Raw genomic sequence first — 72089 nt, forward strand, 5'->3', positions numbered from 1 at the left:
ACTAGTGATTCTTTTATAACTTCTATATTTATTTTGTCTTATAAATTCTGCACTTTTTTAATGGGTAAATATATTTATTAAATAATTAAAATTTGATACGCCAAAATACACTGTGTGCATAAGTATATAGAACATTTATAAAAAACGAGTCGGCTAATTGTTAAATTAGCTGACAAAAAGTTGGCACATTTTTGAGGTTCGATGCTGTATCTATACAATCTAAGCAATCTTACTAATAAAATTATAACTAGATGGTGTCAGAACATGGGAGCTTTTTAAGAAAAAATAACATATAGGGTCTTATTAGAAGTATTGTGAGTCGAAACAATATTGTTTTAGAAATTTTATCTATCTGTCTCTGTTTGTTCCAGCATCATTCAAAAACTACTACACCAAATTGGATGCGGTTTTCACAGTTGTTCTTCTGGAGGTGTAACTAAATTTTTTTTTTTTTGGTGGTTTAAAATGATATGGTAACCCCGCTTGCGCTAACGGGATACGCTGGCGGAGCACCAGTGAAGGGTGATCGATGAAAATGAGAACAGGCCAGTTAGCCCATCATGATGAATTCATTAGGAATTAACCATGATAGTTTCCAGGGGGAACCACGAGGAGGCGACCTGGTTGGGTATATTGCTAACAATGGGATTTTTAGTCTCCATTACTAACAATCCCTTTCCCCCCTATAATGATATGTTTCATCTTGATACGGTATCTAAAAGTGGTGTATTAGTATTTTTTTTCGTTTCCTACCTTTGAAATCTATTTGTACGAAGTATCGGACAAAAAGCTGGTAAAAAAAAAATGTATACTAATAATAGAAGTTTTACCGTGTAGTCACAGCAAAGAATGGGCTATTCCTTCCTCTTCTTTGGATGTCGTAAGAGGTGACTAAGTGAATTTGATAGTCAAGGGATGGACAGCAGTATCGCTCTTAGAGCATGACCAAAAGCCAAACTGCGGTTGCCATTAGTTTCTAAGTGTGACAACTACTGTCAAAAACCCTCAAAAGATAAACTGCAACAAGGAGTAGCCCCTTTACTTATGGCAATTCCGCAGTAAACAAATCACGGGTTCTGTGATGATAGAAGTGTTTCTATTCCACTTGTGTTTTGTCGCCAAGCGGCATTTACATGAATGTAAAACTGGGTACGTCATTAATAAATGAAACTCATCTGTACTACATACACTCCTAACAGTTAATTTTATCGATGTAGGTTAAACCCAGATTACTGTTTGGAACTGTAACCAAACAAAGTTCCTCACGGGAACACCGTTTCACGAATGCATTTGCAATCCGTATTCACGACAGTTTTGTCGTCAAATCAGCCACAAAACAGTGACTCATTACATTTTGTAACGCCATAACACATCAGCTTATGTAGCTCAGGGGAAATTAGATGGGAGTTTACAACTAGCTCGTTACAAGAACCGTTAGTTTGTTTCATCGTTCCAACGGGCAGACAGAATGTTTCTAATGTCCTGCGCAGTTGGTACCATTTGGATAACATACTATGGAACCTTTGTTTCTATTTCTTCTTTTTCTTGGGTCTCTCGCCGGTTTTTTTTTATTTAATTATCATACATAAATACATTAAAAAAAATTGGATTTTTAGTATCACTTAAACCTCTTGGGCTTGTGTGTGATACTTTACATTCGGTTCTCAAATATCACTATTTACATTAATATTCTGCTTTTACCAAGGTTCGACAGTAAATAATCTCTCAGTTTAAATTTTATGTTTTTGACAGTGATTCTTCTTAGCTGATGTTGCATTTCGAATGGACGGCAGAATCATGAAATATGACTAATCAAAAATGTGTAAATTTAAGTTAACTTCAATAAAACATTTTTCTTTCTTTCTTTCTCTCTCTCTTTTCTTTACTTCTTTATTTCTTTCTCCTTTCTTTCTTTCTTTCTTATAATAACTCTACAGAATATGATCATAGAGCAGCGAGTGTAAGGGTATCAAGGTTTAGGAATGCAAACAATTCAGTAAAAGAAATTCTTGTTGTATTATTTAAAGCTCCATTTCTGAAAGATCACCTAGACATTCGCCCTCAATCCTTACCATCCCTTGTGTATAATGTAATGCCATGCAAGCACAGCACAGTTGCAAAAGTCGTCTGCATAAATACTGAATGATTATCAGTTAAAAAAATATTAAAGAGGATAAATATTGGAGGGTAGTTTAGTTAATATTAGTAGTTAGTTAGGTTAATATTATAGTTTATATTACGACGGGTGGAGGAGATATGTTCTTTTTAATAAACCAGTTAGTAACTAACTGCATTGTTTCACCGACGTTACAAATATATAGATATAAGATATATAAGATCAGATATTAATTTTTCAATCTAAAAGCCACTTATATTTTTGAGAAATATATTTGACTTAATAATTCAATGCTTTAACTTCGAAATATTCAGGACGCGAACTTGTTTAGTAGTCTATAACGCAATTAGTTATTCTATAATCAGACTCTTATCCCTTAAAACTATTGTACTAATAACTATGAGAGAGTTAAGTTTGAACAGTACTGTTATATTAAACAAATAATAGAATATAAAGTAGAATGCCTAATGATATTAATTTAATAATGCTTAAACCTCAATTCAGTAAGCTATTAGGCACTGTGAAATATTAATCGGCTTAATTTTCAAGGGAATGCCTATAGTCTCAGTAGTTAGTACATATGTATTATTAGGTATATATAGAAACTTGAATAATTAATTTTTATCACATCATAAATATGTTAATTATTAAATTTTGAACAAATTATAACAATGTAATTTTTGTGTATAATAAAGTAAACATAAATAAATAAAAGGAGACTTTGTACAAAAGTCGATTGCTTGAGTACCTCTGTCCCATTCGTGTTTCTACCTTAAAGCAGTTGTTTGCATGGCTGTGTTTCGGTTTGAAGGATGGGATATGGCGTGAATTTACTGGGTACAGAGGAATAACACTTGAGTCCTCAGGAATGGCAACGCATGGGGGGTATCATGGGCGAAACAGTATACTCTGTTATGTCCATGATACTGCTCATGTCTATAGGCGACGGTTACCACTTTCCATCAGGTGGGCCGTCAGCTTGTTTGCCATTCTAAGTTGTATAAAAAAAATACACTATACTAAATTACTGTAATTTAATGTATATATTAATATTTTCGGGTTTGTGTTTTAAATATCAATAAATTACCAATTATAATTTAATTAAATAATTAATTTATAATAGGGGTAATGATAATTGCCGATTTTAGTGGTATAGCAGGTATATAAATTGTCCCAATAATATAATTATTATTTTTGCACAAGTACCGACTGTATCGTTTTTTTTTAATGGGTGAAAATGGAATGGTAACCCCTCCCGTGCTATCTGTATACACCGACGGGGCACCAGTGGAAGATGATAGGTGAGAATGAATGCAGGTCAGTTGGTCCACCATGTTGAATTCAACAAGAATTAACCATGATGGTTTCCAGGGGGAACCGCGTGGAGGTCGACCTGAGAGGGCATATTGCTAGCAATGAGACTATTAGACCTCATTATTAACAATCCATTTCCCCCCGGCTGTATCGTTAGCTGTCCATTGCTAGAGGTAAGGGATTGTTAGTAATGCGTTAAAGCTAGTAATGTAGGGTGCATTACTAGCATTGTTAGGTCAGGTCGACTTCCACGTGGTCCCCCCTCGAAACCATTGTGTTGAATCTGAGGTGTATTTATCACGATGGGGTAACTGACATGCCTTGTTGGCTATTCCATTTTCATCCATGTTACTCCCACTCGAGTAGTTTTAATTATAAATTTCAACCAAGAGGGCACAACACAAATAGTTAAATAAAATAATGTATTATACATATTCAAAACAATAAACGCAACTGCTCTTTGTTCGCCATTATTAGCTTGCACTGTGTTCCAGCTAATTAGTACACAGATGGACTTCGTACATGAATAAATTCATAACTATTGGACTTGTTTACTCGTGTTTACATTATTCAGAAATGGAAATATTGTTGTAACTAGTATATTAATAAATATAATGTAACAAATATACCTATATTATAAAAATCAATTTATGTTCGTCAGTATCGCTATAACTGGAGAAAGACTCGACCGATTTGAATATATATATATATATATATATATATATATATATATATATAGATGGATAAGAAATATGTCTACAGCGACCTATGTATATATATAGGTATATATTTCTTATTAATAATAATTTATAAGGCTTATATTAGGTGAACCACGTACAAATGCTCGACTATTGCAATCTCCTTTGGGCACAGCGCCATGCCGTTCTAAGCATGTGTTGCCATTTCATTGCTTTAAAATTTAAGAACACCTAATAATATGATGCCTACGGCCACATTCTGTCACCGTACGGCTCCCCATCGACAGGGAGTTCACCCTCATACCTTACAGTCTAAATGGTCGCGTACAACGCGGTTTCAGACATGTTTTCTACCACGAACACTCAGGTTATGGAATGAGCTCCCTGACGAGGTTTTCCCAAGAGACTACAGAATGGTTCTTCAAAAGGGGGGTAAAGAGGTTTCTTCAGGGTTGGCAACGCGCGGGTTATACCTCTGGTATTGCAGGCGTTCATAGGCTACGGTAACCGTTTACCATCAGTGGTATAAAAAAAATATAGTTAAAATAGCATTAGTATTTCATCATCTACAGATATCTTTAGAAATTTCACATTCCTTTATGTTTCTAATTCTTGTCCAGGAAGAGACATTTTACAAAAGTCTGATTTTTATAAAATATAACCAATTTTTATGGGAATGGTTTTACAATTAAGCTTTATGTTTAATAAATAGACAGAATATTTTATTGAAATGCATTTAGTCACTCGTTACGTGCTCACACCTGAGTCCCAAGAATAAATAGCAAAGCATGGGGGGTATCATGGGCGAAACAGTATACTCTGTTATGTCCATAGTACTGCTCATGTCTATAGGTGACAGTTACTACTTTCCATCAAGTGGGCCGTCAGCTTGTTTGTCATTGTAAGTCGCACAAAAAAAAAGGTTCATAAAATTGTCTGTGTAATATATATAATTTTATATGTAGGATTTACGTAAAGATTTTTCATTCCTTGCAATTTTATTATAGTAATAAACGTGGGTAGTATTTTTCATACTAAAATACAAATTTCATTTGCCGTTACGAATAGAAAGGCTTATTCTTTCATTACTTTTTTTTTTTTAATATTGTATAACACAAAGATAGTATCCACCTTCAGATAAATAATTCCTTTGAACTCAAAGGATTGAGAATCTTTCAAGTTATGCGGCTAAACGAATATTTCTTCCCGGTTTATTCTATTGAGAATTAACATAATTTGTTTTTGGTAATATTAAAATTTTTATGTTTTTAATATGAGGCAATATAATAAGAATGGGGATTATAGGCAAAAGTGACAATCTTGCCAATAATAATACGAGCTCTAGAAGTAAAAATTCTGCAAGAATCAAAAGCGAGAGGGGGTCTCCCTTATACTACGTTTGTCTATATAAGGTCACCATTTATGAGCCTTTTATCACATCTACAATATGATAACGGACTTCTTTTAATTATAAAGCTATAATAAAATAATTAAGATTGTGTTATGCAAAAGAAAAAAATTCATTTTCGGTAAATCTACTTATTATGACTTAAAAACTTAAGTGCTAAACCGATTTTGATAAAATTTCTATGAAAACAATCTATAAGGGTATCTTTTTAGATAAAATTAAATCTTTTTTCAAATCGGTTTACAATTGACTGAGTTGTGAGATAACAAACATAAAAAATAAATACAATCGAATATTTACATTTAAAATAAGAACTTCATATTTTATATAAAAAAATTACAACCAAATTGAAAATTCCTTTTTGAAGTCGGTTAATAAACGACGTCCAATGCTACAGAAATGTTCTACCAAGTGTCACTGCCCAATTTACCGACCATGAAGTATCCAAATGATTGACACCCAACGATCTCCGACGAGCCGTGGTGCGGCACACGCGCATCCGTGATAACATCGCGCCAGTTCAAATTAGAAATGCGATTGTCAAGTACACGTTAATAGTAACAGACGGATTGACATCGGATTTTTTACGTATGAATAACTCAAATGTCTTATGGATAATATAATTTGAGATTACATAATTATAACTTCGGTGCGTATGATCAAGTGCGCCGGTAGTTTAATTTTCTTTTTTATTTTCGGCTTTAACGCCATCCGTCCTGTCAGTTAATTTGTATTATGACTAACTGATCCAGAAAATGTTATTCTTTCCCACAAAGAAAAAAAAAACATTTCTTTTACTGGACAAGACAATACACATTTATAAAATTTCATTAAAATTGACAGAAAGAAACTCAGCGTAAAGTAACTGCTGAGTTTCTTGTAGTTCCTTCTCAGCAAATATCTACATTCTGAAACTAAAAAATCACAAAAAAGAATATAAAAATATAAGGAAATAGTTAGATAGATACTCTTTATTGTTTCCTCCATATGATTACAGTAGTAAGCTTATTATAAATAAAAACAATTACAAGAAAATATTACACTAAGAAAATAATGGGTGGCCTTATCGCTAAGAGCAATTTCTTTCAGGCAACTTTAATAATATTTTACTGAACTTTTTTTTTATACGACTTAGGATGGCAAACCAGCTGACGGCCCACCTGATGGAAAGTGGTAACCGTCGCCTATAAACATGGGCAGTACCATGGACATAATAGAGTAGACTGTTTCACCCATGATACCCCCCATGCGTTGCCATTCCTGAGGACTCAGGTGTTATTCCTTTGTACCCTGTAAATTCACGCCATATCCCACCCTTTAAACCGAAACACAGCTATACAAACACAACTGCTTCACGGTTGAAACACGAATGGGACAGAGGTACCCAAGCAATCGACTTTTGTACAAATTCTCCCTCTGGCGCCTAACTATGTGCCGTCTTGCGGAAGTCCATATCACTAGTTATTTAATAAGAATTATTTTGTTTAGTTTCTCTATCATACTGCGAAAGTTACTATGCGAACAATAAGTTTCACTGTTTGGGCGGCGCACGGTTTACATTACGCTTCGAGCAGCTACGTAGTAATTTGTCTGAGGATGCCTCGTTTAGAAGTGAAACACGTTTCACGAAACGTGTGTGAACAAAATGGCAGCCGGAGATTGATGGCTAATATGGAAGGTTATGGAACTTACCGTAGTAATAGTGGTGAAACTTCGAGTCTTGGCAGTCACCAACCAAACCATATATATACCATATCAAACCAAAGAGATAATAGACAAGATTAGATAATAGAAACCATCTACCTTTTTTATTTACTTTTCATATACATATACCTTCTTTTAGATTTTTAGGTTTAATTTATAATTAGTAAAATCTTTCGTAATATCCATTCTTCGCTTCATTTTTATGTTATTTATTAAATACAGACACGCACAGTAATTCTCCTGGTATTGCAGGCGTTCATAGGCTACGATAACAGTTTACCATCAGGTGGGCCCTATACTTGTTTGCCATCTCAGTGGTATAAAAAAAAAAGAATTATATTATAGAAGTAAGAGTAAAAAAGAAGTAAAAATGTATTTATTATTAAGTTATGTTTGTATAAGCACAAAAAGAAAATAGAAGAAGAAAAAAAAGAAGAACAAGAAGTATAACAACATAATAATAAAAGACTTTAACATACATACTAATAATAATAATATACTTTTAAGGATTGTATTAAAAAAGTTTTGTTACTAGTGAATTATTATTTATCTCTCTTATAGCGAATTTAAATATTTATCAAAGAATAAATTTTATAGATTTTTTTTTATACGACTTAGAATGGCAAACAAGCTGACGGCCCACCTGATGGAAAGTGGTAACCGTCGCCTATGGACATGAGCAGTACCATGGACACAACAGAGTATACTGTTTCGCCCATGATACCCCCACGCGTTGCCATTCCTGAGGACTCAGGTGTTTTTTCTCTGTACCCAGTAAATTCACGCCATATCCCACCCTTCAAACCGAAACACAGCCATGCAAACACAACTGCTTCACGGTAGAAATACGAATGGGACAGAGGTACCTAAGCAAGTACATGATGACACTATTGTTTTTAAATAATTTAATATGTACTTTATTTCCATTCAAGTAAAATAATGAAGGTATTTACGTCTATAGCCGATCATTACTACTTCTAATCAGATGAACTAGCAACTAATTTGACATTTCTAATACAACGTTCTTTATAAAAAAAGGCGTTTAGACCTAAGGGGAAATACCGACTGTCCGAAAGTAATGAACTTTCGGACGAAACTTCGGATTTCTCATTCCTTGGTAGATCCCCTGGGACAATAAGCATCAAATATCATGAATGTTACCTCCGTAACCTATATGGAATATATTTATAAACCTCACTTACTCTTGTCAATGATATTTTATATTATTACTTATATTGAACAAAGTTAGGTAATGTATCGGCATCTGAATGTTTTACGAATTTCAACCTTATATCTATGGGCAAACGATATAAATACACATTCACTGTTATATTAAGGCCGTATAAATCGCGCCACGCTGTTCCTTTGGGAGTATTGTTTCCACAAATTCTCCAGAAACAATAATAGGATGATCATAATATATCCGATATAGAATTTTATACGTGAATTGAATACATATCTATATTAATACTTAAAATTAGTTATAGCTTTTGCTCCAGCTTCATTCGCAAGTTATATTGATGCCTAGACATGAAAAATTTTATTTACATACGGCATATGCAATGGGCTAGACAGATCTAAGGTCAGAGAAATTTTCTCCCGCGAACGCTAAGGCTGCGGAATGAGCTACCTGCCGAGGTTTTCGCTAGAGATTACAGTATGGGATTCTTGAAAAAGAGTATATTAAGATTTCGTCGATAATGCGCACGTGACACCCCTAGTGTTGCAAACGTGTATAGCCTACAGTATCGTTTACCATCAGACGGGCTATATGCTTGTTTGCCTTTTTGGTGTAAAAAAATGCTAGTCATAAATACATACACTTAAAATAAGTTATATATATATATATATACTAGCTGACCCCGTAAACGTTGTTTTACCACTTATTGAGAAATATAAAAATCGCGATTAAAATACAGGGGTTGATCGTAAAACGATGAAAATTTAAAGTTGTATGTATTTTTCAATGCTAAATTATAATAAAATAAAAATAAAAAAAAAGTTAAAAAAAAAATTTTGGGGTGGGTCACCCTTATTATTGACGGGTATGAAAAATAGATGTTGGCTGATTCTCAGACCTACCCAATATGCACACAAAATTTCACAAATATCGGTAAAGCCTTTTCGGAGGAGTTTGGTAACAAACACCGTGACACAAGAATTTTATATATTAGATATATATGTATATATATATATATATATATATATATATATATATATATATATATATATATATATATATATATATATATATATATATATATATATATATATATATATAAGGGATAGGTAAATATATTAAGCCAGTTGGTTCATATTATATGATTCTCAATACTAGTTTTGTGCCTGTGCAAACAATACTAACTATTCAAATACTACCAAAAAATTCACGTATCCGAATGGAATAAACAACGAAGTCTCGAACACGGAAAACTAACGCACTATCACAAACTAAAAATCTCATAACTGACCTACTTCGTACGGAATGGAATTCTAAAATTCAAAATGCAACCGTTGAGCGGAAATGAATCCGTTAGCAGAAGTCTGTTCCGATACGGATCTGATGGGCCCGAGTCCGACATCCGGTCGGTTCGCGCCTTTATGGTTTCCAATTTCAAATCGACCGCGTTTGAAAGGCTCTCTGTTCAGATTCCATTTTTAAAATATCTTTTTAATTTCCAATGGACTATGAAGATTTGATATAGTAGCGATTCCAGCTCGAGTTCGGTGACAGTTCAGTTTCTTATGGCATTTCTTCTCAGTTATCTGTATCTATAATAATATTATAAAGAGAAAACATTTGATTGTTTGTTTGTTAGTGGTAGTTGTAGATAAATACGAAATTTAAAAATTGTGTCTTACTAAAAAAACCGGCTTCAGTTGTGATAAAATCAATTATTTTGATCTGACATTCTGAACCAAATTTGATAAAATTTGTATGGCACCAATCTGTAAGTTTATTCTTTCAGATTTTTAAAAGAAAAAAGAATTTTTAAAATCGGTTTAGAACTGACTGAGTTATTACTGAGTTATATGTAAGGTAATAAACATAAAAAAAATATAGTAAATGTTTTTTTTTTTTTATGGGTGAAAATGGAATGGTAATTCCGACTGCGCTAACGGGATACGCTGGCGGAGCACCAGTGAAGGGTGATTGATGAGAATTAAAACAGGCTAGTTAACCCATCATGATGAATTCATTAGGAATTAAACATGATCGTTTCCAGGGGGAACCGCGAGGATCGACCTGGCTGGGTATATTGCTAGCAATGGGATTCTTAGTCTCCATTACTAACAATCCCTTTCCCCCATATAGTTAATGTTATCGTCGTCTATAGATATGAACAATACCACAGACTAAATAGAGTCGCTCATGATATACTTCATGCGTTGCCATGCCTGAAGACTAAGGTGTTTTTTTTAATGGATGATAATAGAATGGTAACCCCACCCGCGCTATCGGTATACACCGGCGGGGTACCAGTGAAGGATAATAGATGAGGATGAAGCAGGTCAGTTAGCCCATCGTGACGAATTCAACAAGAATTGTTCACGATGGTTTCCAGAGGAAACCACGTGGAGGTCGATCTAATAGGGCGTATTGCTAGCAATGGGTCTGTCAAACTCCATTGCTAACAATCCCTTTCCCCCAGACTAAGGTACTGTAATTTCATTGCCATATCCCACCCTTCATACCGAAACACAGCCATGTAAACATACCTGCTTCTCGGTAGAGACACGAATAGGACAGAGGACTTTTGTACAAAGTTTTCTTTTAGTCATCATATCATATCAGCCTTTAACTGTCCACTGCTGAACATAAGCCTCCTCCTTTGGGGGGTTTTGCCAATAATTGCCACGTTTGGTAGACGGATTGGCAACTGCAGTTAGGCTTTAGAGACATTTTAAGAGAGACGCTGCTGCCCATCCCTCGCCATCCCTTAGTCGATTTTTACGACACCCACGAGAAAGAAAAGGGTAGCCTATTCTATGCCGGATCTACACTGCTAATCCGTAGAATCTAGTCTAATTCGATTACCAAACAGACGAAGTCGCGGACATAACTAGTCAAACAATAAAACCAACATAGTACAGTCCACCTCGTAAATACCTTCAAACTCGATAGTAGAACATAGGTATACATCGTTCCACGTCGCACGTCCATACTCACCCGCCAGCAATCCATTGCTGATCGTATCTCGGCGGCGGCACGCGGTAACATAGCGTTAAATCTTCTAGTTTTAACTTATTTATGTGTCCGACTGTATTCTACATTTTGTGGTCACACCACTATCTACATGTATAAATATACAAAGTGATATAGTGAAGTGTAATCGAAACATTACTACTATTGGACATAAATACACTATTTTATGGTCTATTAATTACAGCTGTAGTAGAATAAAAAAAAAGAGACGATTTAAAAGTGCGTGTAAATAAGTCTATTTATATAAAGATGATTTAAATTTGAATATATATTAATATATTTGTATTTAAGTTTAGCAATTCAAAGAGGTAATGCTGCCAGTATCTTGGGTACGCTGCCTCGGTGTAGTGCGTTGAGAGATTACTTATAATTTATAATAGTATTTTATAAATTGTATATTAACTTTAATTTATTGATGTACTATAATTGTTAATAATCTAAATATCATTATTATCTATATAATATAAATATATATAATAATTATTATATATTTATATTATATAGATCATACTGTACCAGAGGGAGACTTTGTACAAAAGTCGATTGCTTGCATACCTCTGTCCCATCGTGTTTCAACCGTGAAGCAGTTGTGTTTGCATGGCTGTGTTTCAGTTTGAAGAGTGAGATATGGCGTGAATTTACAGGGTTCAGAGGAATAACACCTGAGTCCTCAGGAATGGCAACGCATGGGCGGTATCATGGGCGAAACAGTATACTCTGTTATGTCCACGGTACTGCTCATGTCTATAGGCGACGGTTACCACTTTCCATCAGGTGGGCCGTCAGCTTGTTTGCCATTCTAAGTTGTATAAAAAAATACTGTACCAAATATTTGTTTATATTTTAGTTAAGTTCTAATGAAACAGATTACACCAAATTTTTTTTTTATTAAATTAACTGTGTGCTCTCGGCATAGAATGTGCCAACCCTTCCTTTCCCGTGAGTGTTTTTTTTTAGTCAAATTTTTGTTGAGGCTCTAGTACACCGGAGTGACTATGCCAGCCTCATAGGGATTGTTTGAAAGTCAGTCTGTCAGTCCGTCAGGGACAGCTTTATCCACAGATATAGCCGTCTTGCATTTCGACTGCCAGGTTGACTCAGTATTAAATTGACATTACCGTTATATAATGGCATATCGCCCAGAATCTGCTGTTTCAGGTTACAATTCCGGCCACATTCCACCAGCAAATGTAGAAGGTCTTCCACTTTGTCACAATACATTAACTAAAGGAACTTAATAGCCGAGGGATAGGCAGGAGCGTTCCTTTTAAAACATCACCAAAGGCTAACTGCGGTTGCCAGCCCGCCTGCCAAGCGTGGCTATTATTAAGCAAATTCTCGTTATAGTGGAGGCTTATATTCAACAGTAGGCACTTAAAGGATAATTTTTTTATACCACTGAGGTGGCAAACAAGCCACTTGATGGTAAGTCGTTACTGTAGCCTATGAACACCTGCAATACCAGAGGTATTACGCGCGCGTTGCCGACCTTGAAGAAACCTTTTTGCCTCCTTTTGGAGAACCCTTGGGAAAACCTCGGCAGGGAGCTCATTCCATAACCTGAGTGTTCATGATGAATGAATAATGATGATAAAGGGACTTAAATTTAAGCATTTTTGAATAGTCATTTTATCATGATTCTACCCGATTCCCGAATGGGCATTCGGAACTCAATTTTTGCCAAAAAGATCGGGCAATAAACTCAATTTTTTTACTCAGCAACAGCTTTGCTGAGAAAAAAGTAACACTTATATTTTCCATTTTGAGATATGTTAAAAATAGATACGAATATGGATTGGTGTTAAGGACCTGTAGCTCAGTATGTGTAGAATAACCGTAATTGTGTTCGTAGACAGGAAATTTAATACCTCACGTGTCAGATGCTGAGCATCGTGCCCTTTGTGGATATGTTTAGATGTATTTTCATTTATCCATAAGTGAAAACGCACGGGAACTATAAATGGAATAGATTCGAAAGTACTTACTTTATAATCTGTTCCATACATTTTTTTTTTATTTTAAGGGTTTTTTCTTCTTTAGGTATAGCAGCTCTATGGTAACCTTAAGTAATTTGTCGTTCCATATATAGCAGGACCGTTAGTTACTATTATTTATTTTTATTTATTCAAGTGAAAAACAGTCACATAAATACAGATTGAAATTTGTATATAAAGGTACAAAAGGCGGTCTTATGGCTAGGGCAATCTCTTACAGACAACTTAGAAGTGGGTAGGTGGCGCAAGAGTGAATTAATATTTTTTTCGTGCATAAAATAAAAATCTATAATGCACAAAAATATCAAATAAATCCTCAATTCGGTTATTTTTTTTTTATATTTGTTACTACATAACCACGTTAGTATTAAACAGATTTGGAAAATATCAATATGCATATATATATATATATATATATATATATATATATATATATATATATATAACTTTTTCTTTTCATTTAAGAGTTTCCTCTTCTCGCTGCAACTAATTGACACATTTTCTTTCAGACAGCTCTATTCCAGGCTATATCTTTAACCTCCCTATACAACATGTCACCTAGTGTTTCCTTTATCTGTCCCATGTCATTATTTCTCTGCCTTCCCCTTTCTTTTTTGCCCTCTATTTTTCCTTCAACTATGTGCAAATTATATATATCACAGCTTAGCATATACAATATTTTATGTACTAACTCGTGGATGTAGCTGCGGGAGTATAGTTAGTGTTATACTAAAGTAAATAAACATAAGTGCTTTTGGGTGCATATGCTTATAAATATAAACTATATGTAGGTATATATCAAATAAATACCACAGTTGCGTAATGGATGAAATTTCAGCAATATATTTCAATAATCAAATTTTACACTGGACGCAGCGTTAACAAGTCGCGGACGGTGTCACTGGTAAAAAATTAAAAACAAACACATTTTGTTTTCATTGGAAACAAAATGTACAATGGACAAATATTTTTGTGACATTTCATCGTGATTTTCTGTACGTTTATGTACATTTGACACTTTCATATGATAAATCGTAAAAATAAAAATATGTTTTTAATACGTATAATAATAAAAATAATGTTACACGATTTTTTTTTTATTATTATTTCAGCCATTAACTGTCTACTGATGGACATAAGCCTTCCTCATAAAGGGAGTTTTGCCAGTAATTGCCAGGCTTGGCAGGTGGGTTGGCCACGGCTGGACATAATTCTTCCTCATAAGGGAAGTTTTTCCAGTAGTTGCCACGCTTGGCAGGTGGGTTGGTCACGGCCGTCAGGTATTTAGGAACGCTGTTGCCCAGCGTTCCTAAAAACCTAACCTGACTAACTAGCCCTTGACCTCCCTTAGTCGCCTCTTACGACACCCACGGGAAAGGAAGGGGTGGCCCATTTTATACCGGGGCACATATGGGGAATATTAATCTTCATTTTTTTTATGCAACTTAGAATGGCAAACAAGCTGACGACCCACCTCATGGAAAGTGGTAACCGTCGCCTATAGATATGAGTGTGACCGTGGACATAACAGAGATATATATAGAGCCCATGATACCCCTCGTGATATTCCTCTGTACCCTATAAATTCACTGCCATATCCCACCCTTCAAACCGAAACACACCCATGTAAATACAATTGCTTCACAGTAAAAAAACGAATGGGACAGAGGTGTCTCGACTCTTTCTCGTTCTTTAAATTCCTGTTATGAATGTATATAGGCAAGTTGGATGTATTTTTTATAGTTCTGAAGGTTTAACTTAAAATCTAGTCTATATATCATCTTGATACGCCACTTGGAAGTATTTATTTCAACAGTCTTCCTACTTCTGGAATACACGCGTACAGAGTAGCAAGGCAAAAAGATTATCAATACTTCTATTTTTATGCAACTCCAGTGATGAATGAGAGTTTCGGTTATATATTTTGGCATAATTTCCGAATATATTTGAAGCGAAGAATGAACCTTTTTTCTGTGAGACTATAATATTATTCTAAAACTATCTTAAACTTGGTCTTCTTGACTCCGTTCAAAGACTAGCTATGAGAAAAGCCAACGATCCCAAGCTTACAGGCGGTATCGAGCTATGTGTGTTCTACCGTTTGTATCACTGATTGTGTTCTGAGGAATTATTTAGCATTTATGTTATAAAATAAAAGAAAAATGCACTCAAAGATTTTCGTATATTATTTGTAGAGATATAAACATGTGAATCAATATTCGTGGTCATACATTTATTCACTACATTAAGGATTGATTTAATATGATTGTTGGATGAAAACAGCGCAGCGTGCTATCGGAATTTGAAATCAACTGGAAATGTACGTCGACAATTCGCTCGAAATGTTGTTTTAATATAATTGACTAACAGTACGATTAATTGAAGTTTTTACCAACAATTTATATATATATATATATACATATAAAATTCTCGTGTCACGTCGTGTTTGTGGTCGTACTCCTCCGAAATGGCATGACCGATTATTATGAATATTTTTATGTATATTTGGTTGGTATGGGAATAGATCGTAAAGTATATTTCATACCGCTACGTGAATAGGGTGACCCTATTCAGAAAAAAATATTTATGTAGCAGAACAACGTTTGCCGAGTCAGGTAGTATATATATATTTGATTGCGATTAATATATTTTTGGGACCATTATATACGCGAACAAAAGGTTATTTTGTTTGATTAAATCGATTTAACTATAAAAATAGTAATTATATTTATATATTAAACCATTTTCCAATTTAAATTAGGTCCTGTCTTAAGCTAGTTACTGAACATAGGTCTCCGCCATAAAAGAGGGCTTTACCAATAGTTCCCACGCTAGGAAGTCGGGTTAGCAACCGTAATTAAGCTTGGTGATGTCTTAAGAGGGACGCTGCTTCATCCCTCGACCATTAAGCACCCTTAGTACAGGCTTAAGCAAGAAAAAAAAAGCACCCTTAGTCATCTCTTACGACACCTACAGAAAAGAAAGGGGTAATTCATTCTATATTGGGACCGTGCGACAATTTAGTTTACATTTTTCATTCCATAAATGAAATGTTTGAAGTGAATTATCACGTGATGAAACTAAAACATACGTAATTGTATACTACATACAAATTCGCGATGCAAATATATCAAAATAGTAAAAAAAAATATTTATAGTGCAGCTAAGAGTTGCATCACAAACATATCGATATTTCAAAAAAGAAGACGCGTCTCGTATAAACAACATGCTGGGAATAAACAATATGGCCGCGCGTGATTTACGCGCCGTTCGGATATTGTTGAAATTCGCGTCGATAGCGCTTTTGTTTCGCCGTCTGGCTTCTTATCGCCTACTAGTGGTGAGTTTATCGATACTTTATTGTATACGCTTGTCGATAATTTTGAAATATCCTTATATTAAGTTGTAATTATACGAGTACTTGCTTTATATTGTAATTATTATTGAATTAGTGATTGGAAAATTTTAAGGAACTTTATTGAATTTTTTTTTATTTCAGTTACAATAAAAATTTTAATAAGACAATACAAATAGGTATAATTTATTTATAATGAGTGGAGTTAAATTGAAAATATTAGCATCCACTTATAGATAGATAGATAGATACTCTTTATTGTTTCCTCCAAAAGATTACAACAGTAAACCTATTATAAATATAAACAATTACAAGAAATAATCACAATGAAAAAACAATGGACGACCTTATCGCTAAAAGCGATCTCTTCCAGGCAACTTTTGGATGGAAAGGAATAATTATAAACTATTTGATTGAAGTCACGATGAAAATCCTATTATTAGTAAATATGGAGATTTAATACATGTAATAATTAACTTAATGTATTACTTTCTGTAACTGAACATTTTTCTCTAAAAGGTATGGATTGAATAACAATAATAATTTAAGATTGTCTTCCATAACAGTACATGTGAAGTACATGATAATTATGAACAGTACCATGAACATAACTGAGTATCATTATCATGTCAGCTTTTAACTGTCCACTGCTGAACAAAAGCCTCCCTCTTGGTGGGTTTTGCCAGTTGTTGCCACGCTTGGCAAACGAATTGGCAACCGCAGTTAGGCTTTGGAGATATTTTAAGAGAGACGCTACTGCCTCACCCTCCCATAGTCGCCTCTAACGAAGCTCCGGGAAAGGAAGGGGTGTCCTTTTCTATGCCGGGATGACTTAGTACTCTCTTTATATATAAATATCACCTTATGTAATAGTTTTTCATAATTATCGATACCATTTTATGCACTTTAGGTAGTTACACTATTAAAGGACACTAGACCCCCTAGCCGCATGGTGAATCGAAAAGGCAAAATATTAAACGCATTCTACTGCAGTATCGCGTTCAAATTTATGGGGTTTGGACCTATAATATATTTATGAAATATAGCATATCGCAGAATTTACTACTTTATTATACTTGGGACATATTTACACGGTTTTCTTTATGTGTCAAATCACTAGAGTAATTATTACAGTTTGTGAATTATGCCTATACAATACAATATAGTATAAAATAAATTATATTTCAGCAATTTTTGTTTACAATTTGGTCCCGGTATAGAATAGGCCACCCCTGCCTTTCCCGTGGGTGCCGAAAAATGCAACTAAGGGAAACTGAAGGATGGGTAGCAGCGTCCCTCTTAAAACATCTCCAAAGTCTAACTGCGGTTGCCAACTGGCCTGCCAAGCGTGGCAACTACTGGCAAAACCCCTCAAGAAGGAGAATTATGTTCAGCAGTGGACAGTTAAAGGCTGATATGATGATGATGATGATGAAGAAATTTAGTAAAAAATAATTCGCATAATTATATTTTATCTTACTAATACAATAAAATTGTATTGCACAAACATCGCCTGTTTGTGTATGGGAGGTATTTAAGTAAAATTGATATGAAGGGGTTTTAACAAGAGCATTAGGAACCAAAAAAGTTTTTTGGAAATTTGGTCTTTTTTATGCAACTTAAAATGTCAAACTGACGGCCCACCTGATGGGAAGTGATAACCGTCGCCTACAGACATGAGCATTATAGTGGTTGGATTTTAAGTTATACCTTTAGGAATATAACAATGAAAATGAATTCAATCTGGTGCTGTAATTTTTACATGATGTCGGAACAAACAGACAAACAGATAGGTAGACAGTAATTTATTTTAAATATCATTCTTTTGGCTTCTTTTGCTGTTACAAAATACTTTTTTCGAGTTACAATTTTAACATATTGGTAATATAAGTGGAGATCCAGCTCGAGTATTTTTTTTAATTGAAATAATACCCTTTCCTTATGAGTGTTATATGTGTTCATGTGTACTTTAGTCATATACTTACATGATGATTATATGTATATAAGTATATATGTATATAATTTTTATATATTTTTAATTTGCAAAAGATGCTTTTTAATTATACTCGTACAGCACTATCATACCTACTTGTACAACAATTAGTCTATTACCTTAAGGTTGTCTCGAAAAGATTGCTCTCAGCAATAAGACCGCCTTACTGTACTTATACAATTGTATCGTTGTGTTTGTAAATTGCCTTGCTTATTTCCTATATTGTATAATGCAAATAAAGTATACTCATTCATTCATTCATTCATTCATGATTTGAAAAAAAATAATGATTTATTACCATGTCCTAATTTGCAAGTTAAAAATAAATAATTTCAAGTACTTAAAAATGGTTATATTAAATTAAATTCTATATATGTCTGTCAATTTGTATGTTTGTTCCGGCATCACGCAAAAACTACTATATCAAATTGAATGCATTTCTGACAGAATTATTATTTCAAAAGGTCTAACTTGTATATGTTTATATTAAATCTGGTAAATGTTTTATCTTAATATGTTATCTAGAAGTAGTCTATTTATTTATTATTTCAGCCATGCAAACACAACTGCTTCACGGTTGAAACACGAATGGGACAGAGGTACCCAAGCAATCGACTTTTGTACAAAGTCTCCCTCTGGTGTGTTTTGTAGCAAATAAATGATTTATCTGTCTATATCATCCATATTTTTTCATTCGTTCATATCTCTTCAAAATTGTATATTCATTTCAAAGGTACTTTGACATAACTTCAATTGTATGTTAAAATTTTTATTCGCTATGCGTTGTTAAAAGTGTTGGTTTTTTGTTTATTTTCCATACGGAAACACTGCATGAACTGCACTACTATCTCGCACAAAGCAATATGAGTGTCTAAAAAAGAACGCTGTGCTATATTTTCCCGTTTGCATCTGTTTTGATAGGTTTCTGATGTCAGACATGTCTATTATGAAAGTAGAGTTTTTAACAAATTTAAAAGAAGTAGGTTCTCAAAGAATCTTTATGTATTTAATACGATATATTCACCAATTTTGAGATTATTATTCCTTTTCCTTTCCGTGCAAAGGAAGTGTCTTAATTTTTCCTTTTCCCAAAATTACTAGGTTTTATGAAAAGGAAAAACTGAGATATTTCAACAATTGTGTAACTCGATAGAAATATATCATTTTTTTCTAATTTAATTCAAGCTTTTTATACTACGAGAAGTGAACGCAAAGTACATAAATTAAAAAGGAAATTTCTTTAAATTTCAACTCCGTAAAAGTTCTGACCTATTAATTAAAACATTTTTACGCCATAAACCATTCAGTGTAACTAGGCATTAAAACAAATTTAAGCTTCAACGTAATCTTAGAGGGTGTACCGCGAACGAAGGCTCTATACAGAAATAAATGATTCATTTTTTGCTCTCTTTAAATTTTCCGCCTCCTTAAGCCAAGAGGCTCGGTAATGACGTTTATAGCCAACAATGACGTCATAAAACGAAGCCGAGCGTCGTAATATCTATAATGCTAGCGTCACACCTGAGCAGGCTACTAAGGTTTTGATGTCGATAAAAAGTCACTTTTAATTATATTTATTTATTAATAGTACATAAACAATTTGACAGATGTAAGAAAATATACAAAGGCGAATATAACTGTAAAAGAGGTCTCTTCCAGCAAAGTGGAAAGGAGCATCAATGTCGCAGGTAGAGCGGTGTACAATATTGTGACACATTTTTAAACGAAAAAAAAAAACTAGATAAACTTAAATTTATATATAACTAGTTATATCATATTTAATTATATATTTACACACATACATGTATATAGATTGTGAATTAATAATAATGATAAATAATGATGATGATGAATTAAAATTATAAATAAAAATGATGTAGAAGAATTTTAATATCTCTTAAAGTAATTTAGCGTACAAGGAAATATATAGATACTTTAAGTTACGATCTGCCCAAAATCGTAATTGTACTTTGCGTATAAATTTTTGTTTCTTTTACAATTTCGAATATTTTCATAAAAGTAATGTTTCAAAAAATAATATATAGTCGTTCTAAATTTAAATTTTATTACAATAAATTATATAAAATTACCAATTTAAATTTAAATAACATCAATCAGATGTAACATAAAATATGTACCCATTGTTTTTCTGTAATTAATTTTCTTTTTCTGAGAACCCTCGAATAAATTCGACATTGGGGTCGATTTTGAGGTGATTAATTTTATAATTTCGCGAAAATAATCTCTTATACATAACAATAAACTAAATTTATATTAATTTTGACTTAAATTTAGTTCATATTGATTCATAGAATAGAGATTTTACTGTAATATCAAAATGATATTTTAATTTTAGAGATGGATTTAAAGTAATAGCGCCTCAAAATGGACTCCATGATATTGTTTTCTTTCGAATTAACCTTAGTAGGAGCTTTGACAACGACTTGTTTACCGAATAGGGATTTTAATTATATGCTTGGATATTAAGAACGACGGTTGTGTCGTTGGCTTAATGCTTCCAGACTCGGAGATCAAGGTGTAACGAATGCAAATGTTTTTTACCTGGAACTCACATTCAGTCTATTCTTATTACGCACTTATCTTGGTAATCTACCCGTTGTATTACGTGATTGTTGTTGAAGGACCAAATTATCTAGTTTTGGGGTAGAGTGGTGGGGGGGGGGGAGTTTATTATTAAGAGTTCTGGTCGCATCTTGAGGTGGGTTTTTTTTAAAGGTAGAAAATGGAATAGTAACCCCGCCTGCGCTAACGGGATACGCTGGCGGGACACCAGTGAAGGGTGATCGATGAGGATGAAAACAGGCCAGTTAGGCCATCATGATAAATTTATCAGGAATTAACCATGATAGTTTCCAGGGGGAACCGCGAGGAGGTCGATCTGGTTGGGTATATTGCTAGCAATGGGATTCTCAATCTCCATTACTAACAATCCCTTTCCCCCCTCTTGAGGTGGGTGGCAGACTATTTTGGAATAAGTATGGTACATTCGTCCTCATTTTAAGTACACCTTTAGGATGGACGGGGGAGAGTAATGATAGTATCAAGAGCTAGTGCCCTTGTAATATATCCTGTCAGATCGACCTGCATACGATCACTCCTGGAAAACATTTCATTGTAGGTAACATATATTAAATCTTGGTGACTTCGTCATGGCAGAACAGCTGACTTTATCTTCATCGATATCCAACCAGCGTGTATCATCCACCATTCAGATTTTATACCATCGTGTAGCCAATTTTTATTATATTTTTTTGGCAATACTATATTGATTGGTCATATTGATTCGCTATACTAATTTTATTACGGACTACTAACTGCGGTCAACCTTCACATGGTCTCCTCGGGAAATCATCGTGATGAATTCCAGGTGTATTCATCACGATGGGCTATATGTCATTTTATTCCCACCTATTATCCTTTACTGGTGCCCCGCCCACGTATACCGGTAGTGCAGGCGGGGTTACTGTACCATTATCATCCATTTAAAATAAAATAGTTCGCGCTTAACAGACCGGGGTGCACAGTCAGGTCTGTGCATCATAGATGCTCATAACTAGGGGTCTTTGTTGATACTGAAACTAGTCGAGCTTTTAACTTAAACACATGTAAGTTCGGTCGTTATAACATTAAAATATAATGTGTATCTACAAAGTTACTTAGTACGTTATTTTGTAGAACAAAATTTTAAAAAATACATCTTTTTATCTTACGTCGTGTCTGCGTTTATTTTGTATCTTATCAAAGAACTAATCAAGTAAGTACACACACTCTTATGTGCAGTGCCTCGTGCGAACAAACCAGATACAGGACATTTGCTATACATAAGTTGGTGCTGTTTAAGTTAAAAGAGAAAAGTATTGTCACATAGTTGGGAACTTAAATATTTTGTTTCTAATAATAATACGAATATATAGCCTTTAAAATTGGTCACCCCTTCCTTTCCCGTGGGTGTGATAAGAGGTGACTAAGAGAACTTCATAGTCGAGGGATGATTAGCAGCGTCCCATTTAAAAGATCATCAAAACTTAACTGCGATTACCATTCCGCTTGTCAAGTATGGAAACTACTGGCAAAATATCTCTTATGTTCAGTTAATGACTATATTATTTAATTAGTTATTCTTTATTGACCACATCACAAAAAAATATCTGGTACAAAAGGCGAACTTAATATTATGTTCGTTCCACCAACACTTTCAATAGAGAATTTTTTTTACAACACAGGGGGCAAACGAGCATGCGGCTCACCTGATGGTAAGTGACTATCGCCGCCCATGATCACCCACAACACCAACGGCATTGCAGGCTGCTGCCGGGCTTTTAAAAAGGAATATACTCTTTTCTTGAAGGTTATGTTGTCGTATCGATTCGGAAATACTGCTGCTGGAAGTTGATTCCAAAGAATGGTTGTGCGTGGAAGAAAGTGCCTTGAAAAACGCACGGTGGAAGACCGCCACTCGTCCAGATGATTGGGATGAAACTTTAGTTTGTGGCGGGATGTATTTTTTTGAATTAGATCCGTTTTATGAATCTGTTCATATTTTTAAAAGTAGATTAACCCAAAAACTTGTATGTTGAAATTAAATCGGCGCTTCTTCTTTCTTTTTCTTCGTCATTGATACTTATATATATTGGTACCTTGGATTTGTTGCTAAATTTCATGCGTTTTTCCATGGAACTTCATAAATAATATCTCTATGTTTTTGAAATACTGTTATTGGCACTGTTAGGTCTATTGTTCTAAAACTATAATCCATATAGTTGTTAATTATTTTGTAAATGACTGTTTGTTGCCATAAATAAAATAAATTATTTAGCATTCTCTCCTAGTCAACCTTTGGCAGAACAGAAATGTAATTATGCGGTGGAAAAAATGAAAATTGTTGCAGATAAACAATTACACGTAACATAGGCTATGATGATTATGATGATGATGATGATTTTAAAAAAAATTTAAATGAGTGATTGAAACTGATAGAAATTGACTTCTTCTAAATAACGAACGCGCACAATCTATTTGATTTATATTTCTTTCTTTTTTTTATTATTTTTTTTTCAGTGGTAATTCGCGGCTCACTTTTGGCCACAACAGAATATTAGTGTTTTGCTCTTTTTAGGGCAAAGCAAAAAGCTGAGTTGTGGCCATTTTGTATTACTGTGGCACACGCATGAAGAAAAAAAAATTTTTACTAATTTTATGCATTCTGATTTTGTTTTTGTTTTTTTTTTTTTAATTTTTTTTTCATGTATCTTTTTTTATCTTTTTTCACTTTGAATTTGTATTTTGCTGTTTGTGTGCTGTAAGTAATACAAATAAATTATTAATCTGTCTATCTATCTATCTAAATAGGTGAAAGTATTTTTAAAATCAGCTGAGTAGTTTTAAGCTTATCTGTTACAAACGATCAATCAATTTTTTCCTCTTTATAATATTAATATAAATATTAATTAAAAGCTTCAAAACAGTAACCGATACGACTGGGTATTTTTGTAGAAAATGTCCGACTACTTTTAGGACCATGCGAGACCCCTTACCTGAGTGTTCATGATGTGAACACGACTTTAACTTACGTAACACATGCAAATTACTTCGATTAGTTTCGGAAGTACATCACTGGTCAATTCCTCAGCATCATCATTTCAGCCATTATAAGTATACTGCTGAACATAGGGTTTCCCCATAGAGTACCATAAGGAACAGCTATGAGCCACCTGCATGCATTAATCAGTTGATTAGAATTTACTTGTTTAACTTCGCTACCATTATCTAGCGTGTCATTACCATATTTTAAAGATTGACTACTGTTACCATCAGTAGAAGCTCTATGAGCTTCCTTATTAGTAACCAATCGTTGACCACTATTCAGTGTATACCCAAGTTGTAATATATGTTTCATCACTAAACCATGTATCGTCAGACTCAATCGAACTATATTCATATAACAAAGGGGAAACCGAACATACGGCTCACCTTTTGATGGTAAGTGATTACCGCCTAATATAGGCACCCGCAACCCCAGAGAAATTGCAGATGTGTTGCTGGCCTTTTAATAAAGAATATACTCTTTTCTTAAAGATTTCAATGTTACATCTGTTCGGAAATACTGCTGCTAAGAGTTGGTTCCATACTTTGATTGTTCGTGGAAGAAAAGTCTACAGAATTGCATGATGGAGGATCACGATTACAAATCCTGTTCAGAGTCTACTGTTGTCGTAGACTGGGCATTAAATAGTCATACAATCAAATTTGTTCAACCGTTATTCTCTCTAACATCTAATTAGCCGCTACCAGTTTCATAATTGGACCATACGTTAGTCCTTTGTCGTGGTACAGTATGACAATAGCACCATTATCGGTAGCTGAACTGGTTAACGAAGAAACAAACTGATTAAATGGCCACTATAGTACTGATCTTTAATGATTCTGTTTCACTGTAACCTCTCCATTGTCCCCTTCTGAATATAGGTCTTCTTGATATTACGCTATGAAATATACCTATGACAGAGGTACCCAAGCAATCGACTTTTGTACAAAGTCTCCCTCTGGTAAGGTCTGGTCTGGTCTGGTCCCTCTTTCCACGCGGATGTCGTAACAGGCAACTAAGGAAGGGCGAGGGATGTACAGCAGCGTACCTCCTAAAACATCTGTAAAACCTAACTACGGTTGCCATTCTTCCTGCTAAGTGTGGCAACTACTGACAAAACCCCCCTAGGAGTAGCTTATGCTCAACAGTGGACAGTTAAAAGCTGATATATGATGGCGATGACCTGACTTCACCCTTATCTATCATCAATCATTGATTGATGCTATAAGTTGACTTATACCATAGTGCAGGGTAAATTTTGTATTTTCGTTTTTTGACCGTCGTCGTCTTGCAGCAGTATTTCCGAACCGATACGACAACATAACCTTCAAGAAAAAAAACATATTCCTTTTTAAAATGGCGGCAGCACACCGGCAATGCCGTAGGTGTTGTGGGTGACCATGGGCGGCGGTAGTCACTTACCATCAGGTGAGCCGCATGCTCGTTTGCCCCCTGTGAATAAAAAAAAATTAATTAAAACTAAACTACATAGCTACTAGATTTCTAAACTATTATATTTGTATATATGTAAAAAAATCTACCTTAATTCCATTCATATTTTACAAATATTTCACTGCTATTAATATTTCATCTGTTCACAGATTCATCGGCATTGGCCCATATCAGAAAATCTAAAGGACCGTTCCCACAGCACTGACCGAATCGGCGACGTATCGAGCCCCGCGACAGGCGCACGTGAGCTGATTTATGCGTGGACGGACGACACGCCGGCACACGGCGATAAATATAATTGTGCCGCTTGTGCCGCTCTGAGGCTCTGACCCACCCAGGCGGTGCGCAATTGTGTTAGGGTCTTTACATGTTGATAACAACGATGCCAGATTTTTCTTTTTTTATTTAGGGTAAACACTTTTCTGTTCGTAAAATTGTAGGGAAGTGCAATTCTTTTGGATTTTTTTGCGGAAAAGCGAAATGTGCTTGTAGAAATTTTGGTAATTTTCTTTTAGAAATTTTCGATAATGGTTTTTTTTTAATGGATGAAAATGGAATTGTAACCCCCCGCCTGCGCTATCGGCATACGCTGTCGGGGTACCAGTAACGGATGATAGATGAATATGAAGCAAGTCAATTGGCCCATCGTGATGAATTCATCAAAAATTAATCACGATGGTTTCTAGGAGGAACCGCGTGGAGGTCCACCTGTTAGGGGGTATTGCTAGTAATAGGTCTGTTGGATCCCATTACTAAGAATCACTATCCCCCCTGGATAATGGGTTTAGTACTTGTAAAGTTTATAGAGGTTATACCTCTAGAAGATAAAAAGAGGGGCGAAATAGAAACAGAAGAAATGACCCTTTTTCATCATTCACTTTTTTGCAGATGGAATAACGCAGTGAAGAAGGATGCAAAACGATACAAGTTGTGTTTTGATAAAAGTCTTAGAAACCGTATTAATTTGGAGAAAAAATATTTAACGTTTAGGCAAAATTCAAAATTGACACCTGGCAACCCTGGTTGATAATTTCATATGTTGACATTGTGAGTGTGTTTTGTTTGATTTGTCACTAAGTGACGCTTGTGGACTTAGGTGCTTAGAGTTACTGTTATTGTGTATTTGCATTAATAAATTGTTTATACACTTAATTTGAGTAGTTATTTATGTATTTAATTTGATTACTTAAATTTAATTTTAGCTGAAATTAAATTCAGTTGAAAGTTGACTTCAAGCAGATTTTTCCTTTAAAGATTTCTTTTTTTTTATTTTTAATTCTAAGCGTCCTTACGCTTAGAATTAAACATTTAAAATCTTACTGGGTACAGAAGAATAACACCTGAGTCAGGAATAGCAACGCATGGGGGGGTATCATGGGCGAAACAGTACACTCTGTTATGTCTATGGCACTGCTCATGTTTATAGGCGACAGTTACCACTTTCCATCAGGTGGGCCGTCAGCTTGTTTGCCATTCTAAGTTGTATATAAAAAAAATGGAACACCCTTTCTGCTTCTGTGTTACCGAAGAAATACCATCAGGAACTCTTCAAGTCGGTGATAAATAAGTTACTTCTAAAAAAGCGGCTTGGCTGTGTGGTCCCGGCATAGAATAAGTCACCATTCATTTGTCAGTGGGTATCATAAGTGGCGACTAATTGAGCGCGAGGGATGGACAACAGCGTCCCTTTTAAAACATCTTTAAAGCCTAACTGCGGTTGCTAATCCACCTGCCAAGCATGGCAACTACTGGCAAACCCCCAAGGGGAATTGTTTAACAGTAGACAGTTTTTTTTTATGCGTGAAAATGGCATGGTTACCTCGCCTGCGCTATCGGTATACACTAGCGGGGTACCAGTAAGCGATGATAGGTGAGGATGAAAAGGCAGGTCAGTTAGCCCACTGTGACGAATTCAATGATTAATTGGTTCCAGAGGTAACCGCGTGGAGGTCGACCTGACCTATCAGGTATATTGATAACAATGGTGACTAAACTCCCCATTACTAACAATTCTTTTCCCCCAGCAGTAGACAGTTAAGGGCTGGTATGATGATGATGCTGATGAGTAAGCGCGCTTCATCCTAGATATTATCATCGCCTTCAATAAAGTGAGGTAAGATGCTTGATCTTAAAAGCAAATCAATTTTATAATAAAAAAAGATATCACAAAATTCTATTAATGATTTTTTTTTTTTTATGCAACTTAGAATGACAAACAAGCTGACGGCCCACCTGATGGAAAGTGGTAACCGTCGCCTATAGACATAGCAGACTATACTGTTTCACCCATGATGCCCCCCATGCGTTGCCATTCCTGAGGACTCAGGTGTTATTCCTCTGTACCCAGTAAATTCACGCCATATCCCACCCTTCAAACCGAAACACAGTCATGCAAACACAACTGCTTCACGGTTGAAACACGAATGGGACAGAGGTACCCAAGCAATCGACTTTTGTACAAGAACATTTTGTACAAGAAGATTATCCAAGAACATTTTGATTATACCTTTAAATAAAATAAAAATGGCGTTTATTATACTATATTGCGCAACCCTAACACAAACTCGGTACAAAGTCACAGTTGTACATAGGAATGGTTCAGGAAGACGCTAAGCATCAACCGTGAGTCTTATGAGTGTATTCTGTGAAATATCACGAACCAGAATAACCGAATATCGTTCTTAAAATAATAGCATTATGCACCAAAATAGCCTAAAGAGCTGATACGAAATATTCCTTCGACAACATTGTAACTTATATTTTACTGTCGGATATTACGTTTCGAAAAGATTTTGACTATTCCTTAACAGTATTTTAAAGTGGTTTCGAAAATTATCGATTTGTATTGAGCCAATTGCAATATTAAGCGAAATAAAAAAAAATTATGTAACTTTGATGGCAAATAAGTTGACGGCCCATTATGACATGAACAGTATCATGAACATAACAAAGTATACTGTGTCGCCCATGATGCCTTCCAGGTATACTTACCATCATATAAATATGCATTAGATTAAATCCTTTTTTATATATGTCATTTATGATTATAATTCACTCCACATATCATACTATAAAATTGTAATATTCATACACATGAAAACAATGGGGGGAGGGGCGGATTGTTAGTAATGCGGATTACCAGCCCCATTGCTGGCAATATACCCCGTCAGGTCGACCTCCACGTGGCCCCCCCCTGGAAACCATCGTGCTGAATTTCAGTTGTATTCATCATGATGAGTTAATTGACCTGCTTTTTCATTTTCACTTATCATCCCTCACAGGTGTCCTGCCGGTGTATACCGATAGTGCAGGCGGGTTATCTTTCCATAATCATCCGTTAAAAAAAATCTACACATAAAAACAGTATATCTAGAGTCCAAATTAAATAAATAAACTAAAAATTCACCATTACATTTGATATTTCAATAGCAAAGTTTAATTGGCTTTTAATATTTAGGAAAACGATACTATACTACTTTAATGCAATATGCCGGGTGGGGGGGGGGGATTGTTAGTAACGAGGACTATCAGTCCCATTGCTAGCAATATACACTATCAGGTCGACCTCCACATGGTCCCTGGAAACTATCGTGCTGAATCCCAAGTGTTTTCATCACGATAGGCTAACTGAGCTGCCCTTTTATCCTCACTTATCACCCCTCACTGGTGCCCCGCAAGCGTATACCGTTAGCGCAGGCGAGATTGCCATTTCATTACCATCCATTGAAAACAAATGCTCGGTAAAATAGGTATATGCCCCACATTTTACCGAGTCATTATTTTGGGCCACTAAAAAGCTTCATCCCTTTTATTTATTCATTAATATTTTAAAGGGAAATTCCTTTTAGTAAAAACATAGACATTTGAAGCCTATTATCAAGGCTCGAATCTGTAACCGTTTCACAATTTGAATATGATTCGCTTTTATTGTATTACCATTATTATATAAATCTTAATAATAATCGAGGGATGGGCAACAGCGTCTCTCTTAAAATATCACCAAAAACCTAACTGTAGATTCTAATCCGCCTGACAAGCATGGCCACTACTGGCATAACCTCCCTTTTGAGGAAGACCTGTTCAACATTGGACAATCATCAGCTAATATAAATATAGACGATGATGGTATTACCATATCTAAATTATCATTATCGCTTCCACTTTCATTGATTAGTCTTATCACAAACTTTTTAATGACTCTAATCGATAGATATAAATTATTATCAATCTCAAAAGTAGCACATTTAAACGAGCGTCGTAAAGCTATTATAATGAATTTTAATTTATATTTTATATTTCTAGTAAATTTAACTTTAGTAGTAGGAGTTAAAAGGAGTTATGAAGGATATAAAGTGTATAAAACAGTTCCTAAAACACAACAGCAGTTAGATGATTTAGTTCTTCTCCGGGAAAATGGTATTGCAGAGTTTTGGGATGATAATATTGTTATAAATCAAGATTCTAGGATAACAGTGTCATCAGAGAAGGAATCCGAGTTTTTGGAACGTTTGAACAAGTCTGAACTCAATGTTGAACTGCTTATAGATGACTTACAAAGGTAAGTTTTTAAAATATTATTAAAATTTGAAATTTAGTCAATTGTATTAAAGTGTCTTTTCGTATACTCCTATTAAAAGAAAAATTTATATGAAAGTGGCTACTTAAAAGTTTGTCTTTTCAATTCTAGCTCCAAGTACAGCTGAGCTATACCTGGAGCTAGAATTGAAAAGACAGTTTCTAGCTCAAAGTACTATATTAATAGGTACAATATAATCATATCTATGGTAGTGTAGTCCCAGCAAAGAATGGGCCTCCACTTTTTTTCCCGTGCGTGCCGTCAGAGGCAACTAAGGGAACTTAATGTTCGAGGGATGGACAGCAGCGTCCGTCTTTAAAGATCACGAAAGCCTGACTGCGGTTTTCAATCCGCCTGCTAAGCGTGGCAACAACATGGTTCTCAAACTAAGAACTGTGTTATGAGAAACCAGGAAACAAACCATTTCACATTTGTAACTAGACGATGTCTGTAAATAGGACTTATTTAAGAAAAAATGATGTGAGGGGTTTAAATAGGTGCAATAGAAGTCAAAACAATATTTTTAGAAATTTTGCCTGTTCGTCTGTTGTATTTTTGTTACGGGATTACGCAGAAACTTGGATTCACAAAATTCGATGCAATTTACACAGTTCATCATCATCTTCCTACCCTTATCCCAATCATTTGGGGTCGGCGTAATATGATTTTGTCCATATTACAAAAAGACTTGGTTTTTAGTTTTACAACCGGCCACCTGCCTTACGTCAACCCTCTTTGTACTCTTGAAAAACTAATTTAAAAACGAATGTATGTTTTATTCTGATATAACATCAAAAAGTGCTATATTTCATTAGTTTTCCTATTTCTGAAATTACGTAGTAGGAAGCAGAAAGCAAGTTTGTAATATTAGTAATGATTGTCCATTCCTTGCACGGTACAATGGACCTTATTTATTTGCAACCAAGAGCTAATATTATCTAAAAACTACAAAAGTATAGTTAGGTAAATAATATTTTTCAGAGTTATTAATGAACAGTTGAATTCTACAAGAAGGAGTGTGGATTCCTCAGCATTCCTTTCTCTTGATTGGGATAACTACCATTCTCTAGAAGAGATTTACTCATGGCTTGATGAATTGGCTGCAACCTATCCTGATATAGTAAAAGTTGTCGTAATGGGACGGTCTGTTGAGAATAGAGAAATTAAAGGCATAATAATAGATTATAAAAAGACTACATATCCTCCCCGAGGTATGTTAGAAGGTACATGCCATGCCAGGGAATGGATATCAGCAGCAACCGTGACCTGGATTATTAAGGAGTTCTTGACAAGTACAGATCCTGAAGTCAGATTTCTGGCGGAGAACTTTGAATGGCACATATTCCCTGTTGTTAATCCGGATGGCTATTCTTATTCATTCACTGATGTAAGTGAAACAAGTATATTTCGTTAAAAAAATAAAATAAATACCATCTTCAATCATGGATAAACCAGTTAATTTTTTTCGACTATTCAATTGAATTGAAAGAACCTCTTTCTTTTATTTTAAAGTCGGTTGTTTAATAAAATACAAGTTTTAACGTTACTATTATATATTATATTTACTGTCATCATATAACTCTAATTATCATTTTTTTTTATCTAAAAAGATATGTTTTCAGATTGGTTCTATAGATATTTTATCAAAATCGGTTTAGTAGTTTAGTTTTAAAATTGAAATAATTGTTTTATTAATTATTATTATTTTCAGAATAGGATGTGGAGAAAGAATCGTAGTACGGCCAACTTCACTTCGTGTTCAACAGGTGACGACAACAGCAATGGTGTCGATCTCAACAGAAACTTTGACTTCGTTTGGATGTGTAAGTTCTTTGTTATGGACTTCTTTAAAGTATACTTATTTTTATACCTCTAAGGTGGCAAATAAGCATACAACTCGTCCGACAGTAAACGATTACAGATGCCTATGGACGCCTGCAACACTAGGGGTAACACGTGCAATGCGCCGACTCTTGCTTACTGATACTTTTAAATATATTCGTAGACTCTGTACTAAGGTTTCTTCAGGGTCAGTAATGTGATATAGCACGCACGTGATATAGCTGATGTTGCAATCGTCTATAGGGAACAGTGATCATTGACCATCAGTCTGTATGCTTGTTTACCAACTTTATGGTATAAAAAATATAATATTATCCAGAACGTTTTTTTTTCAAAGGAACACTAATTATTGTATTTTTTGCCGTTCTTTGTATTTAATTATATTAGCGTCAATTCCTTTACGCACTTTACAAGAATACTGAAAAGTTCCTTGTCGGGCGCCAATGAAGTCCGAGCTTGTAAAGGAGACGAGTAAGAACTCGTCTCCTTTACACTTTTGGCATGCTTAGATGGTCTCAAACCGATCTCGAAACCCTAGATTAGAGAGTCTGCACAACTATGATCCTCCATAGAATGTATTACCTGAAATCGTCAATCACCATGCTGTATATAACACGAAGGGCTTGTTAATCATTAAGACCATGCACAACCGCGAAATTAACAGCCTCAGGACATATTGTCTGGAGAAAAGAGACGAAGATATGCATAGAGAGGTCATAGAATGTGACAAACTGACTGGCTACTGTTCGGTGATCTCTTCAGAGAAACCGAGGATTTTGTCTCTGCAATACAGAATCAGATGATTAAGACGAACAATTACCGAAAGCACATTCTGAAGAATGGCATTGAGGACATCTGTCAGGCATGTCGCCATCCCAGAGAGTCACTCAAATAGGTACTTTCGGGTTGTTTAGCTCTTGCCAACACTGATTAATTGCACAGATACAACCTGGTAGTCAAAATTCTCCACCAAGTGTTAGCTTTGAAATACGGCGCCGCGAATGAGAGAATGTCGTACTATAAGTACGAGCTCCAGCTGGTACTCGAAAGCGACAGTGTCAGGCTCTACTGGGACCAATCCATCATTACGGACAGGATAGTTCTTGATGTCGTGATAATGGATCGGGCACTCTCGAGGGTGTTTTTAATGGATGTCGCCATACTGCATGACGAGAACCTTGTGAAAGCTGAAATTGAGAAAACGAGAAAATATCTCGATTTAGCTAACGAGGCACCGAAATATGGAGGGTGGCGTCCACTAAAATCATTCCATTCTTTCTGTCGGTGACGACAAAAAGTCGGCCTTATTCCAACTAGGCTGGAACAACATCTCAGACGGCGAGGCGGCTCTCTCCTGGGAAAGATGCAGAAAGCCCATCGTAATTTTTTCGTAATTTTATAGAAAGCAGGCTCTAAGAGCACCTCTTAGAGCCTGCCCACATTGTACGCCAGTTTCTCTCCCTGGAGTCCCGAACCCCGACCGAATATCCTTCTGCCGGGGGTTAGTTTTCATATCTCCCCTCTTAAGGAGAAGAGATGTCAATTTCTGTAAAAATTTAAAAAATAATAATTAATATTAATAGTCTCCCAACGCACCGTATCGAGCCAGCGTACCCAAGTAAATACTCTAGTTTTTCTTTAAGTAGAAAGCATTGTCTCTTCGGATCGCTAAACTTAGTTTCTGCATCGTTTATTTTTTCAGCCACTGGAGCATCAAACGATCCCTGCTCTAACACCTTCGCTGGTCCGCAACCTTTCTCCGAACCGGAATCTCAAGCCATTGCACAATACGTCTCACATCTACAGAAGGACAGACATAATCTTATTTATTACATTGCTTTCCACTCGTACAGCCAACTTGTTGTGGTTCCGTACAGTCATGTTAGTGGTCCTGGTGTCTTGACAGCAAGTAATTATGGAGATATGGTGAGTTTTGTATCTAAACATATATTATGCCTTCCCCTTCCTTTCCTGTGGGTATCATAAGACGCGATTAGTAGAATTTAAGGACATAAAGTTGGGCAGTAGCGTCCTTCTTAAAATATTACCAAAACTTAACTACGTATGCCGACACATCCTCAGAGGAGCGTGGCACCTACTGGCAAAATTCTCCTTTTAGGGGAGGCCTATGTTCAGCAGTAGAAAGTAAAAGTCTGATGATATCTTGAAGTGTAAGGGAGAAAATGTAAGAAATCGCTTACATTGTCGCACTCGAGTCTCCGCTATGCACTAAGCACTTCACTTGCATGATCTTGTTTAGTAGGATATGACAGTGAAATTATTACGAGTGGATAATATACAGCAATAATTATATATTATAGTTCTCCTCCAAAAGATTACAATAGTAAACTTATTATAAATATAAACAATGACAAGAAATAATCACAATGAGAAAACAATGGGCGACGTTATCGCTAAAAGCGATCTCTTCTAGGCAACCATTGGACGTAATTATAAAAGGAGTAATTATAAACAGTTTGATCGGAGGCACAATGAAATTCTATTATTTCTTAATATAGAGATATGATACATGTAATAATGTTAAATATATATTCCTACTCATTATATACACTTATTTACTATTATATATATATATATACAAACATATTATATATTGTGCTAATTAAGGATATATGGGATATCAGTTATCAAGTATACAATATCAGAATGACAAACCCGATCAACATGAATATAGTTATTCGACCGATATAGGCATTATTGAAACGAGTGATGATTTTTCCACCACCAATTTTCAGTGGAGCTAATATACTCGTATAATAATAATAATAAATAATTTTTATTTCACTCTTTGTTACAATATAGTTTGAAGTCCCTAACTTCCGAGATAGGTATGAAAAAATCTGTGTTTCAGGAGTCAGTGCCCTCTTCCATATGTTGTTGTTTTACATTTTTAGTGAAACAATATGAAACAAAGAAGTAACAAATTAAAATATATAGATATTGTAACGGTACCGATATTACATATATCTAAAAATAACAGAGTACAAAGACATAAACCCTTTAATCCTCAAGAAAGAAACCGAATTAGAGTTACCATAATCTTGCGAGGATTACAGTTAGTATTGTACAATGAAACTGCAGTAATGCTACCAGAGGGAGACTTTGTACAAAAGTCGTTTGTTTAGGCACCTCTATCCCATTCGTGTTTCTGCCGTGAAGCAGTTGTATTTGCATGACTTTGTTTCGGTTTGAAGGGTGGAATAGGACAGTGAATTTACAGGGTACAAATGAATAACACATGAGTCCTTAGGAATGGCAACGCATGTCCAAAACAGTATACTCTGTTATGTCCGTGGTACAGAATATGTCTATAGGCGACGGTTACCACTTTCCATCAGGTGGGCCGTCAGCTTGTCATTCTAAGTTGCATAAATAAAAAAAAAAATGCTATGATCACCCTCATACCAGACTTTAATTGTCCACCGCTGAACATAAGCCTCCCCCTTGGTAGATTTAGCCAGTAGCTGCCACGTTTGACAGGCGAATTGGCAACCGCAGTTAGGTTTTAGAGATCTTTTAAGAGGGACGTTGCTGTACATCCCTAGCCCTCCTTTAGTCGCCTCTTATGACACTTACGGGTAAAGAAAAATGGCTTGTTTTATTTTGGGACAATTATTATAATTTTTTTTTATAACAATCACTTTTTACATTAAAGTTGTGCGATACATATATATGCTATTGTTATATATAATTTATATTTTTCTGTTTATTTTAGTATGAAATAGGAGTCAGGGGAGCTGATAAATTGAGAGAAAGATTCGGAACTAACTATAGAGTTGGTGTATCTGCGGATGTTATGTGTAAGTTACTATATTCTTATTAATATTTGATTTAAATTGATAGATAAACATTTAATTTGACCCATTTATGGCACATGTAAATTAACAAATGAGTTTATACAATCAAATTATTTACATTTTTTTTTAAATATAAAACAAGAAATGAAATACGAAAATATGTTTTCGCCACGTGTGTCGCAGTGACCCAAATAGGCTACAGCTCAGTGATAGTTTTGCTTAAAAGCAAAGTACTGATTTTCAGCTGTAGCCTGAAGTTAGGCTACACGAACGCGTACAACAAACCCAACCTGCGTAACCAATTTAATAGCTAAAGATAAATTTGTATTACATAGATACATACTTACATAAATGATGCATAAATATTTCATTGATTAATTAAACATATAATATAAATAATTCACCACAACAATTATTATGTTGAAAGCAGTCGCTATCAGGCTACAACCCAAGTTTTTGCTTATTTAATAAATGCTGTTTTAATTACTTTTTAATAAATTGCTTAATTTTATAGTCCGTGATGGCTGCCATTTCGTGACGGATTTCTTTTAATTGTACCAAGGAAGTCGGTTTGTTGGCATAAACTTTAGATTTGACGTAACCCCATAGGAAAAAGTCCATAGAGGTTAAATCGGGACTTCGTGGAGGCCAATTTATGTCACCTCTCCTGGATATCAATTTGCCAGGAAAAATTTCACGAACTCGTGGTAAAGACCTGTTGGACGTGTGTGAGTCCTGCCGGAACCATGTTCTCTGGTTATAACCAGGAAAGTTTTGCAGTTCAGGCACGAAGAAGTTGCCTAACATCTCCACATAACGGTCCGAGTTCACTGTAACTGTGTGTCCCCTTTCATCTTCAAAAAAGTAAGGGCCGATAATCCCTCGCGCCGACATTGCAGCCCATACGGTCACTTTAGGCGAATGTAGGGGTTTCTGATGTTTGTGTTTTGGATTAATTGCACTCAAGTATCGACAATTTTGTTTGTTTACTTGTCCATTGAGTTGGAAATTAGCTTCATGAATTACCGTTTTTGTAGAACTCGCGTACGCACACCGCGCGGTCCACTCCCGAGAAACGCTCCATAGCGACTAAATTCCGAGAAGCTAGGCTACCGAATGACATACCCCCCGCGCCCCTCAGAATAGTTGCGTTCACGCAATAACCAAAAAAAATGTCACCTTTCTTTTGAGACATTCTGTACATGCATACTAAAACTATACAAATAAAATATACTATATTATACACGAAATCGAGACTAATATAAAGTACTTAAGGCATTCACAAATAGAATAATAAGGAATATCAAACTTAACAGATAACGCTAACAATTTTACTTTTTAACCGACTTCAAAAAGAAGGAGGTTATTAATTAGGTTATTTTTTTATCTGTGTTACCTCATATCTCCGTCAGTTGTAAATTGATTTGGAAAATTCTTCTTTTACCTGAAAAATATACTTACATATTAGTCCCATGGAAATTTTATCAAAATCAGTTCAGTAATTTTGTTTTTAAATGAGTATGAATTTTACCAGAGAGAGGGAGACTTTGTACAAAAGTCGTTTGCTTGGGTACCTCTGTACCATTTGTGTTTCAACCGTAAAGAAGTTGTGTTTGCATGGCTGTGTTTCGGTTCGAAGGGTGAGATATGGCGTGAATTTACTGGGTACGGAGGAATAACACCTGAGTCCTCAGGAATGGCAACGCATGGGGGGTATCATGGGCGAAACAATATACTCTTATGTCCATGATACTGCTTATGTCTATAGGCGACGGTTACCACTTTCCATCAGGTGGGGCCATTAGCTAGTTTACCATTTTAAATTGTATAAAAAAAAAGAATATATATAACATGTTTTGTCACAGTTGAAGTTTGTTCCTTTTTTACACAATCTTTAATTATATTTGATGATATTATAGATGAAATGAGCGGAACAAGTTTTGATTGGGTGAAGCATGAAGCCGAAGTGCCTGTCACATACCTAATCGAAATGAGGGATATGGGTGTATACGGGTTTTTGCTGCCGGCTGATCAGATCATACCGAACAGCAGAGAAATTATGGAATTCATACTCGAAATGGATAGAGTGACTAGAAGAATGGAATATTACCATATACCCTTTTCGTCTGCTACTTATTTCGTATCTAATACAATTTTTATTACTGCCATAGTTTTATTTGTAATGATTGTTTAATATCACGTCTTTGATTAGTTATTGAATATAAAATTTTATTGTTAAAAATTTCGAAGGCACATATTATGTTATAATTTAAAAACTACCAATTTAACTTACGACTAATTAGCGAGCCCAGGCGCGCAGTCAGGCTTGCGCTGGCGTCACAGCCGCTCGTGATTAAGGATCTCGAATTGATCCCGAAACTAGTAGAGCTTTCTCGATCTAATTACACGTAAGTTAAACCGGTAATTATTACATTATAATATAAAATAATTTCATTTCTATCTATTTTATAAATACAACCATACAATGCATTTATATTTAAATAAATCTATGTGTTTAAATAGTATTCTTATTTTATTGAGCTACGGCTGTCTAAAACAGGAGTATCTCTTTTAAAATAGCTATTTACTAAGTTTATAAATTCAGAAATTAGACAAGATAGATAGATAGATCGATACTCTTTATTGTTTCCTCTAAAAGATTACAATAGTAAACTTATTATAAATATAAATAATTACAAGAAATAATCACAATGAGAAAACAATGGGCGACCTTATCGCTAAGAGCGATCTCTTCCAGGCAACCTTTGGATGGAGAGGAGTAATTATAAACAATGATGCAATATCTACCACAAATAGTCAAATAACTTCTTTTTATAATGGGAAATTTGTATAAGCCTTATTGCGGTTGCCAACTCGTCTGCCAAACGTGGCAGCTACTAGCAAAACTCCCTTTAAGGAGAAGGCTTATAGTCGGTAGTGGACAAGTAACGGCTAATATAATAATAGGTACGAGTAAGACATTCTTATTAGTAAGTGATATCAGAGACCTTTGTATAACGACAATCGAGGTTTCTTAGCCCTTCTAAAAGGGCTCGGGCAATGGGCCAGATTTGGTTGTGGCTGGTTCTCATTTCGTTGTGGAATTTATTGTTGAGGAGCTGAATTATTCCTGTTGTCGTCCTCCGTGGCGCAGCGGTCAACACGCCTGCCTGCGACGTGGAGGCCCCGGGTTCGATCCCCGGCCAGGTTATGATGGAAAACGATCTTTTCCTGATTGGCCTGGGTCTTGGATGTTTATCTATATATGTATCTATTATAAATATAGTACCGTTGAGTTAGTATCCCATAACACAAGTCTCGAACTTACTTTGGGGCTAGCTCAATCTGTGTGATTTGTCCGTATATATATATTTCTTATTTATTCCTCTTGGATGATGATGATGGATCTTGGATGATTTAAGAGGTTACTGAAGAAACAAAGTGTTATTATATCCCGGATACCTCATATAAAACGCCACGATATATACTTCCCACAACTACAGAAATAATTACCGACTGTACAGGTGTCAATATCTGTAAGGTGTTATGTTATGTAAGCTTGTTTAATTATGCTACTTGTTTTAGAGATTAAAATGAAATAGTAATTCTACCTATGCTATTGCTTTACAGAGTAACAGTGAAGGATTATCATCTTAATGATATTGATCCAGATAAAAATGAATCTAGGTCAATTACCCCATCGTGATGAATTCACCAATGGTAACCAAAAAAACCGCGAAACCAACCTTTCGTATTATATTGTTAGCAGTAGGTACATTAGATCCCATTACCAACAATCTTCAAAGTAATGAATGTAAGCTTAAGCCTGGATCACTAAATAGCAGGCAAAGGTTTCTTTTACCGAAAGATATGCGTACCCAGAATGACGTTAATGGAATGGCAAAATGATAACGTATTAAATTCAAATATTATAGGATAGAATTTTAATTTATGACCTTGCATAGATTATTTTTTTATGTACTTAAGAATATTTATCACAATAATATAGGATTATCGTTGAGTCCATATTCTTATCACGACACACACACCAAAGTATGTGAAGATAATTATGTCTAATCGATAATTATAATTTTCAACACTTAACTGTAATTTATTGTTGATCCAACACGTTGCTAAAGACATGGATATTAAAATATTAGTAATATTTGTTGGAATATTTTGTAGTACAAATGCAGCGAAATCTTACGAACACTTCAAAGTGTACAATGTGGTTCCAAAAACAGACGTCCAAGTGCAATACCTTACTGATTTGAGAAAAGAAAACTATGATTTTTGGACAGATATAATTGAAATTGATAGTAATGTAAGAATTATGGTATCACCAGAGCAAGCCGATGAACTGGTGCAGTATAGTAAAAGTGTAGGAATGGATATTCAGTTAAGCATACACAATGTACAAGAGTAAGTTTTTATTTTAATTCTTCTAATTATGCTAGTCGTTTAAACATTGGATATATATACCTATATTCTTTAGTAAATATATTTGTATTGTAGCAAAACTGTTCAAAAGAATATTTATTTACAAGGTAACTTTGTAAAAGGCTATGTTTGAATTTGTGCTGTTTATTTTTTGGTTAAAGGGAGAAAATTACAGGGTAGGGATAACATGTATAGCATCGTAGATGATAGGAATGGCATCATAATAGGCATCTTCTTGGATTCTGTAATGTTCATAGTATGATTTACTTCTGTAGTTCAAAAGAAAGATTGGTAAAATAGAGAAAGAAAGAGAAATTGAGAAAAATAGCAACTAATTGGGTATCTTTCGTCCTCTTTTTACTAATTATATTTACATAAGAAGAAAGGAGGCAACCATATGATTTATAGTTTTTATTTTATCATTCCTTCTATGTAATTTCTTATTCTTAGATCAAAATTTGTATGTTTTTCATTTGAAAATTGATATAAATGAACAAAATATTTATGCTTACAGATTAATTGATGCTCAAATGAAGCCCGCAATAGGTACGAGATCAACTTCTCTAGGGTCTCTTTCCTGGGATGAATATTATACACTAGAAGAAATTTATAAATGGCTTGATGAACTGGAAGAATTATATCCTAATATAGTTAGAACAGTAACTATCGGATCTACATATGAAGGACGGCAAATAAAAGGCATAGTCTTGGATTTGAAAGCCGGTGAAAGACCAGGTGGGCCATTAACAGGCGTGATAGAAGGTGGAATTCACGCCAGGGAATGGATATCTCCAGCTACTGTCACTTATATAATTAAAGAATTCTTAACAAGCGAGGAGCCTGCTATAAGAAACTTAGCTGAGACTTTTGTATGGCACATAATCCCAGTTACAAATCCTGATGGATATGATTACACGTTTACTGGGGTAAGTTGTAATTCTATAATTATTGTACTTACTACTTTAGATTGACTTTTAAAAAAGGATAAAGCAGGATTTAAAGGTGTAAGGTTATTTAATGGTAGACAGTGGTCTACCTTGTAAAAGGTCAGTCTTGAAGATAAATTGATTAATTTTAGCTTGCAACTTATGAAAAAGTGTTCTATTAATGTATGCCGTATTTTAAAAACGAGTGATTTAAGTTTCTACTTATAGAAATTTTATCTCTTATTAAATATTATACTTAATCCATAATTATTGTTATTATATTTCTTTTTTATTTCTTTGGAAGTATACTTATTATTATTGTAAGATCTCTTGAACTGAATATTTTCAACTGATTTCCAAAAGAAGGAAGTTCTTAATTCGGTTCTTAATTTTTTATGTTTGTTCCTCCTCACTTTTAAACTAATTTGGAAAAATTAATTTTCCGTCTGTAAGTATATACTTACAAATTGGAAATTTTAACAAAAATAGTTTAGTAGTATAGTTTTGAAATCAAAATAACTAGTTTTGCAACATTTGAAGTAGATTTTATTGTAGAACACAATCTTTTCCAATCTGACCTTAGTACGTAGAATATCAAAATTTATCAAATAGTTTCGCAACAGATAACTACGTAGTAATTATACTATTTGATAAGATATTCGAGAAGGATAAGCATACTGAAGTAGCAACAAATAAGGAAGAAAGGTTCTCGATTATGATTTGTAACTTAATCATTGGTAGTAGTATTGAAAAAAAATCTTAAATTATAATTTGCAAACTTAATATTAGCTGAATATGGAACTGTTTATGTATTCTATAAGAAATTTGTCATTACTTATTTAAAGCAAATAAAGTATTCTATTCTATTCTTGAGTGGCGACTTCTTATGGGCAAACGCAGTGTAGGACGACCCTCATTAGACGGAATGACGACCCTAACTGTATTATGTATTATGTAGGAAGGCAGTGGATGCAGGTGGTTCAGGACCCTTTCAGTCTTCTATGGGGTTTCCAGTAGTCTATGGAGGAGGCCCATGTTCAGCAGTGGACATTATCGATGGATATGATGATGATGACGACAATGATAATAAATGTACCTAAATCAATATTTTAGCTATGTCAATACACAAAATTTTGTCATAATTTTTTACCAGACCATTACATAAATGGATCGGTACTAGCCTTTAATATTTAAAATGTGAAAATAAGTTTTTACATTTGTTATCTCTAAACATTAACGGTTTAATCAATCGTTATGGAATTTGGTATGCAAGTATTGTATAATTTGGAGAAGGACTTTATCAACTATTTATTCAGGTCAATAAACAGAGATATATATTGGTAGATAGGTCTTTACTATTCCTTATTACACAATATGTTTTGTATACTTTTGGAAGGAATATTCCAGTCCTGCAGACGAAAGTGCGTTATTTTTTTTTTATACTACTTAGAATGGCAAACAAGTTGACGGCCCACCTGATGGAAAGTGGTAACCGTCACCTATAGACATGAGCAGTACCATGGACATAACAGAGTATACTGTTTCGCCCATGATACCACCCATGCGTTGCCATTCCTGAGGACTCAGGTGTTATTCCTCTGTATCCAGTAAATTCACGCCCTTCAAACCGAAACACAGTCATGCAAACACAACTGCTTCACGGTTGAAACACGAATGGGACAGAGGTACCCAAGCAATCGACTTTTGTACAAAGTCTCCCTCTGGTTAATAATGAATATATATAATGAATGATATTTAAATAATTAATCATGGTAATAAATTAATCTTTATTTAAAATTTAAAAAAGTAGTTATATTAAATATGAATCAGTAATGTATGTATTTAGTTTGTTTCATTTTATATTTTCAATATTTTTGTAATTCCAAAATTGTTTTAATTACTTTTACAATCAATAGAGTTTACTTTCATGTTATATCTATATTTTATGACGAAGGAAGCTGCAATTTCTTTTTTAAACCGACTTTAAAAAAACGGAGTTCCGCATTTTAGTTGTGTTTGTTACTTCATAACTTTCGTCACTCGTTGTACAATGCTCATCATTTTTATATTTGTTTAGAATCGAATGTGGAGGAAAAACCGGAATCCAGATAACTATGTACCTTGCACGGGTAATAGTGATTTGGGTAATGGCATCGATTTGAACAGAAACTTTGACTTTGTTTGGATGTGTAAGTATCAATATATCAACAAATAAAAGTAAATAGCTTTTAATAGTACTGTCAATACTAGCATAATGATGTACAATCTAAACTAAATGGTTTAGAAGAGAGATTTATTCACAGAAGTTCTTTATACAGTGAAAAATTTATTATTTACACATTGACAGTTTTCATGTAACTGAACAGTTTTTCGTTTTTTTTTTTATACAACTTAGAATGGCAAACAAGCTGACGTTCCACCTGATGAAAAATTGTAACCGTCGCCTATAGACATGAGCAGTACCACGGACATAACAGAGTGTACTGTCGCCCATGATACCCCCCATGCGTTGCCATTCCTGAGAACTCAGATGTTATTCCTCTGTACCCTGTAAATTCACGCCATATCCCACCCTTCAAACCGAAACACAGCCATGCAAACACAACTGCTTCACAGTTGAAACACGAATGGAAAGAACTGGAGTCAAATTTCAATAAATTTTTTGGAGTCAAACCCGTACAAGTTTGCCCCGCCCGCACTCCCATCGAGCGTCCTGACTAATATACTCGTATACGCGTCTGGCAGACACTTGCAACCATAGAATATTCTGGCTGTTTACATATATATTGTAAATAATTGAAATTGAATTCCTTTGATCTAACATAAACAATTTGTAAATGAAATAAATATTTTAATTGATTAAATTATACATTAATTAATTTAAAGATATTGTAACTTCAATGCACAATTATATAACATAAGTAAGCGTACATACGACGGACTTAACACCTAATGGCGTTCTCTATTAATTTGCAAATATATACATTCTGTTAAAACAAGTTATATTTGTTAACATAAGCTTTATTTTCGTATTTTAGCTGTCGGCGCATCGAATAATTCTTGCAGCGAGACCTACGCCGGACCCACAGCGTCATCGGAACTCGAAGCTCGTGCTTTATCAAACTATGTGCTTGGCATTAAAAATAATGGCCACGGAGAAGTGATCTACTACTTCGCCTTCCACTCCTTCTCGCAGATGATCCTGGTACCTTACAGTCATGTAACGGGTACAGGGGTTTTGGATGCTAAAAATTACGGTGATATGGTAAGTAAATTTTCAGAATTAGCTATCTGATCAGATATCGTACCATTTTTTTTTTTAATAAACTATACTTCATGTTGCTCACTGGTAATATTAGTATTCTATAAGTGTAATAGTTTTTAAAATCGGTTAAGTGTTTTAAAGTAATAATTAATTTCAACTGGTTTAATTTACGTGTAATTTGATTGGGAAAGTTTGACCAAATTACGATCGGCTGGGCTACGGAGCCTAGTTGTTCATGTCCAAAGATTTCCGAACGTCATATTTTTTATCTGTGACAGTGGGCCAAAGCGCGTAGTCATACTCGAGGTCGCCTCATGGTCGCTCAAAACTAAGAATCCCGGATAGTCCCGAAAATAGTCGAGCTTTCTCGACCAAATTACATACATGTATGTTTAACTCGTAGGCATTACATTAAAATATAATGTGTATTTACGAACCAGTTCAGTATTTTTTTTGTATTTTTAGTCACTTACCATCAGGTGAGCCGCATGCTCGTTTCCTCCTGTGTTGTAAAAAGGAAATCTATCATAATTAAAAATAGTCAAATTAGAAAGGTTATATCTTGAAATAAATTTCAATAAGATATTGGAATTGAGACATTGCGCCCTTTCGAAGTGAAATACTAGACATAATGTACAAATTGCGACATAATAGTTCCATATTGTTCTGATAGATGCATATTAGTGCAACTTAACATTACCAACTATTGCAACCTGATCCCAATACAAACCCAAGTCCTAATTGTCGTTTCACAAGTGCAGTTCAGAATTGTCATTGGCAATAAATAGGTTTGATATCTATGTTATTTGCAAGAGGAGACATCTTTTCAATTTTTTAATATTAGTTTAGATATCGCCGTGTTATTTTATAGTGGACACTGCTCTTATTTGTCTTGCTGTATACTCCCAGCATAAAATGGGCAACCCTTCTTTTCCCATGGAAGTCTTGAGAGACGACTAAGGGAACTTAACGGTCAAGGTATGGGACGTAGTACCAGAGGGAGACTTTGTACAAAAGTCGATTGCTTGAGAACCTCTGTCCCATTCGTGTTTCTATCGAGAAGCAGTTGTGTTTGCATGATTGTGTTTCGGTTTGAAGGGTGGGATATGGCGTGAATTTACAGGGTACAGAGGAATAACACCTGAGTCCTCAGGAATGGCAACGCATGGGGGGTATCATGGGCGAAACAGTATGTGTGTGTACTGTTATGTCCATGGTACTGCTCATGTCTATAGGCGACAGTTACCACTTAACATCAGGTGGGCCCTCAGCTTGTTTGCCATTCTAAGTCGTATAAAAAAAAAGTAGCGTCAATATATTGAGTTTATAGTATCATAATAGTCATGCACTGTTTATTATTGAATCTTCAGTAGAGGACATCCCCAACATCCCCCAATAAGTGAAAGGGAGGTCTGTGCCTCTACCTATTGAGGGTTTTTATCATTAGTTGCTATATTTGACAGGTAAATTGGCAATCACAGATGGGCTTTGATGTTTTAGGAGGAACTATGCGAGGAGAATGGGTCAAATCTTTTTTCGTGTCGTAAGAGGCTAATAAGGGATCTAAATGGTCAAGGGATGGGATCTTAATACATTGCCAAAACCTAACTGCGTTCGCCAATCTGCCTGCCAAGCGTGACAACTACTGGCAAACTCCCTCGAGCCCTATGTTCAGCAGTGGGCCGTTAACGGCTGATATAATAACTACATATTATTATATATTTTATATGTTTTTTCTATAGTATGAAATCGCAATACGTGGAGCTGACAAGCTGAAGGAGAGATACGGGACTCAATACACAGTGGGCGTATCTGCTGAGATCTTGTGTAAGTATTGAAAAGAAAGAATTCAGTTATTTAAAATATTATATTGTAATGACTACCTGATTAAATCAGGCAGTCAGGCTCGCTCGTGTTACAGCCGCTCATGACTAAGGGCCCCGGATGGTCCCGAAACTAGTCGAGCTTTTTCGACTGAAATACATGTAAGTTAATCCGGTTCTTATTACATTATAAAAAAGGTCGATTTTCACGCGGATTTCCCTGGGAACTTTCGTGGTTAATTCTTGATCAATTTGTTAGGATGGGCCTACTCTTCGGTTTTTATTTTCATCTATTGTCCTTCACTGGTTATCACAGGCAGAGTTACCATTTCATTAGAAAAAAAAAAGGAAAAAACATTCAATTATATTTATCATCTATTAAAAAAAAAAGATAGCTCTTTATGTGGGAGATGGAACTGTTAATAATTTTGTTTCAACAAATATCTTAAGCAATATAACTTATCTGGTCGATTTCCATGCGATTCCCTCCTAAACCATCATGGTTGATTCTTGACAAATACGTCAGGATGGGCAACAATTGACTGACAACTGACCTCCTTCATCCTCATTTATCATCATCATCTATCATCATTGGTGCTTTGCCAGTGGATACTGATAGACCAAGCGAAGATATAGTTCCATTTTCATCCATAACAAAAAAAAATACCTCACTTTTACACAAATTAATGAGAGACAAACAATAGCTGTGTGATCCCAGCACAGAACAGGCTATCCCTTTCTTTCCCGTAGGTGTCTTTAGAGGCAACCAAGGAAGGGCGAGTGATAGCCAGCAGCGTCCCTTTTAAAACATTTCTAAAGCCTAACTGCGGTTGCCAATCCGTCTGCCTAGCGTGGCAACTACTGGCAAAACTCCCAAGAAGAAGGCTGATGTTCAGCAATAAACAACAATTGTCACAAAATCACATATCTTTCATTACAGATGCAGTCAGCGGTTCCAGCTTTGATTTTATGAAGGGCGTTGTTGATATTCCAATAGTCTATCTATTCGAGCTTCGTGACGTTGGACAATATGGCTTCCTTCTGCCACCATCACAAATCATACCCAACGGTGAAGAGATTATGGACTGCTTAATCGAGATGGATAGGGTGACAAGATTGCTAGGGTATTACCATTACCCCTCATCTTCTATTACTGTCTATGGATCAGCCATATCAGTGTTTACCCTTCTAATAATTTTAATGATCTTTTAATTGATCGATGTATGTGATAAATCAGTTTCTGGTTACCATTGATTTTTATTGTGAATAATCTTTCATACCTTCATCGACATCTTGTATTAATGACTAACTGTGACCCGTGGTTTCACTCGTATGAGTCAGTATATAGATAAATAAATAAATAAAAATAATTTTTATTCAAGTAAACTTAATAATATATATATATATATATATATATATATATATATATATATATATATATATATATATATATATATATATATATATATATATATATATATATATATATATATATATATATATATATATATATATATATATATATATATTATACAACTTAGAATGGCAAACAAGCTGACGACTCACCTGATGAAAAGTAGTAACCGCCTATAGACATGAGCAGTACCATGCACATAACAGAGTGTACTGTTTCGCCTATGATACCCCCCATGCGTTGCCATTCCTGAGAACTCAGGTGTTATTCCTTTGTATCCTGTAAATTCACGCCATATCCCACCCTTCAAACCGAAACACAGCCATGCAAACACAACTGCTTCACGGTAGAAACACGAATGGGACAGAGGTACCCAAGCAATCGACTTTTGTACAAAGTCTCCCTCAAACATTTTTACTATCATGTTCATAAAATGAATGGGATTGTATCACCAGTTTTAGGGTTGGCAACGCGCACGTTACACCCCTAATGTTGCAGACCATAAGCTAGTGACTGCTTACCATCAGACGGACTGTATGGTTGTTTGCCACCTTTGTAGTATATAAAAAAAAAAAAGTTATTCAATTACATGTATGCAAATATGCATGACCTTTGAGTTATTATGCCCTTTCTGTTATAACCTTTTGCATGCTTTGTTGTATTAATTTAATCCATCAATTTGTAATTTATCTTGTTCTTGACATTATAAATACTCGTAATAATATAATTATCTTTAAAGATAATAAAATATCATATTTATCTTATCAATAATATAACAAACTATCATTATGCTGGCGGCTGACCTGCATTATTCATCAGAATCGTATTAAAAACGAGAGCAAAAAATCTTTTCGTTCATTGTTCTTCGTTCATTTTTTGTAAAAACCAGTAATAGATTGAAATTGTTTTAATTCAAACGTAATATTCGTAACTAGCATGTTATGGCATATTGTTGGTCATATTATTGGCCGTGTGGTCTCGGCATAGAATAGGCCACCACTTACCCCTGTAGGTGTCGTAAGAACCGACTAAGGGAGGACAAGGGATAGACAGTAGCGTCCCTCTTAAAATCCGCCTGCCCAGTATGGCAACTACTAGCAAACCCCCAAGGGAGAGGCTTATGTTTAACTGCGGTCAGTTAAAGGCTGAGATGTTGCTATGGCAACTTAGATCCGCTCAATTTAAATAATGTACAATCATGTTACACTTTTCATTGTCATCTGATACTTAATTTCTTTTGTAATTAAGATGCTAAGTGTTGATGAGTCGACTTGCGCATTGATTTACAATCGAATTGAAACTAAATTGTAATCACATCGAACAGACGTCAAATAAACGTTACCTTTTCAAGGTAATTCAAAGACAACATACTATAACAGTGATATTAAAAGAGTTTCGTTAAAAAACTGAAAAAGAAAGGAGCATATTATACTAACATTGTAACATATTGTTTACATCCAAATGATACAGGTCAATAACCGGCTTAAAGTAGTCGCCGTAACGAACGCTCGTTGCGAATGTTACACTATAATAAAATGTTAAGTCTGTCGTTAGCTTTATGCTTCACATGTCAGGTTTATTATTGACATTTTATATTCTAAGTTGGTAAGTATAACAAACTAAATTTGTTGTTGTATTTTTTTTAATTCTGTGTAATTACAGTGTAAAGAGTAGTTTTTTTTTTATGAGTCCACCTGCGCTATCGGTATACACTGGTGGGGCACCAGTGATAGATGACTGATGAGGATGAAAGCCATCAGTTAGTCCATCATGACGAATTCAACTAGAATTAACCACAATGGTTTCCAGGGGGCACCACGTGGAGGTCGACCTGAGAGGGTATATCGCTAGCAATGGAACTGTTAGATCCCATTACTAACAATCCCTTTCCCCCCTGATATATGAATGTTATTATATGTAGTGTGTAATGTACCCTATATTGCTAGTAATGGGGCTATTTGGCTCCATTACTAACAATCTCTTTCCCCCCTCTAAAGAGTAGTTACCTAGTAGTAGATTAAGTCAGTCTGACATATGGCCCCAGCAGAGAATAGTGGTCCCGATATAGAATAGGCCACCTCTTCATTTCCGAATCGTAAAAGGGGCTAAGAGAGACCGAGAGATGGGCAACAGCGTCCCTGTTAAAATCCGCTTTCCAATTTTGACAACTATTAGCAAAACCCCAAGGGGGATGCTTATATTCAACAGTGGACAGTTAAAGGCTGATTTTTTTTATACTACTGAGGTGGCAAACAAGCATACGATCCACCCGATGGCAAGCGGCTACCGTAGCCTATGAACGCCTGCAATACCAGAGGTATTACGCGCGCGTTGCCGACCCTGAAGAAACCTCTTTACCCCCCTTTTGAAAAACCCCATGCTGTAGTCTCTTGGGAAAATCTCGGAAGGAGGTAAGAGTAAGGAGTAAAGAGTAAGGTAGATGTATGAAGGTATATATTATTTTTAGTTTTGATTTAAAAAAAAAACAAAACTACTGAACTGATTTTGATAAAACTTGTATTTCTATTTCTGTAAATATATTCTTCCTTTTAGATAAAGAAAAATGGGATGTCTCTATAAGTATACAGTACACTCTGTTATGTTCATGGTACTGCTCATGTCTATAGGCGACGGTTACCACTTTCCATCAGGTGGGCCGTCAGCTTGTTTGCCATTCTAAGTTGTATAAAAAAAAACTTTTACTCGTAGATAAAATAAAAAATCCAAATCAGTTCACAACTGACGGAGTTATGAGGTAACAAACACACAAAAAAAAATAGAACCGAATTAAGAACTTCCTTCTTTTTTAAAGTCGGTTGAAAAATGCAGATTTATTCGTCGCTAATAATTGCTTTCACTAATATTGACATTGGATATGGCAATAAAATTACGGTGTACAGAAGCATAACAATTTAGACTTTAGGAATGGCAACGCTTGAGGGATATCATGGACGACACAGTATATACTGTCATATCCATGGTATTGCACATGTCTATAGGCGACGCTTACCACTTTCCATCAGGTGAGCCGTCAGCTTGTTTGCCATTCTAAGTTGCATAAAAAAATGTACACATAAATTTAAAAAAATTAAAAATTAAATTAGTATTTCATGGTAGACATAAAAAGTTATGGAGTAGATAATCAAATAAAACAGTTTAATAATTTAAAATCAAATATTTTAGGTAACCCCCGAGCCATCGGCATCGACCTTGAAACGTCTAAAATATGCATAAATTATAGCTAAGAACCATCTCGATCACATTAGCTTTCTAACAAAAAACCGCATTATAATCGGTTCAGTTGTTTAGCAGCTACGTTGCGACAGACAGACACATAGACACGTCAAACTTATAACGTACTTAAACGTATAACACCCCACTTTTTGCGTCGGAGGTTAAAAATAGTCGACCGTTTTGACGTGATTAGTGTGTAGCTGCTGTTTAAGTGTCCCCGTGGGAGTAAATTGGAATAGTTGCAATATATTTTTAAGCGACTTTAGGGAAAAAAGAGGGTAAAACCGTCGGATATAACTAGTGTACAATTACAACAAACAAGCGTTAATGATTACAAACAGATGAATTAAGAGTTCGAAATTCGAATAGTTTTAACTAGCTCTTACCCTCGACTTCAGCGGGGATATGTCGATGCAACGTTATTTAGCGCTATTTAGTCAATTTACATATTTTAAGTTGTAGTTTGATTTAAAAATTAAACTTCTGAACCGATTTTAAAAAATTTCTACAGTACTTCTTTCTTCGTCTTTGAGTATATCCTTTCAGAAAAAAAAATTCAAATCTAGTGTATAATATAAAATATATATATATATATATATATATATATATATATATATATATATATATATATATATATATATATATATATATATATATACAGTATATTTGGCAACATTTTTACTTAATATTACTCAAATGACATAAATAACAATAAATTACGGAACCCTTGACAATGTGACGCGTAAGTGAAATCAGATGTCAAAACGGTAGCCACAAATCATGACGCGTAGGTATACGGGACGATTCGAATAGAGACATCTGTGGCGTAGCGTTTTAATGACATGTTGTTTTATTTTTTGTTATAATTAAAAAAAAAAAACATGTAAATTCCTGAAAAATAATTAAGACTTCTGTCAAAAAAGTTGTTGTTGATTAAATTAATATACTTCTAATATTAAAATGAATCTTTTCGATTTATTAAATAGAGAATATTTATATATCATAATATATATGATATACGCATCATCTCGGCCATTATCTATCCACTGTTGTATATAGGTCTCCCCCATAGACTGCTCCACCTAGTCCTGAGCCATCTGCATTCACTAACTCTATAATGTATTTGAGGTCGTCACTCTATTTAGTGGAGAATCGTCCTATATTGCGTTTGCCCATACAGTGTCGTCACTCAAGAATCTTTCTTCAATATACCCATAAAGAACTTGAGAATCTTTCCTTTTTTTTTAAATTAAATGTAAATAATCTTGCGCAGCTGCTTAGTTGTGTAAGTACTAATGAGATCAAAAGAGCCCATGCTGATAATAAAGTCTCCACAATACAATTACTTGATTTTTATAAGCAACTTAGAATGGCAAATAAGCTAACGGCTCAGTTGATTGAAAGTGGTAACCGTCGCCTATAGACATGAGCAGTACAATGTACATAACAGAGTATATTGTTTCGCCCATGTGTTGTCATTCCTGAAATCTCAGGTGTTATTCCTTTGTACTCTGTAAATTCAATGCCATATCCTACCCTTTAAACAGAAACATAGCGTTGCAAACGTAACGTATCATAGTTATAAATAAACACAATCCTTGCATAATATTTTAATTGCGATAAATATTTTACGTAGTAGCATTCTTTTGATATTGTATTGTCATTTATAATTCTCTAGATGATAACTTGTAAATCCTTACCAATATTATAAATGTGAAAGTGTGTTTGTTTGTTTATTTAGTACCTATTAGCGTCTTGACGGCTTAACTAATTAATTAACTATGAATTATGGTAAAATAAAAGAGGTAATTTGATACAAATTAGATAGTAAAATAAAAATAGATAACAGTCGTCTCCACAGTTTTCCATGTGACAATAACATTTTCAATTTATATGATAATATCTCATAATGATCCCCCTTTTATTGTTTTCTTTTCAAACCTAGCGTAAAATTAAAGCGCATGAGAGATTTAATAATGCGGCTGCGAGCTCTAAAAAAATATAATAATTATAATAACAAAATATATATTGGACATATTATACAGCTCAGAACTGGGCGAGAGAAGTATTATTAATAACAAGGATGTTAATCCTCATTACTAGCAATATACCCTGTCAGGTCGACCTCCACGCGGTCCCCCCTAAAATCAACGTAATTAATTCTTGTTCAATCCGTCCATAATGAGCTAAATGACCTTGTTTCATTCTCCTCTATCACCATTGACTGAGGGAAAGGGACTGTTAATAATGAGATTTAACAGCCTCGTTGCTAGCAATACACCCTATCAGGTCAACCTCCACGTAGTTCACCCTGGAAACCGTAGTAGTTAATTCTTGTTCCATTGATCACTATGGGTCAACTAACCTTTCTTCATCCTCACCTGTCACTCTTCACTGGTACCCCGTTAGAGGATATCGATAACGCAAGCGGGGTTACTATTCCATCTTCACCCATTAAAAAAAAGTAGGTATCTGTCATATTCATGGAATATTGCAGTGAAATTACAAAGTACGGGAGCACAATTTTCCATTTTTTTTGAGGTCGTCACTCCAGTGTGTAAGTCGTGTCCACTCTAGTGGGGGAGTCGTCCTATTTTTGGCCCGTACGCGGTCACCACTCAAGAACCTATCTTTCCCATCGGTTGTCTTTCAGCTATGTGACCAGTCCATTGCTATTTCAGCTTGCTTATTCTTCGGGCTATGTCGGTTACTTTGGTTCTTTTGCGGATATCCTCGTTTCGGATTCTATCACGCAAAGAAATTTCTAGAACTCTTTCAGGTTATTACGTATTTATTCTTTTTTCTTTTTAAACAACATAAACTCAACTATTCCTCGCCTTCATCAATCATTCAAAAGTCGTTAATGAGCTGAAACTAAATAATTCTTAGAACTAATTTGCTGAATAACCATTTTAATTGGACCTCTAGTTTCACACTAATAATTCAAGTCCAAAATCTTGATTTATACTGGACAACTACTTTACAATGATCTCTGTTGCCAAAATGAGACTTTTAAAATCAAGTTCTTTAATACCTGGTGGTTCTAAACTAGTGACGTGCTTAGTTGAGCTAACTCGAATACCTAATTGCTACTTAGTAATCCGAGTACTCAGAATGCAGAACTCGAATACACTGTATTCGAATACAAAATTCGAGTAATAACGATACTCGAATATTACTCATATATTTATTATAAATTTTTCTATTTCTGTTTCAGAAATTTATTTATATTTTCCTTAGTTAGTAAAAGAAAACTCTTTAGTTTAATGAACACTTATTTCTTCATCTTCATAAAGGTAAATATCAAAAATTAATCTTAAACTAATAAAGTACTCGAATACGCGTAATTGTATTCGAATACTTGTCCAAGTCATCAGTTTCGAGTTTTCTATTCTTTTTCTAACGAGTACGAAATAACTCGAATACAAAGTAAAGGTGAGACTCGGCACACCACTACTTGTAGACTATATTTATCTTGGCACCCACTGTTCATGTCACGGGACATTATAAAAACTATAAACTAGAGGCGCAGTCGTTTATAGCGGCTCTAAAATTTTATGCTCGAATAGTTTCCGAGTTATTTCGGTTAAAAGGGATGCTTATTTGTAATAATTAGGATGATGGGTGATCAAACGGTTATTATTGTCGCCGGATTTTAAGTTTATTATGATTTGTTTATAATTTGATTTCTTTAACGATGCCCCAAATGAGTTCAATGGCCTTTAGGTTTTTTTTTTTAGATGAAAATTAAATAGTAACCCCGTCTGCGCTACCGGTTTATCTTAGTGGACTATGAATGAGGGTTTTTAGATGGCGATGAAGCCTTTACGCTATAGGTTTACACTGGCATATAAATCCAATATTTTTTTTTTATACAACTCAGAATGGCAAACAAGCTGACGGCCCACCTGATGGAAAGTGTATACACATGAGCAGTACCATGGACATAACAGAGTATACTGTTTCGCCCATGATACCCTCCATGCGTTGCCATTCCTGAAGACTCAGGTGTTATTTCTCTGTACCCAGTAAATTCACGCCATATCCCACCCTTCAAACCGAAACACAGCCATGCAAACACAACTGCTTCACGGTTAAAACACGAATGGAACAGAGGTACGCAAGCAATCGACTTTTGTACAAAGTCTCCCTCTGGACCCCCTCCCTCCCTCTTTTATAGAAATGTTGTTGAAATGTAATTTTTTTTAAAGAGATGTAAATGGAACTTCATCCTCGTTTGCGGTATCAGTATACGTTGGCAGGATACTAGTAAAAGATGATGCGTGAGGATGAAGTAAGGTTAGTTGGTCCATAGTGACGAATTCACCAGAAATTAATCTTGACGATTTCCAAAAGGATCGCTTTATTCTGATTAATCTTGACGATTTTCAAAAGGAAATAGAGATCGACCCGATAGAGTATATAGCCAGTAATGAGGCATCCAGTATGTCAGTGTGCCGTGTGGTCCCGACATAGAATGGACAACCTCTTACTTTCCCATGGGTATCGTAAAAAACGACAAAAGGAACTTTTTTTTTACAACACAGGAGGAAAACGAGCATGCGGCTCACCTGGTGGTAAGTGACTACCGCCGCCCATGATCACCCACAATACTAATGGCATTGCAGGTTTGCTGCCGGCCTTTTAATGGTCGAGGGATGGGCAGCAGCGTCTCTCTTAAAATATCACCAAAGGCTAACTGCGATTGCCAATCCGCCTGCTAAGCGTAGCGACTATTGGCAAAACCTTCTTTATGAGGGAACTTTCTTTCTTCTTCTTTCTTCTATATTCAGCAGTGGCCAGTTAAAAGTAGATATGATGACGATATGCCGTGTCTAATCATGACATCTTGTCAATGGGATTTAAGGAATTGTATGCTTTTCCATATCTTAAAAACTTTATGGTACAATGGGAATACCAATATAAGATATGTATAGGATGTGATATGTAAGTACTGTTATTAAACTTCATGTAGATAAAATGTAATAAGTTAGTCGAATATCAACAAAATAACAGTAAATAAATAGTACCCAAAAATCCTGAAATCCTACCTAAATATGAAAAGGAACCTGTAAGGAAAAGTATGTATGAAATAAATGTCAAAATCCTGGAAATCAATATCCGGGCATATACGTATTTAAAAAAAACTTCATGTGGAATTTTTAATTTATTTTTTATATATATAATTTATTTATTACATTAGATATTATTCTATTTTGTATAAAATAGGGAAATCAGGCTATACCCTAAAAAGTTTAGAACATTAACCTTATAACCAACTACTGGAAAATCATTTTGGGGGGGGGGGGGAAGGGATTGTTAGTAATGCTGACTACCATTCCTATTGCTATCAATATACCATGTCTCGGGGGAAAGGGATTGTTAGTAATGGGGTCAAAATAGCCCTATTACTAGCGATATACCCTGTCAGGTCGACCTCCACGTGGTTCCCCCTGGAAACCATCGTGACTAATTCTAGTTTAATTCGTCAGGCTAGGCTAACTGACCTGCTTTCATTCTCATCTATCATCACTCACTGGTGCCCCGCCAGTGTATACCAATAGCGCAGACGGGGTTACCATTCCATTATCATCCATTAAAAAAAAAATATACCATGTCAGGTCAACCTCCACGTGGTCTCCCCTGGAAACCATCGTGTTGAGTTCCAGATGTTATCCATCACTATACGCTAACTGACCTGCTTTTTCATTCCCACCTATCAACTTTCACTAGTGCCTTGCCAGCGTATACCATAAGCGCAGGCGCGGTTACCATTCCATTATCATTCATTAAAAAAAAAAATTTTGCATTTATAATATTATTAGAATTAATAGTATTTTACTTATAAGTTGTCCATTTTATAAGCATCCGTTTCGTGAACTAAGTACAAACGTAAACATAATATATCACACTTAATTTATAACATAGCTGTCGTAACGCGTTGACAAAACTTCCCTTATTTTGGCGCAAGTTTCTAACTCTCGCCACAACCTACCCGCATTCTTTACAATGTTAGCTTTGTACATTAGGCTGAGATTATATTAAAATAGTTTAAATAAATTATTATAGGAATTTAATTTAATGTAACCATTTTTGAGTATTTAAAATAAATTTTGTAAGAGCAAAAGAAGTCAAAAGATAAATGATATTTAAAAAAAAATTACTGTCTACCTGTCTGTCAGTATGTTTGTTCCGGCATCACGTAAAAATTACAGCACCAGATTAAATTCGTTTTCACTGTCATATTCCTAAAGATATAACTTAAAATCTAGCGTATATTTTATCTTGATCCAATTACTAGATAAATAGATACAAGATACTAGCTTTTTGCGTACAAAGTAGCAGGCGGAAAAATAGTATCTTACATAATTAAATGATCTTGATATTTTAAATGATAAAAATTATAAAATTACTCTTGATAATACCGTAATGTACTGATAAAAATTAGAATAGTTGTACACGTGACTTTGTCTGCGTAATTATGCTCTTCCCTGTGATAGGATAACTAATATTATTATATTGTCATCATCATCATCATCATATCAGCTTTGGAGGGTTTAACAGTAGTTGCCATGCTTGGCAGGCGGGTAGCAACCACAGTTAGGCTTTAGAGATGTTTTAAGAGGGACGCTGCCGCCCATCCCTCGTCCTCCCTTAGTCGATTCTTACGACACCCACGGGAATAGAAGGGGTGTTCTATTCCGAGATAATACGGCAAAAATTGTTATATTTCATTTAAATATAACTGAGATTGTTTAATGAGCCGAAAATCATGCTTAGAAAATATTTGTTTTATAAAATATGCCTCAATGCCATCTCTCTTATTGTTTCTTGCTACGCCCAAGAGGGTCCTTACTATAATAATAATATATCAGTAAAACCTATTTTTACTAACATCATGGAATGTAAATAAACGAACATGTATAAAAATCATTGCTTTACTTTTAAGCAAAACTATCACTGAGTTGTAGCCTATTTGGGTCACTGCGACACACATGGCTAAATATATTTTCATATTTTATCTTTTGTTTATTTACGTGTGTCATAAATAGCTCAAATAAAGAGTTTATTTATCTATCTATGAATGTTTATTATATTATAAGACAAATAATTTCAAATGATGTGTGTTCTATTTTTAAATATTATTGACGTTTATAATCGCTCCGCTTATCGCTCCACTCATCACCAAAACCGAGCGCGTGTTCCGTGTGAAATATGCGGTTTTTTTTTAATTCCTGTCACCTACCGGGATACCAGAATTCCTTGCGGTGTCATTATGTAGAATTTTGTGATTTCCTCTTACCGTGTTCAAAGTTTTTTTGTCATTGCGCGTTCGTTTTCAAATGGTGTTAATTGGCTAAGTTTGCTGTCGAGTTGTCTTCATTTGCGTTTTTCTTGCAGTTTTTGCTCGGTGTTTTTGTTACTTCTGTCTAGAGTTGGGTTGTGAATTTATTCGTTCTTATGGCCATATAAAATAATTTTTTCCCAAACATGCTTGGAAATGTGAGCATTATTTTGACAATCTTCTTCGAGATAAATCGAAATTGCCGTACTGGTCAAGATACATGCGGGCAGCGGCCGGCAAAAGTTGTATGAAAATCCATATCTGTCGTGTTTTGCGGCCAGATAAATTACTATGTAAACTCATATCTGTCCTGTAATTTAAGAATGGAATGACCTTTTATTTCGATACATGGTTACCAAGGACAACTAATAAAAGGTTTTATTTAAATTCGAACTGACTTGCAAATAGAAAGCTGTTTATTGAAAAAAAAAAAACAAAGGAACATTATGGCGCGTGAAAAATTATTATTGTTCGTTATTCGTCATTGAACTTAAAAAGTAAAATTGTGTTTTTGATTTCCGCGCATTGTTTGAGAAAAGCACTATACAAGCCTTGGCATCAACTAGGCATTGATGGACTCACGTATGTGTGCCTCGACTACGCCTCGGCCCACATTTGCACGTTCGTCCATCAATGCCTCAATTGCTGGCCGCTGCAGTAATGTACTATATATGTTGTGGGTGATTAAAAAATGTGATTATGTCTTCATATGTCTGAGTTCATATATGTGTCCTTACGTATCTGTATGCAGATAGTTCAGGATCGTTCCTTATGACAGTATATGAGGGAAACCTATGTTTAGAAGTGGACAAATATTGACTGAGATGGTGATGATGATATTTGTGTTCTGGTGATTAATTTTAATGTAGGAATAATTTAAGTTGTTTAATTTCCTTTTAAAAATTATTGTATAGTAATTTGCGGCATATTTACATAATATTAATCTGTATTGGTTTTTTGATAACAAAAAATACAAATGCATATTCTTATTGGAAGTCGCTTAAATATCCATACTAATATTATAAATATGTCAGCACGTTTGGTATGTTAGTGGCTCAAACAATCGTTATGAAATTTATCACGCATGTATTACTTGGGATAGTGAGGAACATAGCATACTTTTATCCGGTCACATGGATCGGGTAGCTAAATGGTAAACTCCAAATACATCCTTTATTAAATTATGTAAAAACTAGTGATTGTAAATAAAATAAAAAAAAAAACAGTCTATGTTATACGCTAATAATATAGATAAAAGAATTTTAAAAAATTGTTTATGTAGTTTTTTAGTATATCAATTACAAACAAATAATCAAATATTTCCTCTTTATAACCAAAGTCAAAAAGAAGAAAGTTCTCAATTCGGTTGTATTCTTTTTTATATTTGTTACCTCATACTCCGTTTGTTCTAAACAATATTTGGAAAAATATTTTTTTCAATTGAATGGAAATTATATCAAAATCAGTTTACTAGTTTAGCTTTTAAGTCAAAATACCTAGTTTAGTCACAATTGAAGTATTAAATTTTCATGGGACGTAATTTTGACATTAGATGTATAGATGTATCATCATCATTATCAGCCATTATCTGTCCAGTGCTGAACATAGGCCTCCCCCATAGCCTGCCATAAGTATATACACAATAAATTGTAATCTATTCAAGAATTTAGGGCACAGCAATATGTTACAAAGAAACAACTGGGCAAGTCCAAGTGAGATACGTTGGCGGCTACACCAACTTCGGATCCGGTCTGCGGTTACAATTAGATTAGCAAACTTCCCAAATCTGTGTGCATTTGATCTTTGCAATGTTAGCGAATAGTTTTAACCGTACCAATTCATCCTATTAACGAAAACTATCTCGTTATGTCAATAGTTAGGGGGCGTTAAGCCTTTTGATTTAGCGTAAGTTGATTTTAATTGATTTACAATTTGCCCAAATTAGGTGTCTACTTGTTTGTGTTTCATTCACCAAATACTAATTTAAACCGTTTAAATACGTATGTTGGTATGTATAACTTTATTCGTATACTTATTCATTCATATTTATTTCATATATTGATTTGTGCAAAACATATAATAGTCTTTAATCGAAGTGGTTTTCGAACCAATGATATTTTTCAATGTGTCACAGTTTTAAACCGTTTTTGATGATTATTTTTACAGTAACATGGTATTGTTTATATTAAAATGGTTGACGGTTGCCACTTTCCATCTGACAGAGGTCTTCAGTTTGTTTGACATTCTAAGTATCATAAAAAGAAAATTAATTATTTACATCAATTTTATTTATTTATTAATGTCAATAGTAGTATTAGCTTATTATAAAAAAAAAAAACAACAACAAATCATATTGCGTTTTTTTCTACTTAACATAGTTTAAATAAATTTTTACTAACAAAATGGACCTTAATTATTTGTAATAAAGAGTATTATTATTATTTTCAAAAACAATAAATTTTTCAAGACCCTCATTTATCTCTCTGCTAACCCTTTAGTATAATGGAATGGAATTGTTAACAAGAATGGGAACTAACAGCCCATTTTCTAGCAATACACACTGTCACGTTGACGATATCCTGACGGTTCCGTCTCGAAATCGTCATGATCTTCAAAGGCCAACCGACTTGCTTGCATCCTCTCTCATCTCTAGCCTGCTAGTACTCTGCCAGCAAATACCAATAGCGTAGACGGGGTTACCATTCCATTTTTACTTACTAAAAATACTTTAGTATGCTGGATAGTAATAATAGAATAATTGAACAGTAAAAAAATCAACCAAAAACGAATACTTGACAGCTTTGTTAATTGATATGGAAAGCGTCATGGTGTCTCGTGGTGCGACAATGTTAGCTTCGTGTTAATGTTGCCATGGTCTTTTTTTATCTACACTAATATTATAAAGAAGAAAGATTTTTACCAGAGGGAGACTTTGTACAAAAGTCGATTGCTTGGGTACCTCTGTCCCATTCATGTTCCAACCGTGAAGCAGATGTGTTAGCATGGCTGTGTTTAGGTTTGAAGGGTGGGATATGGCGTGAATTTACTGGGTACAGAGGAATAACACCTGAGTCCTCAGGAATGGGGGCGCATGGGGGTATAATGGGCGAAACTGTATGTATACTCTGTTATGTCCATGGTACTGCTCATGTTTATAGGCGACGGTTACCATTTTCCATCAGTTGGCCGTCAGCTTGTTTGCCATTCTAAGTTGTATAAAAAAAAGATTTGTATTTTTGTGTGTACGTATGTTTGTAATGAAGAAACTCAAAAACTATTATGCCGATTTAAAAAATTCTTTCACCATTAGAAAGCTACATTCATCCTGAGTACCATATATTTAATGCTAGAAAAGATTATGGATCCTTACTAAAACTTTATTAACGTAATTCAAGGTGTAAAAAATGCTATAAAATATCTTTCGTCGCGTGCGTTGCGGAAACTATTGGTGACAAAACAAAAGTATGTTCTACAATATTGAACAAAATATCAATAACTACAAAAAAATTCGCGATACTATGTGTCCAGCTATTATCGTTATGTCACAATAATCACTTTTTAAAATGTTGTAAAAATGTCTACCCTTGCGAAGCCGGGACGGGCTAGTTATTCTATATTATTATTTAAAAGTGTATATATAAGCATAATAAGGTATCGTTCCGGCATAGAATAGGCCACCCCTCTATTTCCTGTGGGTGTCGTAAGAGGTTACTAAGAGAACTTAATTGTCAAGGAGTGGGCAGCAGCGTCCCTCTTAAAACATCACCAAAGCGTAACTGCGGTTGTTAACCCGCCTGTATAGCGAGTTAACTACTGTCAAAACTCCCCGTATGTGAAAGGCTTATGTTCAGCAATGGGCACTTAACGGCTGATATAATGGTAGGTATATGTAGTATTTATGTACGTTTGGTTCCATCTCCTGTTTGCTTCACGTGATCATCTTTTAAATCTTTGTTTTGTTTATTTGCTGGTAATTTCCTTATAATCATTTTCATCAGAAGGAGATTTTGTACAAAAGTCGATTGCTTGGGTACCTCTGTCCTATTCGTGTTTGAACCGTGAAGCAGTTGTGTTTGCATGGCTGTGTTTCGGTTTGGGTGGGATATAGCGTGAATTTACTGGGTACAGAGGAATAACACCTGAGTCCTCAGGAATGGCAACGCATGGTATCCCATCATGGGCGAAACTGTATACTTTGTTATGTCCATGGTACTGCTCATGTCTATAGGCGACGGTTACCACTTTCGTCAGCCGTCAGCTTGTTTGCCATTCTAAATTGTATAAAAAAAAAAATTAATTACAAAAAAGACTACGTAACTAGAACTAACAAAAACGTTGGCTAATAACATAAAAATATTATTGGGTAACCTGATTATATATATTTATGATCTTCATGTCAGCCGTTAACTGTCCACTGCTGAACACAAGGCATTTCCATAAGGGGAGTTATACTAGTACCATGGGGTCTTTTCCAGTAGACCCCACAGTAGACAGTAGTTCCACCGTGCGTTTTTCAAGGCACTTTCTTCCACGCACAACCATTCTTTGGAATCAACTTCCAGCAGCAGTATTTCCGAACCGATACGACTACATAACCTTCACCAACGTAGAAAAGAGTATATTCCTTTTTAAAAGGCCGGCAGCACACCTGCAATGCCGCTGGTGTTGTGAGTGATCATGGGCGGCGGTAGTCACTTACCATCAGGTGAGCCGTTTTGCCCCCTGTGTTGTAAAAAAAAAAGTTGCCGCGCTTGGCAGGTGGGTTCACAGTCGCAATCAGGGTTTATAATGTTTGAAGAGGACGCTGCTGCCCGTCCCTTAACCATAAAGTTTCCCTTTATTCACCTCTTACGACACGTATGGGAAAGGAAGGGGTGGCCTATTCTATACTGGTACCACACTTCGAGAGAGCGAGTCCTGACAATTATAAAATAAAAAAAATATTGCCAAATAAATGCTACCGTTTTGAAGTGATATGTTTACATATTTAGATTAGCAATCATCATTTTTACTTAATACTACTTCATACAAATAATCTACAAAACTAATAAACTTTCTTTTATTTTGTGTTACCAGTGTTAAAATATAGACACGTTTTTAATGATCAGCTAACAGCAGCTGTATATCATTTTAGTTTCCACCTATTCTGAAACCGGATACCGATCGACTTCCTAAAGTTACCACACCGAAAACAAAACCACCGCATGTTATAATTGATGGGGAAACGACGTGTCATTTCGTCAGCTTTCGTCCATGGGTGACGTTTGAGATGACATTCCAGTGTTTAAATCTAACGACTACGGGAGGCAATCGTGTCGTAGTCGTGTTGTATACATGTTGTTGGGTTACAATAAAATTCGTTATATTAAGCCATGTATATGAGTATTATTTCTAAAAATCTAATTGTCGGTAACGACAAATATCGTAAATTCGTTAAATTCCCGTCGTCAAATGCTTAAACAAATTTGAGCTACAATTTGTTTCGGATTTCGAGATATAACATTCATGTCTAAAAAGTCATTTATAATTGACAAAAATATAGAAACACCCAAGGAGATTTATACAACAGCTTTTGTTTATTCTTTAGAAAACTTAATAAACGCAAATCTTATTTCGATTACGCTTTGTACGTAGATAGTATTAACTAAATAATGCAAATATTTTTTTAATTTGTTGTGTTAACTTGAAGGACCGCGGAAATCGGCACACATTCTGAATCAAATATAAGCTCAGCTCTTAAATATTACTGCGTATTCATCGAGTTAAATTGTATATTAATACATTACAAAATTTCAATCAATTCTTGCAATCAATAAAAAAAAATCCATAATTTAAAGTTCGTCAGTTAAAAAACTGACATATTAAATCGAAGTTTTTAAAAATAATAATAACTTTTAAGTCATACAGTGTAAACGAGATAGCGATGATAAACGGTTGTCGCGTGTTTGGTATTTATTCTACTGTTTTGAAAGCTTTTAACGTTAGTTTATTATTATTAGTAATAGTTATAATAACGTGACGTTAATTTTGACATCTAAAAAAGTAACACGAGCCCGGAAGTTTTTCTGTTCTTTGTATTATAAATATTTAGTTTTTAAAGTATGTCGGTTTAAATAAATCTTTTCAATTTCCATATTAAATTTCATATCACATGTTAAGTTTCAAAATTTCTTTCGTACTTCAATAAACTAATTTTGTTGTAATCGCAAAATGAATGGATAATTATCCTAAATGTGTTATGATTGGTAAGTTGATCTTCTTGTCCTGATTTTAGTGGTAATCTTAAAAACTTTGTGCTTCAAAATAAATTTTTATATGCAATTTAGAATGGCAAACAAGCTGACGAACCACCTGATGGAAAGTAATAACCGTCGCCTATAGACATGAGCAGTATCATAGACATAACAGAGTATACTGTTTCGCCCATGATAACCCCATGCGTTGCCATTTCTGACGACTCAGGTGTTATTTCTTTGTACCCTGTAAATTCACTACCATATCTCACCCTTCAAACTGATACACAACCATGCAAAGATAACTGCTTCACGATAGAAATATGAATGAGACAGAGGTACCCAAGCAATCGACTTTTGTACAAAGTCTTCCTCGGTTATGGGAGAAACATATATACTACTTTTTTTTATAAATACATACATAATATATGTAAAAAATTCCTATAGTAAATTCCCGCGTGATCCCGGCATAGAATAGGCCACCCCTTTCATTCCTGTGAATGTCGGACAGCGACATCTCTTTTTAAACATCTTCAAAAACCTACCTGCGGTTGCCAACTCGACTGCCAAGCGTGGCAACTACTGGCAAAACTCTTATGGGAAACGCTTATGTTCAGTTAACTGCTGAAATGATGATGATGAAAAAGAAATATTTACTACATTAAATGGATCAGGATTTTCGATGTTACAGTAACAAGCGAACGCCAAGATAGATTGCATTTACGAATACTGTAGAAAAAAAATTGTCCACATACTGGTGATATGTACAATTGTCCCAAACAACACGGCTACTCCATTAGCGAGTCATGTCAAGTCACTCCGTTCTATTGACAGATGATGCCATTTCGGCCGAGAATCGAACCCAACACCGTCGGGGGAACGTGCCTAACGATCCGTATGATTTATTACTGTCATTACTACATTCGATTTCGGTAAGGGGAAATATTATTATATTTTTATATGCAAAATCGGACTTTATTACGCTGGGTGTAAATGTCTTTTTCGGGTATTTGATTAGGTGCGGACACACGTTTCGCTTTTGGAAATCGCAAAGAAAGGACCTTTATACGATGGTCATAATTGCGTTTTTGAACGATTTCCTTTTATTAATGAACTTTTTGTATGCTTAATCCGTTTTTGTTGTATAGTTTGCAATTAGAGGTAATTTTTTTATTGTCTATCTATCTATACATTGAGACCATATCACCCCACTGCTGGGCATGGGACTCTTTTTTATTGCGCCACTTGCAACAGTAATGCGCTTTTTAAAATCGGTTATGTAATTTATCTATTACAAAGAAACGATTAAATATTTCCTCTTTTTCTTTATTAAAAAAGTGTTTTTTGATAATTTAAAACATAATGTTCTATTGAAGTAGACTGCATATAGTTAAAGATTTTTTTTCTAAATTTCCTGTTATCTTCGTTAACAAAAGATTAATTTTATTCAATCCTTCAAACCAAGACACTCTCAGTACAGTTGATTAAGAAGGCTGCACAATAAAGCAGACTTCAAATATTACGATCGCCTCCTATTGTCCTCCATGCAAATGTTTTAACAATATAATAATAATATAAAACAAAAGTCTGTTCCCTCTATTATTTTAAGACAAAGTATGATAAATAAGGTCCATTCAGTGTAAGTTTTTCGGCGAACAATCTCAAAGTTCACTGCAAAGTCCTTCGTACACCTTATCATGCAAAACATGGCAAGTGTAATGTGAGAGGGAACAAATTTATTTATTGCTTTAAAAATATTAATTAAATTTCTTTCTTTAAATGTTAGCAGTCTCAGACATACTACTACGAGAAGTCTACATTACTAGTCAAATAACTAGTAATGTAGACTTCTCGCAAAATAACACCTTATTCAGTAAAATATTAATTTAAATTTATAATTTAATACACTTAGAGTATTTAATTAAATAAAAAATAATAATTAATAGAATTAATAAAAATATGTTAAATACTTATCAAAAGTAATTAATTAATTAATTAATTCTTAAAATTACAGATCTTATTATACAGGAAAGTTCTAAAAAATGAATAACATTCGAATAAATATAACTTCTAGAAATTTTATTTTATGGCAACATAATTTATTCTTTTTTAATTTAAGTAAATATATATTTAGATTTAGATAATTTTTTTTTAATTAAACATTACGCCATTCAAATAAATTACTGTTGTATTTGATTAAAATTTTATTAATAATGTTGATTTTAAGATTAAAAGATATTGACGCACTATATACATTTCTTATGAAATTATTTAAGAACACATTTGATTTGACGGACGCTAAAAACTCTTATTACTTAATTTATTATTACGTTTTTCTCAAAATGTTAGTTTTGAATTGAATTTAGTTACTTCAGTTCGCAATAAAGCAATGTAGTAAGAAGACGTCATTTGATTTTCTGAAACAGATAAATCACAAACATTTTTGAACCTTAAGTACTACAACATTAATATTTTGGTTCTTTCTTGGATACATTGAATTTTGTGGATTCTTATAAATAAATTCCTATAAATAGCTACTTACTTGGGGAAAAAAAAAACAAAAAGCAAATGGATAAAGACAATTTACAACGATGTAATATAATACACTTTTTCTAGTATACCTACACTACTTGTTATTACACAACAATTTATTAAAAGACCTATTAAATTTTTCTAAACGGTATTTCGGAACAGCAAGTTTGAATTTGTATCTAGCGATAAGATTATTAAGATCGCTATTTACAATCGAAGCACTCTGTATATCTAAGCGACCCGACACGTTTAGCGCAGAGTTACGTGTCACAACAGTGGAAGAGACTTTATAAATTGTAATACGTAATTTGAATATGAGAAAAAGCGTTCACATGAAATTCCATAGAATTAACAACTGTCAAGTAAAACTTTGGAACACAAACTGCTTCAACAATAATCAAGGCAAATAACAATTAATGAACAAAAAGACACTTGAGGCATTGTTGCCTCGCGAAGTTGCTGACTCCAATGCCAAAAGTTTTCATAAAGCATAAATTAATTACGTTACTGAGTTGCCCAAGTGGAATTCTGCAAAATTCTAACAACGGAATGTTGCCTTTTATAAACATCTAAAAGTTGGCAACAGTTGATGCTGAACATCGATCACTAATAAAACATTATCTGTGTTTTTAGATTGTCACGTTTTTTTTAAATTAATTATACCGGCTTTACTCACGTTTTAAATTCAGAAATGTAAAGGACAAAGTATGTCTTAGTAATATACAATTGTAACTAAAGGATGTATGTACATTTATTTAAATATTTTATTTTTATTTTTGCTATACATTACAGGTTGCCGTGTGGTCCTGGCATAGAATGGGCAACCTCTTACTTTTAAATGGGTAGCGTAAGAAGTGATTAAAGGAACTTAATAGTGGAGGGATGAGCAGCATCGTCCCTCTTTAAACATCACGAAAAGCCTAACTGCTGTTGCCAACTCGCCTGTCAAGTGTAACAATTATTGGCCAAATCCTACATTATAGGGGAGGTTCAGCAGTGTAGAATTAACGGCTAATATTATTATGATGATTAGGTAGGTAAACAGTGCTTCCTTCAGTCTCGAAGAAATCCTATTGGACTCAACTGGAGTAATTCAATACTCCGACTAATCTGATTAGTAGGAGTGATCCAGTAATTGGATTGATTGGACTTGTAGGCCGGACTGGCTGGCTGGAACGGACCAGCGCAACACTTAGTACGTGAGGCTCACTACTTACTAGTGGGGCAGGTTGCGCCCGGACGATTTACACCACCTTATGGTAGGTGAAATAGAACCCTTCTGTCAGTGGAATAATTATCAACTCGAGTGCAGTGCTGGATTAGTTAACCCTTGATCGGATTGCAGTGTTGAATCATGATGTCAGTGAAGGTGTTTATGAGTGATTTTATAATCTAAACGAAGTGAGAGTGCCCCTGCAAGCTCTCCTGGAGCTGGAGTCAAATCCTGTCCCTGCGAACCTTGACTTGGCGAAGTAGATACACTCAGGGTCGTAGCAACTTGATGTCTAGATCACTAGCCAGCTCAATCATTACGTGCCGCAGTCTAGTACACATCTGGCCTACACCGATTTACGCATCTTCGTCTTTGTTTGATTAGCTTCAAGGGCTATGTATTGGGTTAGTGCGACTACTCCGTATTCCGGATGCATCCCATCACTAAGGTAAGCAAGCTACTATATCATAACTATGGAGGACCTAGATATCAGTATATCTTTACCCACTTAAAATTCACAAGACGCCACAAACAGTACAAAACTATCAACAGTGTCCTACTCAATGGACATATTAAAAAACATCATAAATACACTCCCAAACATAATAATTAACTTCTAATCCCTGACTTCAGCACTTGGAGGCATCCGGTAGGTGCGTCCGCCAGATTCATTGCCGTGAGTGATTACGCATCCATAGAACTCTTCCAGGTAGTCTGTACACAAAATACACAAAAAGATACACTCCATAATGGAGGTATTCTATCACACATATGAAACATACCCTCCAATTATAAACTCATACTTGACCCACCAAAAATCATGCTAAACCCTCACCAAAATATACTATTTTCATCCAAGCTTTAACACCTAAAACAGCATACATATACAAGTTCCCCCAATCTTTATCTATCCCTCCGCTCAACACCAATCCAGCCCAGGTCAACACGAGTGTAAAATGTAAAGCGCACGTGCGCAAGCGCATTCATATTTCCCCATCCTAAACATATATAAAAAAATAATATTTCCGTTAACTTTATCGATAAAACGGCGAAATTTATGACTCCAAAATGATGAGAGTCTTGTCATTTTGGAATCGCGACCCTAAGCCATCATGGTACCTGGATAGAGAAGAAGTTCTTCATACGCCGACTGTGAATCTTGTTATTACTGATCGATGAAGCCAAACAAGAATATGGCGTTATAACCAAAAACATGATGCTACATATATTTTAGACATATTAAATAATTCCAATATAAGACTCGTGATTTCTTCGTGTGAAAATGTCCACATTACTGCGATTATGAAGATCATCAAATTTCATTTTAATTCGTTTATGAATGAATGAATAAATGAATGCATGAAAATTATCCGTTTAAGCGTGATTGAATAATAAACATCTGAATGTAATTAGAAACTTCTGCATTTATAATGCAGTTAATATTTCTAACAAGCCTTACTAATATTATAAACGTGAATGTGAGTTTGTTTGTTACCTTATAACGCACTAAAGACTCAAACAATTACTACGAAATGTTGTATGCAGAAGGATCATCATCATCATCATATCTGCCTTTAACTGTTCACTGCTGAACATAAGACTCCCAATAGGGGGGGTTTGCTAATAGTTCCATGCTTGGCTTGCGGATTAGCAACCACAGTTAGGCTTTGGAGAAATTTTAATAGGGACGCTGCTACCCATTTTTTGCCCTCCCTTAGTCGCCTCTTACAACTCCCACGGGTAAAGAATGGGCGATGGAGATGGATATAGGCTAATTTTTGTCCCGGTCAGTAAACATACCCGGTTACGCGAACGAAGTCGCGGGTAAAAGCTACTTTATAATGAAACGACCGAATCGCAACGACGTCAAGTCACGCCCTAAACAACGTTTCATAATTCAAATGGACCGGGTGAGTACGCATTTTTTAATTATACCCACTGTTTACTTTATAATTTACCAAACGAGTATTACGCGGCCGATTTTTATTTTATAAATCCCGAGTAAGATTTATTGCCATGTCAATAACAGATTTTCGAACGAGATTCACACAGCGAAACGTTTTACATTTAAATATTTGCCTATCAATTAGATATAAAAAAAAAAGTTTAAAATGATTTATGTTTGATCAGGATCACAATAACTCATGTCAGCACATTCAAATATGCTGAATTGATTTGTTAAGTCCTGATCTTACAGAATAGGAAATCCTGATCTTACAGGATAGGATTAATGATCTAGTGAGCAACTAAATAAATTAGGGACAATTGTATAAATAGAGCATAGCTTTATTGCTGAAAGCTTTCCTAGATAATTCGTCATAGTCGTAGAATACTGACGGATCTTTATTTGTAACATTTGTCAGATCCGTCAGTATTCTACGACTATGACGAATTATATTAATATTTTTATATTTTTTACTATTTATAAGTTTTTACTTGTGAAATAAAAAAAATTTGAAGATATGCATGCGAAGAACGAGTTATAAAAGCAGATGGCGTATGAAATCTACTCATATCTAACTTAGATAAGAAGATCAAATACCTCTATCATTTAGATTGTTTCAGAACAGAAAGAAGTCTTTGACACTTTTTTCTGTCTATGCATCTTGTAACGAACAATTATAATATCACGAGTCAGTGATCACATTTCCTTAAAATTAATTTAGCTATGTACCTAATTTCTATTCTATTAATGTATTACAATATGACTAGGCTAATAAAAATTAATGGGGCGGAGTATATCACTTTTAAAATATCAACGTGAAGCAAAATTACCGAGTTATTATGACTAAGCTTATTCTATCAAAAGGTTCAAACTCAATTCGAGCATGCTGCTTTGCGCAAGATTATTATTTATTATAGTTAAGAAAATTGTATTTATGGAATTAATATTACTATTAGGACTTATAAATCTCTAGGCTTAGATTTGATCTTAAAAAAAAATTTACTAAATAAATTTAAATCAAAATTGATTTCGATCTATTTAATAAAATATTTGTTTTTATTATAGTATAAATTCTCATATAGTCAACTTTTTGTAACAGCTTATTTTAATTGAAATAGTTGCTTTATTATTTACCGTAAAATATGTCAGATTTTTTTACTGAACTAGATTCGAATTTTGGCAGTTACACATTTACTAACAGTAGCGAAATTAAACACTAATTCTATTCAATTAACCAGAAATATGTACAGGTGTATGGAAATATTTTGAATTTTCCACGATCGTTCTAAAAACGTCTTGATGCAAACTACATTTACATTTTATTTTCCTACACAACTACGGCAAAATAGTATAACATTTTTGCTATAGAAAATTATAAAAGCGTCTAAATGACCAAATGAATTTGTCCCAAACGGGCCGCAGATAACTGTGACATGTCACTAGTTGGGGTGCGTCCGACATGACATATTCGGCTTATTCATCACATCTCATACATCGCTAGTGAAATATACCTATTGCTTCAGTTGATTACCCGCGTGTATACGCCCTAACAGCGGGATACTTATGAAATGTAATTAGTTTAGAAAACTGTTGTTTTCCTATTTTAAATCCTTTTCATTACAGACGGTTAAAATATT

General features: G+C 34.7%; 1 protein-coding gene across 1 annotated transcript; it reads left to right on the forward strand.

The window, feature by feature from the left end:
* Positions 1 to 30075: 30075 nt before the first annotated feature.
* LOC113520958 (uncharacterized) lies at positions 30076 to 47783 on the forward strand. Its single transcript, XM_052900751.1, has 12 exons — positions 30076 to 30404; positions 31404 to 31809; positions 32134 to 32245; positions 33967 to 34190; positions 36001 to 36085; positions 38002 to 38270; positions 40176 to 40504; positions 41037 to 41448; positions 43526 to 43637; positions 44487 to 44713; positions 46456 to 46540; positions 47477 to 47783. The coding sequence occupies exons 1-12, from the start codon at positions 30118 to 30120 to the stop codon at positions 47746 to 47748; spliced, it is 2820 nt and encodes a 939-aa protein (XP_052756711.1). The 5' UTR covers positions 30076 to 30117; the 3' UTR covers positions 47749 to 47783.
* The last annotated feature ends 24306 nt before the right edge of the window (positions 47784 to 72089 follow it).

The sequence above is a fragment of the Galleria mellonella genome, unplaced genomic scaffold (assembly GCF_026898425.1).
Source record: "Galleria mellonella isolate WM207_F2 unplaced genomic scaffold, CSIRO_AGI_GalMel_v1 utg65, whole genome shotgun sequence".
In the NCBI taxonomy this organism is placed as follows: Eukaryota; Metazoa; Arthropoda; class Insecta; order Lepidoptera; family Pyralidae; genus Galleria; species Galleria mellonella.

What these genes read in the sequence shown, in the direction of transcription:
- LOC113520958 (XM_052900751.1), top strand. Translation starts at nt 30,118, where the DNA reads ATGAATTTTAATTTATATTTTATATTTCTAGTAAATTTAACTTTAGTA. An exon ending in ATTCTTATTCATTCACTGAT is followed by an intron (nt 31,810 to 32,133) that starts GTAAGTGAAACA and finishes TATTATTTTCAG; the next exon opens with AATAGGATGTGGAGAAAGAA. An exon ending in CTAAAAATTACGGTGATATG is followed by an intron (nt 44,714 to 46,455) that starts GTAAGTAAATTT and finishes TTTTTTCTATAG; the next exon opens with TATGAAATCGCAATACGTGG.